We start from the raw sequence: 72,089 nt of genomic DNA on the forward strand, positions 1-72,089 counted from the left end.
CTATCAACAAACAAAAAAAACAAGAAAAAGAGAAGTTGAATAATATGCCAAAGTCATAGAATTAGTTAAAAAGCATCTAATATAAATAGTTACTCAACTCAGTCAAGAAAATGATCAAGTTTTGGCAGGGTATGAAAAATAATCTTTGTGAGTCTGCCTATGTCTCTGTATCAGGAAAAACGGTGCAGTGATAGCGGAATAAGGGGGAATAGGAGGGTTTCTGAGGCAAAAAATGGATGATAGGAAAACTAATTAGCCACACACAGAAGCACACACACACACATTTAGTGTACAACATCAATAACCAATAAGGTGACCAACATTTTACAATGGAAAGGAGGACAAAAATAAATTGAAGAAAACAATATCATAAATAAAAGAGACATTTTATGCATTGCAACAAAATACACTATAATATGATAAATACATAATAAAAACATTTGTAATATTTTATATTGTAATTATGCTTACATGCCTATTAATTTTTAATAATAATTGTAAGAAAAAATTACTCATTTAGTAAAACTAAATATCAAACAAAATCACTAATTTGGAGTGATATTTGGGTGTATTTATCATTTTCTAATTTAAAAATGTCTGTTTTATGCAACTATTTAATCAAAATGCATTATTAATAGATATGGTTTGAGGTTAGATTTCCACTTTAAAATTCGAATTTCAGGAAAATACTTGTAAATAAAATTATACGTATTTGGAAATTATTAAATAGGTAATAAATTAATAAAACATGAATTGTGCTTACCTGTCTATAATTGAATATTCACTGAGAAAGAAATAATCTTGAGTCTACAATGTCATATGTGCCGTGTCATGTTTCAGTAAGAAGTACACAAAGCCATTTGCGCGCTCGGTATATCGTGTGCTCTTTCCAGGTCTCTCATGCTGAGCGCATGCTTCTCATAATTGTGTCTCGCCCACTCTCTACTGATCCTTGACGAATCGTCATGTCAAATACAAATATGTCATATCACACGCAATGGATTGACTCTGCATCAATCAAATACAGACATTTACAGATTAGTCTTCCAATATCAAAAAGGAGGACATGTAGGAGGACACTTTTTGAGGGAGGACAGAACTTACTAAAGAAGGACTGTCCTCCCTAAAAGAGGATGATTGGTCACCTTAAAAAATATTCAGTCCGAGAGAAATAACTCTCTCATACTTATATGTTTGAATTGAACAGTTTGCTTTTCTATTGTAACAGGAAAGCAACCCATTTTTTTTATATGCCTGACATGTTACCAGTTCATAACTAAATAATTAATAAATACGTAGCTGCAGACAAGTGAACCTCAAAGGGCTCCCAGGTACAGCTTGGATGTTTGTGTTAATAAATGTAGTCTTGAAGTAAACCTGACAATCTCAAAAGAACATTGTTCTGACCAATTCACAACTCCACCCACTGTTGGAGGCACCTCTCCACAGTTCATCTCAGCCTCTTAACCGCCACCTTATAATGCAAAATAGGGATTGGGTATGTCAATCTGTATTTATTGCATGCTTTTAAAAATGTCTAAATAGGGTTTAGGATGCTGTATTTTATCTGCAAGGGTTCAGTCTAATCATAGCCTCTAATCAAACTAGCTCTTTAACAAAACTAATATTAGAAAATTCTTTATCACTGTTTCTTCCCTTGTGATTTGCTACATATTGGTAACTCCTCATCAGAAGATCCTGGTTTATTCTATATGTATTGGCCAAAGGGAGAATCAAAGGGAAATTGAGGAATCTGTAATTCCATTGGTTTTCAACATAAAGGTTTCAATAACTCACAGTTGATTAATATGGTTGTTCATTTCTCCCATCAAGTAATATTGAAACAGTGTGTGTGTGTGTGTGTGTGTGTGTGTGTGTGTGTGTGTGTGTGTGTGTGTTGGAAATTGCAAAGGTGAGGTGAAGAAATTAGAAAGGTGGTAGTGTCAGAACTTAGATGTAGTATCTTAAAAGATGTGTCTCAGCCCTGGCCGGTTGGCTCAGTGGTAGAGCGTCGGCCTGGCGTGCGGGGAACCCGGGTTCGATTCCCGGCCAGGGCACACAGGAGAAGCGCCCATCTGCTTCTCCACCCCTCCCCCTCTCCTTCCTCTCTGTCTCTCTCTTCCCCTCCCGCAGCCGAGGCTCCATTGGAGCAGGGATGGCCCGGGCGCTGGGGATGGCTCCTTGGCCTCTGCCCCAGGCACTAGAGTGGCTCTGGTTGCGACAGAGCGATGCCCTGGAGGGGCAGAGCATCGCCCCTGGTGGGCAGAGCTTCGCCCCTGGTGGGCGTGCCAGGTGGATCCCAGTCGGGCGCAAGCGGGAGTCTGTCTGACTGTCTCTCCCCGTTTCCAGCTTCAGAAAAATACAAAAAAAAAAAAAAAAAAAAAGATGTGTCTCAAACCATTAAAGCAACAAAACTAGGCCACTTCTCACTCATTTATAAATGAGTTGACTGAATTCCTAAAACCTTAGTGCTTTTGCCCATACAAAATAGACAAGGAACTGATGAGAGCTAATGCTTATTATCCCCAGATTATATATCCCCTTTTAATCTAATGCTTTATCAATTTGCACTTAATCAGTTGCTTTGGAAATGTTCTTGATTTACTTTTGCAAAATTATATTATCCCAACTAGATGATAATGATCCTTCAAGTCATAGTCAATATCTGCTCTACTTCTGATGCTCCTTCCGTGTTTCTTATTATCACTTTGTCTCTTGCCCCCACTGGCACCGCCCCATACACTCATGGTCAGAGCACCTAGAACAGGGGAAAACTGATTAAACATGCATGACCTGAACAGAAGTTATAGCATCTTTCCTGGAGCACCATATAACAAGGCCAAAGCTTCCTAAAATTTTATGACTACAACTTGCTTCCTGCTTTTATATTCACATTTTTTTTTACTTCATGTCTTATAGTCTCAGAGATTTTCATCCAAATTCTGCTTTCTCAACAAATAACTGTTCTGACTGGCTCTATTTTACCAGAATATGCTATCAGAAATTTCTTCACCTTTTATTTGTAATAAATTTTTCTAAATTTCTTCTGCTTTTTACCTCAGCCTTAGAAAATATTCATGATTGAGATTACAGTAACAGCACATCTGGCTGGAGTGAGGAGACAGCCAGATGCTGCAGCGCTACCGGCATCGCCACAGGCATTGCCACGTTTACTGCCCAGTGGGTGAATGAGCACACCCGAGTGAATAACTGTCACAGTTTAGAATTCTACTTCTGACAGATCGCATAGTGTTTTGGAAACCTGACTCCCTCACTTATATAGCAAAAGTGTTATAAAGAAAGAAAACCATGATCTTAGAGAGATACCTGTTCCCCCATGTTCATCACAGCATTGTTCACAATAGTCAAGGTGCGGAGCAAAACCAAAGTGTCCATTGACAGATGATTAAGAAAAATGTGGTGTATATATACAATGGAATATTATCCAGCCTTAAAAAAAGAATAAAATCCTGCCATTTACAATAAGATGGATAAACTTGGAAGTCATTATGTTAAGTGAAACAAACCAGACAGAAAGACAAATATAACATGATATCACTTATGTGTAGAATCTAAAAAAAAGAAAGAAAAAAGTAAAGGCAAACTCATAGAAATAGTAGAAATACAGTTGTCAGGGACTGAGATGGTGAAATAGGAAAAAATTGGTAAAACAATACAAGCTTTCAGTTATAAGATGAATGAGGTTTAAGGATTTGATGTATAACTATGTGACTATAGTTGATGACACTGAATTATATAATTTGTTGGTTAAGAGAGTAGAAATTTAATGTGTTCACTAAAAAACAAACAAACAAAAAACAACAACACACCATCAATATATGAGTTGCTGTCTGTGTTAAGTAACTCAAGGGAGGAAATATTTTTACAATGTATACATACATAAAATCACCACATTGTTGATTTTAAATATCTTTTAATTTTATTTATCAATTAAATACAACTAAATTTAGTAAAACAAAAATAAAAAGAAATATTCTGTACTTTTACTGTACTAGGTATTTAAAATAGACATAGCATTGCAAATATACGAATAACAATTATAGTCATTACAATTAACCCCATTTTACATGGGAAGAAAACCGCAATGCTTTAAAAAGGATGTAACGGGCCCTAGCTGCACAGTGAGGGAGGGCAGCAATGATTTCCAACCTTAGGTCTGTCCGTCTCCAACATGAATGCCCTGGCCCCTCTTTATCCTTCTAGCTCTTTATTTCTCTAGGAACTCCACGTTACCAGTCTGCACTTGATTTAGGTAAAGAATGCCTTAAATCTTATTAGTTCCCAATATTTTACAAGTGTCTTCAAAGAAAGCATACCATTCAGAAGAGGTAGGGGCTGTTTCCTATAATTAACAGACCAAAAGAATGATGGTATTACAGAGGACAAAAGTATCTTAATTTAAAAATATGACATTTCTTCTCAGTGTTTATTCATGGAGGACACTTTGGGGGCTCTAACTGAATCGTATTTAAAACTCTGCAGAGTTAGTTATACTACACCGGGCTGCAAGAAATGCAAACAGAAGCTTCCCTTTCTTTCTCATTGATTTCACTGAAAGTTTAATTATTCTAATAGTCTGACATATGTCTGGATTTACAAGTAATCTCTTAAGAATGCCCTGCATCCATTTTGCTGTTTCTTGAAGCTAACTATTTCTGTCTGCTAAAAGAGCCCACTTCAGCAGCTTTATTTATTTTAGTGCTTATTTTAACCTGCAAACCAGAGGTTAGTGACAAGAGGGTAACTCAGACCACTGATTCCTTAATCTTCTCTGCCAGGATCCAACAATATATGGCTTTAAAAACTGGTGGCATTTTCTACTTTTAAGAAAATGCTCTATATGTCCCAGATGTAACATTAATATGATTTTGTAATAATTTTCCAGAATCTTTTCACCTAGTTTGTATGTGTTTTCCTTTCATCAAAATGAGTTTAGTAATGGGAGAAAATTTATTCCACTTTTTTAAATAGATGATCTCATGCAAAACTATGACACATTTTTTATTTTCTATTAAAATCGACCTTAAATGACAGTACACAGGTGATGTATCATTGAATTGTACACTTGAAACCTTATTAACAATGTCACCCCAATAAATGTAATTAAAAAATAGAAAAGTAGAAAAATAATAATAGCCCTGACTGGTTGGCTCAGTGGTAGAGCATTAGCCTGGTATGTGGATGTCCCGGGTTCAATTCCAGGTGAAGGCACACAGGAAAAGCAACTGTCTGCTTCTCCACCCCTCCACTCCCCCCCCCTCTTTCCTTCCCACAGCCGTGGTTCGATTGGTTTGAGCACAGTGATCCACGTGCCGAGGACAGCTTCATGGAGCCCCTGCCTCAGGTGCTAAAAATAGCTCAGTTGCCCCCATGGCCCCAGATGGGCAGATCAGCAGCCCCAGACAGAGGTTACTGAGTGAATCCCAGTCAGGGTGCATGTGGGAATCTGTCTCTCTATCTCCCTTCCTCTCACTTGGAAATGAAATAAATAATAATAATAATAACAATTATTTTTATTATAGTATATTATTGAAAGCTTGGGGCCAGTTATCAGGAAATTAACCTGCAGTGTAATACCAGTTAACTAAAAGTAAACTGTTCCCTGCCTATGTCATTCCATCCTATTTGTCTCAATTCTAGCCCTCAGCAACTAGTCCTGTTTTCCTTCCACATTCATGCTAGTATCTTTAGATTATTCACGGTTAGCATGATGATCCAAGGACACTGTAAAATCAGAATCATCCACAAAGTTCAGGTAGCATTAAAAACCTTAACTTAATCACAAGAAAGCTCACTAATACATTTTAGAATGCCTATCCAGTAACAAAGGCTGAAATAAAAAATAGTCATAGAACTCACTCTTACACAGAAATCCAACTAAATAGAACAACCCATTTACCAAGAATTCTAGCTAATCATATGTTCCAGTGCCTTTCATATTTGAATTCACAAGGTCGGGAATATCCTGCTGTCCCCAAAGTTAATTTTGGGTTGATTCATGTATAAACAGGTATTAGAGAAAAACCAGGCCAAGTGTTCCTGCGGAAAGCCGGCAGACTTTTTATGGTTGTTCCTCCCACATAGTGGGAGGCAGGAGGGGATGGAGGATAAAAAGAGGCAGAAAGGCCTCTGGGGTCAGATGCCAACTTCTATAGAGGTTCAGTTCACACTGCTCCACTTATTCAACCTGACTTCAGCATAGCGGAGTGTGCAATGCCATGAGCCAGATGTAAATATCCCCTTGTGGAGCTGTCAGACATTTTTGGTGGTTCACCAGCCTGACCTTCAAAATCCTGTTCTTGGCATTTATCTCAAGCTTAAAAGTTCAATGCCAGAGAATTTAAACTGCATAGACATAGAAATAGCGAGGTTTTACATCAGAGTTCAAATCTCTATTTAATTAAAACAAAACAAAACAAACTAACAAACAAAAAAACACAACTTTGTCCTACCAATTAATTTTTAAATCCTGGAAGGAAAAAGAAAACCAAAATGGAAAATATTGCTTTGTTTTGTTTTGCTATTTCATGAAATTAAATCATAATGATTGCAATTTAAAATTGCCGCTAAGGCACTAAATACCTTCTTATATATAAATACATTTTCAAGATAAATTATATATGAGTTAGTTTTTCAACATTGACTATTCCACTTGAGGCAGGTTTTTTTTTTCCCCTGTATGTGTTTTCTATTTACTTTGTGTTCTTGAAAGCATCTGAAAAACGCAGTCATAAAAGTAAAGTATATAGTGGATTTTTTTCTAGATACCTCAAGTGTTTTTATAGCCAAAGCTGTCTGCTGTCTTTCCTCAGCTGAAACATGAACTCTGAATTACACTCTAAATAAGACAGACAGTTCTCTTTCTTTGACAGTACCGTCCTGGGCTAACAGGCTACATTTTTGTCAAAGTGAGCAATATAAATACATTTGCAAAAAAAGATTTGTTTAAAAAAAAGACAAATCTACCTATACCTCAAGTAATCAAGACTAGTCCTCCTGGAGATTTCTCCAGTCATTTTATCCTCCAACTCCGATTTGCCCTTCTCTAACTCTGATTACACTTCTAAATAGGCCAATGACAGACATATAAGCTCCTGCTAATCGTTTATACCCACCAATCTCCCTAAGCAGCCGCATCCTGAGGAGAAAATCTTGTCTTTCTCTCCCTTTATATCCTCCACAATGCTTAGCCAGTAAATATTTAAGAAGTACTTGCTGATTTATTGTTTCTTCAAAAGCACAATGCTACACACAAACACATACATGCACACAGAACAAAATTGTTCTTCCAAGATAGAAAGGAGCTTCTTTGTCATGTGACATAGATGACCCTTTTAAAAGGAGGTTCAAGGGCTGAAAGTGAATTTAAGATGTACTTCTTCAGGCACTGAAAAGCTGTCACAGAGTTGAAAAGCTTTGTAGAGTTGAAAACAATGAGGTCCTTTCTGACACTTGCACTTAACACCTGTTGGCCCACCCAGCTAAGTGGGCCAGTAGAATAAGGCAGTTATCCAGGTGACTCATGGAAATAAGCCATTTTTAGTTGAAATATCTAAGCAGTTCAAGCTAAACTAGGTTGTCACCTGGGTCATTCAGGAGAAAGCAGTTTGTTTTGTTTAAATTTTTTCATAGTAGGGAATAGGGTGAAAGCCAACTGAACAAAAAGGTCAGCCAGAAGTTCTCCCTAAATCCTGGAATCGTTGCCTATAACATGACAAGTGGGTTTCATGCGCTATTGAGAAGGGAAAGAAACTAACATTTTTGTTATTGCGTATTCTACTGCACACATACACAGGTGTAGTTTTAATTTGAAACCAGGAGCTTTTGATCTTAAGAAATTACCTTTTACTGTCATTGATTGGTGGGAAGAAGAACACTGGATTATAGAGAGCCTGACTGTTCAAACACTGAGAGACATTATACAGACATCACTTTATTTTAACGATAGCTCCTGACACTAACACCATAATAAAGTTCCTGGTCCTTGTAGAAATAGTTTTCAAGATCTGTGTTGGTCATGCTGAATACAATACTGTTTCCTAGCTTGGACATCTGATACGCAGGAGTCCTGTCTACACTCTAGCAAAGGGATAATTGATGACTGCTACTGGGAGAGATGGGTGCTAGCACAAAGCTTCCCCATCTTTTGTCTGCCCAAGCACTTTGTTGAAAAGCTCCTTTCTGCTGTTTCCTGCCAGGACCAGGGATCATTTTGCTTCAATGGCTCTTTGCAACAGCATTGCTTGAACTTGTGTCTTAATCAGACATTTTATGCTTTATTTGCATAATCTGCTCACTATAACTCTAAAGTTACAGGCTCTGCCAAAGAAACTATTGTATGTCATTGTATTTATTTGTTTGTCTAGCCCACAGAAAGCTCAGTTTCATAAAAAAGGGTGACAGAGAGTGAGAAAATAGCATAGAATAAAGTAGGTAAGATGCCCACAGAGTACAATCATGCATGCAACCTCCAGGGACATTTTTTAGTCATGAATTAGTTCACCTATAATCCCCTTGATAGCTAACAGTTCACAGTATAGACGCTGGGGTCGGACTAGATGAGCATAGAATTCTAGTTCTTCCATTTATTAATGGAATGCCTTTAGGCAAGTTGCTTTAACCTTTCTAAGCCTCAGTTTCCTCATCCCAATATTAATACAGCCTTAAATGGTTATAGGGAAGATTAAATCAGACAATGTCTATCAAGCACTTAGCATAGGGATTATTACCATCAGCATTTTCTTCATAGTGCTTTAAAGATCATCCAGCCTATTGCTCTTCGTGAGTGACATTTCTTCTCTGGGCCATCAAAATGAAACAGATTAATAGCTTTCCCGTCACTTTCTTTTGCAACCCATATTAGGTTTATGGTATGATTAATGTTTTCTAAGATACTTAACCAGTAGTAATATTAAGAAAACCAGAAAAACTTATCCAGGTGGTAACACAGTGGATAGAGCATCGGACAGGTACATGAGGACCCAGGTTTGAAACCCCAAGGTTACCAGCTTGAGCATGGGCTCACTAGCTTGAGCACAGGCTCACTAGCTTGAGCATTGTGTCGCTGGCTTGAGCATGGGGTCATAGATATGACCTCATGGTTGCTAGCTTGAGCCCAAAGGTCACTTGTTTGAAGCCCAAGGTTGCTGATTTGAGCCCAAAGTTGCTGGATTGAGCAAGATCTGCTATAGCCTCCTGGTCAAAGCACATATAAGAATGCAATCAATGAACAACTAAGGTGCTGCAACAAAGAATTGATGCTTCTCATCTCTCTCCCTTCCTGTCTGTCTGTTCCTATCTTTCTTTCTCTCTGTCTCTATCAAAACAAAACAAGACAGGAAAGAAATGCCTTCAACCTGTGAGCTGGTCTTCATCTGTTTGGTATTTTTGAAACTTGACAATTGTAGCCATTTATGAATTCGTATAACTAAGCTTGGAAGAACTACAAAATTAAAGAAAGATTCATATTCAAAGAGAGAAAGAAACATGTTGCATTAGACATTAAGTTCATTAATTTGGGTCCTAGGGATTTGATTTCAGTTTCTCGGGATGAGATAAGAAGAAATTCTAGCCTGACCAGGTGGTGGCGCAGTAGATAGAGCATCGGATTGGGATGCAGAGGACTCAGGTTCAAGACCCCAAGGTTGCCAGCTTGAGCACGGGCTCATCTGGTTTGAGCAAAGCTCACCAGCTTGGACCCAAGGTCACTGGCTCGAGCAAGGGGTTACTCTGTCTGCTGAAGGCCCACAGTCAAGGCACATATGAGAAAGCAATCAATGAACAACTAAGGTGTCGCAACAAAAAACTGATTATTGATACTTCTCATCTCTCTTCGTTCCTGTCTGTCTGTCCCTATCTATCCCTCTCTCTGACTCTCTCTCTGCTTCTGAAAAAAAAAAAGAGAGAGAAAATTCTAGTTGATGACAGCTGGGAAGAAAAGAGAATTCTTGTTGCCATTAAACATAATGACCATATTTCTTAAAACAAGTGTGAGTCATGTATTTATCTCAAAAATATCAGTGTACCTAACATGCAAGAGAATATTTATAACAAAACTGTCCTAAAAAAATAGAACTTTGGTGTTACTACTGGATGACACAATAAATCTTGGAGAGCACTTCATGCATATTAGGGTTTGGACTGCCTATGTTTAATCTAGTGTGAAGCTCCTTTCTATGGGATCTCCCTGTCTAAGGGTATTGAGTCTCTATTGAACAGGACAAGTTGTTCAGGTAGCATTATCAGCCTTTGCAAATTTCAATTCTCCTTTAGAACTAAAAAAAAAATCTGTAATACATGTTTTTTGGGTGTTATGTAGGTACTTGCAGACAAGTTTTTATATTCACCTCTGTTTTGTCACAGTTACAGGTCACTGGTTTAATTAAAAATTTCTCTGGTTTCGTTTCTGGTATTTGGTCACTGATAAAAGATCTGCCACTTTTAAATCCCAATATGACAAATAACTAAATCCAGCAGAAAATTGGCTATTTATAAATTCTTATCCATCACAATGACTTTAAGCTAAAAAGAATGTGGTCCTTTAATTACACACAAATTATCTTCTTTACCATCTGCAAAACAAATTAAAATAAAAATTAAATTGAAATGTACATCTTCAGTAGAAAAAAAAATACCTGAAGGAAAATTACTTCCATAATCAACAACACTAGGCTTCCTTAAAATTCCATTATATTGCACTATTATCACATCTCTCCCCTGCTGAAAGCCTCTCAAAGACATCCCTTTTCTTTCTGTCAAATCCATAATGCTGCACATAATTTAGCCCTCCCTATCTCTCTAAACTTACTTTGTGCCACTCTCCTCCCTGTTTTCCTTTCACTAGCCACACAAACCTTCAATCTGTTAAAGAGCTAAAGCACATCCCTTTCTGCCCCAGGCCCTTTGCATGTGCAAACATCTTTACTTGGGTGCTCTTATTTCTTACCCTGCCCCCTTCCTTTACTCTATTATGCATGCCCCTACCTCTATGTACTTATCATTGATGGTCCATATTCATAATCATAATTAATTTATTGTTGGAGTGTTATCCAACAAATCTGCTGGACTCAAGAGTTCCATGAGAATAGATACTTTATCCTTTTTATTTATTGAGTTAGTTTCTTATTCATTGCTCTTTTCTCTAACTAGAAAGTACACAGTAGGTGCTCACTAAAAGTTGATTTGCTGATGAAATAATATTACAGACTTGAGTGAAACCAATTAAGTTATCATATTTTAGCTTCTTCCTTGCTTATCTAACAATGCTATACTTCAGAGAAGCTGGCACTGTATTTATTGTAGGTACTCAGCAATTAATATCAATAGCTATTTTTTTAAGTCCCGAAGGAAATGATTACTACAACAGCTTCTAGTGGGAAGAATTGCCTTATCTCATGTTTGCTAAGATGAAAGTACCTAGTTTTTTTCTTTTTTTTATTAAAATGTGTTATCTTTTTGTCTGTCAGTTTCAACTAGAATTCTCTCCTTCCCACCTAACCAAGCTTATGGAATATAAAATATTTTCTTTTGAAACTTGAATGCTATATTTTTCTTTATCTTTGAAAAGGAAAATCCTAATTAAAAACATGGTTCATTATTAAATTCTTATCTATTTTTCTTCTTTCATTTTTTAAAAATAGTTGTGATGTCATAAATACAACTCTGCAGTCCCTTAAAACACTGTAGACCAAGAACTGAAACTAGGCTGCAATTGTCCAAATTACAGTGAACATAAGATACAAGGTTTGCTGTCTCCTGTTCTGTATTTTCAGCAGACATAAATAACTCAGAAAAGCAGAAGATACCCAAGCAATACTATTCATTCTGGAAGTTTGAATACAGGGAGGACAGTTCTGCAGCTTCAGTAACGTAAGTGGAAGTCACATAAATTCTCTTCTTAGCAATTCAAGTTGACTGGGAGTATCGTGACCAGCCAAGCCTCCTTTAATACTCTACATTCCCCACCAAAATGTCTACCATACAATGCTACTACTATCTACTGTCCACGTGTGGTTAGCCCTGAAATAGAAAAGTGATCCATCCATTTCTGTGTTTGTGAGACATTTTAATAATCCTTACCATAATCCAATAATTCTAAAACTGGCCTGTCCTGAGATGTAAAACACAAGACCCATTCAAATAAAGAAAATGGAAAAGCTATTTTTGAGTGCCCCAAGAAAGGCATGTTGATACTGGTTTCCTTGGAGCTGTCCTGTGATCAAATTGAGTCAATAGCACAAGTGTCCTCCCAGCCTGGGCGAGTGTTAGCTCGGGGAGCAGCACAGTTTACACAGGATCAGTTACCAAATGTGAACTTGGGCTTGGCTCCACTTCCCTTGTGAAAGTCAAGAATGGAAAGTTTTGTCACACTGGAGATTCAGTTCAACTTGATTCATTTATTTAGTCTATAACTACCTACGGTTAAGTGAGGTTGAAGTACAGTTAATTTGACTAATGTGTTCTCTATTGCCCCTACAACTCTGTTCTGTCCTCCTCCCTAACACACACACACACACACACACACCACACACACACTCTTCAAACTTGTACATTTTCTTCCTTTGCTGTCACCTTTAACCCCATCTCATGCCCCTCACTCTGGTTAGATTCGCCTTCTCTGTGCTCCTATGGTATCCTATGCTTACCTGTATTAAAGAACTTATAGTTTTTTTGTTTGTTTGTTTTGTTTTGTTTTAATTTAAGTGAGAGGAGAGGAGATAGAGAGACAGACTCTCATATGATCCCCAACCAGGACCCACCTAGCAATCTACATCTGGAGTGGATGCCCTGTCCATCTGGGGCCATGTTTGCAACTGAGATATTTTTAGCGCCTGAGGTGGAAGCTCCACAGAGCCACCCTCAGCACCCAGCATCAATGCACTCCAATCAATCAATCAAACCATAGCTTTGGGAAGGAAAGAGAGAAAAAAAGAGAGAAGAGGGAGGAGAGGAGAAGCAGATGGTCACTTCTCCTATGTGCTCTGACTGGGAATCAAACCTGGGATTTCCACATGCCGAGTCAATGCTCTACCACTAAGCCAACCAGCCAGGGCCCAGTTTATTTTTAATTAACTGTTTGTCTTTTACCTTAATAAGATCCACAAACAGCTTAAAGGCAGAAATCTTATTTTTCCTTATAGCCCAGTACCTGGTCAATCATAATTTGATAAAAGAATGAATTAAGGAATTATACAAAAATATTCCCTGTGGCTATGAACTCTGGTGATGTAGAAATTCACCACTGGAAACAAGCCTGACTCTGCCCAATCTGATCCTAGGCTTATGGGAAGGGAAGGCCTATAGAGCCAAGAGAAGGAAGCAAATTATTTGACTCAGTCAAGAGCTGGGGGAACGTAATAGGAGGAATATAAACAGGACAGTTTCCTTGAGGGCTGGAGTGACAGTGGTTGGAAATGGGGAGCTCTAGCAGTGTATAAGAAAATTACAAGAGAAAGAAAAACAGAACTCAGAAATTGGATTCCATTTATGCCTTCCAAGGAATACAAATGGAATTCCTTATTTTGGTGTATATGTGTACCGTGCTTTACTCTGGGCTTGAATCATGTAGGTCACACCCTCAACTGAATCACTTTGGAATTCAGTGTAGAAATGGTGTCACATAGTGAACCAACTGGAAAGAGGACATTTGGGATACAAAGTATTCTGTGCAGTGCTAGTAACTAGACCCTGAGTGAGCAGAGAGTTGTGGAAGCACTGAACCAAATTGCCAGCCTCAATCTCCCACTATTGCTTCTTTGAAGAATGCCAGTCCATAACCTGGATCAACCCAACCATCTGTTTCTGTGGGCTTGCTACCAAGCTACCAAATGCAGTTGGAGAAAACTGGCTTTAAAACAAATTTATAATTTCAAGCTGAGCTGGACTGTTACTGAGGTTTTGCAATTCTTTTCCTTAGCTGTGATTGGTTCCCTTTTCTATTCCCAATAACAGCTGTACCAATATTTTATCTTTTTTCAGGGCTTCAACCCACTCTCTCCATTCTTGCAAGCCTTAAACAACCATTTATTGAGCACTTATCATATTCAAAATGCTTTCTTAGAGGTGTGTAAAAGATAATAGTAACAATTTCTTTTAAATTTCCCTCATTAAAAAAGATTGGTCTACTTTTCTTTCCTTTGTATCTGCTCTGAGTATCTGATTTTCTTTGCCCAATACAATGCAGCAGAAATAATGTTGCATTACTTTCAAATAAAGTCTCGAAAGTTCCTGCAGCTTCCCTCACCCTCCTTAACCTTGATAACACATGTTCTGAAAAGCCCCAATCTAGTCTTCTTGAGTATGAAAGACAAAAAGAATAGAGAGATCTTGTTAATTCAGCCATCACAGCTGAGCCAACCACCAGCCAATCCACCAACTGATTGAATTGGTCTGAGGGAGCCCCCCTCTTGTCTTTCTCCATTTCCTTCTATCAGTGCTTTAAAAATCAGCCAATTCTCACCTGATCTCATCTCTTCAATGTAAATCTTAGGGAAGCTAACAGTAGCCAATGCACACTCTTTCTTTGACCCTTTTCAACAGCTTCTTTTAGCAACAAAGTCAAGGCCCTTCAAAGTCTGGCTGCAACATGCTTTTTTGTCTCAGTCTACCCCATTATTCATCACATTCATCAATTCTGTGTATGGTTCAGACCTCTGGACTTCTCACCATTTCCAGGCGTGGTGTGCATGTTCTCATAATTGGTGATTGAAACTCCTGCTATATCTTCAAAGTTCTTAAGTAGATTTTTTTGTAAAGTTGTCCTCAACTTTATTCCATCTGGTAACTTCAGTCAAAATTACTTTCTTCTTTCTGTGTTTTCCCAGGACAATTTGTGTTTAATCCAAGTCAAATATAATATCATTTTAGAGTTATAGTTCATATATTTCTTTTTGTCTGCCAATCTGCTGCTTGGCTATAAGTTACTCAAGAATGAGGATCTACAGTTATAGATCATTGTGGGCCTGGTGTGTAATCTGGAACATAGTATAGTGGGAGCTCAATGAACGTTTATTAAAATAAAACATATCATACAAAGCTAAGAGTATTCTTGTGAGTTACATAATTCTGTTCACCCACTCACTAATCATCACAGCCAAAACAATCTACCCTGATATTTAATTCAGCCAAAATGATCAAGCAGCCATGGGACAATCAGATCATTTTACACTGAGACAACTATTCTAATTTCTCAGAGCATTCAAAGAGAAAAGTTCTTAACTCTACACAGATGGCCCAAAAGAGCTAATGCACACTATCTCCAAAATGAATGCACTTCATTTTCTTCTCGCCACCAAGACAAGACTCATTATCTAATTTTGTGCATCTGTCTTAAAGTTATCTATAAATATAGACCATTACTTAAAAGAACAATTTTGGTAGCTATTTATAACTACCTCATTTAAATGCATTAAATCTTAAAAATGCAATGCATTTTCAATGCATGAAATCATTGAAAAATACAAAGAAGCATAGAAAAATAAATATCTTGGGAAGATTCTAGTTCACATTACTTTGTATTCTTGCTCAAAGCATAAAGCTCTTAAAAACATGTAGTTTTATTTTATGAAGGTTACAAATGCGGGTGTAATATATTTTATTATGCAGCTTTTATTTTCTACTCATATTTATTTTGATAATATCTAAAATATTAAGCATTTTACATGTGCTTTCTGGTTGTGTTTTTGTATTTTTTCTTAGACCTGTAGCTTGTTAGTGCTAGAAGGAACCTGAAGATCATACAGTCCAATTATTTCATTTTACTGAAATTCAGAAAGATCAAGTGACTTGCCCAAGTTTACAGAAGAAAATAATAAAGATTAACAACATGTCAGCAGTAGAACATCAGCCCAGTGTGTGGAAGTTTCAGGTTCAATTCCCAGCCAGGGCACACAGGAGAAGCACTCATCTGCTTCTTCACCCCTTCCCCTCTCCTTTATCTCTGTCTCTCTCTTCCCCTCCCACAGCCAAGGCTCTATTGGAGCAAAGTTGGCCTGGGTGCTGAGGATGGCTTTGCCTCAGGTGCTAGAATGGCTCCAGTTGCAACAAAGCAACACCCCAGATGAGCAGAGCATCGGCCCCTAGTGGGCATGCTGGATGGATCCCGGATGGTGCATGCAGGAGTCTGTCTCTCTGCCTCCCTGCTTCTCACTTCAGAAAAATATAAAAAAAATAAAATTAAAAAAAGATTAACAACATGTTTTTCTGAATCCACTCAAATGGCAGTGGCATAGTAAACTTAATCTTTACCACAGAGGTTATAAGATCTCTAAGTTCCACTGTCAGCTTAGGTCAATTAAACTTTTTCTCATTTGTAAGAAATTGGGGACAGAATATAATCTTGATTTACTAAACTGACAGAGTACTACATAAAATACATATCTAACATAATTCTACTAAAGTCACGGTTGACTTTAAAAATGTCTGTTCTTAATACTAAAACTAGAGATTTATTTTATATTTTAAGTTTGCTTACATACACCCACATACACACCCACTGTACCCTAGGTTGACCGGGAAGATACCTCCTTAACTAATGTGTATGCTTAACTTAAAGTAATAAAAACCTTCTATGCCTGAAACCCTGAGATGCATCAATCAATTTTTTCTTGGTGATTTAACCACTTCCTTCCATTTAATTACTTTGAGGATTAACTGTGGGCTAATGTATTCCAGTAATGGGCCAATCTACAAAGAGCAGGAAGATTTCCCTGTGGTCCCAGGGGAAATTTAGCACTTCCACGTACAACTCTGCAGGACAGCTCTCATATTTCCATTAGCCCTTAGGTCATGTGTGTCACCTCACTTGTTTAGGTGTAAAAAAAAGTTTTTTATGGGATGCACCATTTATATGCTAGCATTTCTACACAGTTTCTGGTTGGAACAAAGATGGCTCTTCCTAATTCGGGCCACACAGGAAGCTGTTTCTTTCCAAATCAAGTCATTAATGCTTAAACAAGCAAACAGTAAGCCAAGACAAAAATCAGTTTGCAAAAGGGGAAGGCTTTTTATCCAAAACACTCCAGCAGTCACTAGGGAAAGATGCTTTGACAAATCTAATGCTTGAGAGTATTACAGTATTATATTAGTTGATCTTATTTTTCTAGTTGAATTTATTTGCGAATCAAAGTGATTAGTAATATTGAACAATACCAGAAATGTTTTCACTACCAGAAGAAATACTTTTACTTCTGACTAACAAGCACAGAAATTTGTCTAGTGACCTTCATATAAAATATTGGCCTCACATGTCTGGGTATCTTCCAATGGCTATGTTCCATGACAATAGATCCCAAACTTTGCTGCTCTTTAAAATCTCTGGAACCCGTGATGCCCAGGTTGCAACCAACCTAATTAAATCAAAATATCCGGTTGGTGGGACCCAAGCACCAGTGTTTTTTAATGATTCTCAAGTGATTGCAGTGGACAGCAGAGTTTGGAAACCAGTGTTCCATGATATTTCTGACTCATGTTGCTCTCCAGTAGATAAACTCTCATAATAAAGGGTAAGAAAGCATATTCCTTCACTATTCTGACATCTCCCCTTACAAAATCAAGGAATCTTAAAGATGTTTGTATTTAGGGGATAAGTTTATTAAAGTAGAAAGTGATAGTTATATCATCAGTCATGAAACACTCTATACCTATTTTAAGTTAGGAATCTATTTCAAAGGTGCCTTTTATAAAGCAGTTAATCGGTATGGTTTGCAATTTAAAAAAGGAGGAAAAGATTGAACTAAAGAGACATGAGAACATTTTAGACAGTCTAAAATATTTCCCGTCGTTGAAGCTTAAATGTTCTTCACTTGTGGAAAGTCCTAACTAAGATAAGCACCCACCGAAAAAATAAAGTGTGAATTATACCATGAGTGTTTAACAAGAAAACTAAATGGACTGCAACGGCAATGTGTGTAAGAGAGGAAGACGGAGCAAAGCAGCAAACAAGGAGGGGGGGGGGGGCAGTTGAAGACAATAGGTGAAAAAATGCCTAGGAACTTTTATTTTTAGACAAATAAAGGAATTTAATAGGAACTTATTGGTATGACTTCTATCAAGGATGCTTGATTTAGAAAATTTTCAGTAAGGCTTGGTTTAGGGAGGTAAACATCCTTCAGTTTGTGAATTCACTGAAAACTTGAAAACGAGGAACTGATCAAGTTAACAGAGAACTCCAACCTACCAGTCTGCAGCAGAGGTTTGGAAACCCATGTAAAGCTCAAGATTAGCTTTGGTGATAACAGTGTAAACAAACAAAACTGTTGGAGGAAAGAATGTTACGTAAAAAGGCAGATGGAGTTTTCTGGGACTAAACTGGCTCCACTCTAACATATGCCACCATGCCACTTTTTTGCTCAACTAGGAATCCCAATAAAGTTAATCACCTGATCCTATATTCTCAAATAAGCTTTATTTTTCCTAGTGATTTGAATGTAAATAAAACTGATTAAATATAGAAGGCACACTCTATTGATATAATAGCCACTAAAATTAAACAACCCTGAAAATGTTAGTGGTTTCCCTGTTGGTGAATACTTCGGTGCAGGTGTTAGCGAGGAGGCCTTCCAGGCAGTGGTGCAGAGAGAGCCCCGGGCTCCCCTCATCTCATGGCCACACCATCTTCTGGGGCCTGGAAGTCTTTTCCTTCCAGCCAACAGAAAGCGAAAGAGGAAGTGGAGGAGAGAAAGTCATCACTTCTCACATTCCATTTGCAAGAACTGGACGTAAGGCTCCACTTCGACGTAGCTCCCATCTGGGCAAGCACATTCTAACAATACATATGAAAAAGGGAAGCACGAATCTGATAAGGACAGTAAGCCATCTTGGCCACAAATGTCGTCTCAAATATCAGTGGTAGTCTTATCAGAGGTTCACCTTAATGCTGTAACCTAAATATAATTCCAGTCTAAACTTTGTGCTCTGGCTTATAGCTGTTCTATAGCTAGAACATGCATGCATGCTTTTAGTTCTCAACGGGGCTGTCAGAGCAGGGACCATCTTTTCTCAATTTTTTATATAATTCCTTCCTACCTAGAATTCTAATAGAGCAATGATCATACTCAACCGATGTTGACTCTAGATAAACTCTGAAATGTTACCCTCACCCCAGTCTCAGAGATATAGAATGGCTGTTTCACCTTGTCTTTCCTCATAGACTGTAAATAAATGGCTGGAATATTTTCGCTTTGTAAAACAAATAAATAAATGCTCCTGAGTAATAAATCAACCTGGTTTTAATGTGGGCCAATATCAACTTTAATTTAGGCTCTTTCTCCCCATTGCCATTTATGTCTTATTTTTTCCATTTCATTTTTTTTTTTCTCTTTTAGTATTTTGCTTCTCCTTCTCACCAATGTTTGTGGAAGAATTTATTCTTTTTTATTCCTTTCATGGCAGATACATATGTCACCTGGGCTAGTAGTTTTGGGGTTTTTGTTGTTGTTGTTGTTGTTGTTGTTGTCTTTGTGGGAGAGACAGACTCAGAGAGAGGGACAGATAGGGACAAACAGACAGGAAGGGAGAGAGATGAGAAACATCAATTCTTCCTTGCGGTTCCTTAGTTGTTCATTGATTGACTTCTCATATGTGCCTTGACTGGGGGACTACAGCAGACCGAGTGACCCCTTGCTCAAGCCAGCAACCTTGGGTCCATCTGGTCAGGCTCACCTGGGCTCGTTGTTACATTTACCCAACATCTTGCAACCAATACTGTATGTTTATCAGACTACCCATTGACTTTCTTTCCAAAGTTCTGCAATTGCAGCTCTGTATTGCTTTCCGGAATTAAAATCCTAGGTATCATCACTCACATTTCCTGTATTTTCACAAAGATAATATCTGCATTTAAGATTCTTTTCAGTGATTATAATCTCACCAGTCATTTTATACCTTATAACTGTTCCTTTCCTCCCCAAGTACGCCCCATAAATCACATGCTGTCTGTCACAATTCCCAGTGAACACGCCACCAGGGACTGCCGCCTGGCAAGAGAGGGGAAATGCATCCAGGCAGACCCATTACTGCTGCTGTAAAAGCACATGCCCTCCTGAGGGTGAGTCACGTATTAAGACCAGTCTATTTTTATGCCCCTTCTTTTATAGCCCAGATGAGTCTGGTGTAACCGTATTATAATAATTTGAACCCTGTTGTCTAAGTTCATTATCATACACTGTTGTTAAAATAAAAATCCTTTGGTGATATGGAAAAAATTTAAAAACATTGTCTTTGAATTGTGACCAAAAATATATATAAAATCATTTTCTGTGACTGTAAGAGCCAAGTGCTCTCTATTATAATACCCCATTCTGTACCAATGGCAAAGAAAATACAATGCCTATATGTTTCTTGGATCTACATTTGACTTATGTCTTTCTGCCAGAGCTACAAGCATTTCTCATTTGTGCTTGAGAGCGAGAAAGAGAAAGAATCTGTGATCTGTGAAAATACTCTTAAATGGCACAGCCAAAACTCTGGTACTGTCTCATTTATCACAGAACTCAGTAACAGCTATTATTATGTCCCATCTGAGGCCATGTTATGGTGACAATTCCCTAAAATAGTCTTAAAAATTTATCTTCATTAAATAATATGTAATCATCACCTTGGGCATGTGACGTACTGTGTTCAGTAACAAGGTGGCAATGATATCGGGGGAGTGGTCCTTCAAAGAAAACTAAAAGCTCTATTACTTAGCAACCAAAACTTTAGGATTAACTGTGACTGTGTCATCTAAACACTGTCCTACTTGTTAATATGCCCAGAGCTGCAGGAAATCTTGATCATCCACATCCATATCCATTTCACTATCTATTGCCTCCTGATCACGGGCCTCCATTCTTTATCGCCTTGATTGATCACACAGTTGCAGAATTTGGGGTTGAAATATGTCAGCTTGAACAACCTGAATAAGACCTTGCAGTTTTTACCAAACTTTCCTTATTTTAGTCTCAAATCCTATCTAACTTCATCTATATAATCTTGTTGAAGCTGCCCTAGGTGTTGACTCTTTTCAGTGGTTCTCCTACTTTAGAATATAGCAAGGGGAGATATAATCTGGCTAAAGTGTTTTAGTGTACAAATACTATAATCTCTTCTGACCTATTTATAGAGACTGTAATGATATTGTAATCAAAGTCTCTATTTTTATTAGCAATAGAGTATTATCACCCATAATAATACTAACAAGTAAATTTTTAAATATAAAATCAGTTTTATTATCATTCAGTGAGAACCATCACTTTATAGAATGTTTTGCTGGGTAGAACATTTCCAGTGACTGCTATTCATTGCTGATAAATATAGCTTGCTTATTTAAGCTCTTTACCTTTTCCTAACCCTGCTGAGAGAGATCTTCTGAGGTCAGAAGCTTTAGAATGACATAGGTAATGTGCTGAAAGCATTGGACAACCTCTTATTGGAGGCACCATGATCAGATAATAAAGTAACCACTGTAACTCAAGGTCAAATGAGCCTTAATCTAAAACAATCTCTAAATGACATAAGAAGGGCTTTAACCTTAACATCCACTGCATTTGAGGCCCTATTTCATCTCTCTGCAAAATAAAGTCAATAATATGAGAATCATAAACTGAGCAGGATTCCAAATCCTCTTACACTACCTGCCAGAAATCAAGTAAGTGGGGGAAAGCATTGTTTCAAAATTTCACTAATGCAAAGAAATGAGAAAATAGTTCAGAAGGTGATTGTTCAGAATAAGCAGTGGTCAAACATGTTCGTTGATGGAATTTTTTTCTCTGCTGCTTTCCTGAATTCTCCATTTAACATTCTAGAAAACTATTCTGATGAAAGAGTCAAAGATAGGCAGAAATAAAATTAGTCTTAATAATTATATTTTATAATTAGAAAAGTTGAACTTTTTATTCTAAGAGAAATTTCCTAACTCAAACCTATACGTTAATTACTCAGAACCTAAAACAGTAATTAAACTCACCACATTTCTGTACTGAGATTTATGTCTCAGAATACTTTATATCCATACTTCTTCCTACAACTAAAGGGAAGAAGCAGTCATTGAGATAATTTTTAAAAAATATTTAATTTTAATTTGTTAGAGACAAGCGATTTGCAGTGTAATGATTCTCCAATTTTAATGTGCACAGGAATCACCTGGAGAGCTTGTTAAACAATGCAGGTTCCGATTCAGTAAGTCTGGGGCAGGGCCTGAGCCCTGGCATTTCCATTGAGCAACAGAGGGATGACAGTTCTGCTGGTCAAGGCTCGGGTTTTGAGTGACAAGAGCACAGTATTTTGTGTTCTACCTGCATGGAGAGAAGGTGAGAGTAGCGGAAGTCTGAGAGGATTTTCTCAACCTTTGCTTTCATTCACATACATAGATATGTCTCATATTTTTAAAAATGCAACCAGTGTATATGTGGTTTACAAAATGAATTGGAATAAGCACTGTTAATGATTTATACTAAGCTTTGCATCAAAATCTACTGCACCTTCTGTTAAGTCGCGGACTGCTAATTTACCCTTACTGTGATCAGGGAACAAGTACACTGCTCTGAGATTGTTGAAGAAATACAATTTTTTTTTTTGAGATTTTCAAATTTTAATTTGTATATAACCTAAAAGATTTTGTAAAACTCTCTTGCAGATTTTTAGATAGATATAAAAAGCTTTCACCAAAATGTGAATGATTGTGAAGACTATAACTTCCAGCACTCTGTAAAAATTGACATATAAAACTATTTTACCACGCACTGAAATATGTCTATTGAAATTCATCACCATTCCTTTAATTTTTAAAAATTTTTATTGGATTTATTGGGGTTACATTGGTTAATAGAATAATATGTTAGAAGAGGGTAAAGGGGGAATAAATGGTGAAGAAAATACAAATTTAAATGTAGTCAATCAAAATATTTAGTGAGGTTCCACTCAATAGTTGATAAGTAATAAAAAGATTGTTTCAAATTGGAAATGCACGAAAGGTAACATTTTCTTTGTTGAACTCAAAACTTAACATATTCATTTAAAATGCTGAGTCAGTCCTTGAGTTGGCCCTTGGACTTCACAGAAAAGTTCAAATAATGTTACAGCTTTTAATAAAACTCTGGGAGCATTCCACTGCCATACAATGAAATTCCATTATGTCTGGCTTATTCTTGGCTCCCAATTGATAATAAAACACATCAAATGGCATTTCCTTTTATTTTTTTCTTGAAGCTTGGTTATTGTTCTACTATTTATGCATTCTTTAAGAAAGAATGTTTTTACTTAGAAGAACTTTTAATTTTGTTCTTCAGGAAGTACTAAAATATGTAAATATTTTTATTGTAATGAAGGCATGGGATATTAAAAATACATATTAGCAATTATCATGCTTAAGGATTTTCATAAATATTCTGCCATTTATAATGTTAAAATGCCAAAGAATAACTTTATGGCAGAAAAAAATTTACTTTTTCTCAAGTTCTGCACATAGTTAGCATCCAGTAACTATTTATGTGTGACATATAGACTGATCCTTGATGGTCAATAAAGGATTGCCACCATGGGTCTAGACTGTCCAGTTTAAAGGAAGAAATAGCATACATTAAAGAAAAAGGTTAGGGATCAATATTTTTATTCATATCAATTACCTATCACAGGGCAGGCCATTAATAAATGTTCTATGATCATGGTATTGATTATAAAATTAATTAACACTTGTAGAAACTTTTATAATTAACAAAATCGTTTGTCTCACAGAATCCTGTTAAATAGGTGAAAAATACTCTGAGATCTATGGCCCAGATCTCTCTTCAAGAAACAACTTTTACACCTTAAACTAATATAATACTAGAAGTCAACTGTAATTTAAAAATGAGGCCCTGGTTGGTGACTAAATGGATAGAGTGTTGGCCTGGTGTATGGATGTTCTGGGTTCAATTTTCAGTCAGGGCACACAAGAAAAGTGACCATCTACTTCTCTCCTTTTCCTTCTCCTCTTTCTCTCCTTTTTCCTCTTCTGCAGCCATGGCTCGGCTGGTCTGAGAGTTGGCCCTGGCACTGAGGATAGCATTAGCCTCAGGTGCTAAAAATAGCTCAGCTGATTGCAGCATCAGCCCAAAATGGGGTTGCTGGGTGGATCCCAGTCTGGGTCTGTCTCACTATCTCCCCTCCTATTGCTTAAAAAAATAATAATTAAAATAAAATAGAAATAATTTGTCTGACCAGTGGTGGTACAGTGGATAGAACTGAAGTGCCCAGTTCAAAACCCTGAGATTACTGGCTTGAGTGCAGGCTCATCTGACTTGAGTATAAGCTCACCAGCTTGAGCCTGGGGCTGCCAGCTTGACCATGGGATCACTGACATAGGATCACTGACATGAGCCCAAAGGTCGCTGGCTTGAAGCCCAAAGTTACTGGCTTAGGCAAGGGGTCACTGGCTCAATTGGAACCCCCAGCTCAGGCATGTATGAGAAGTAATCAATGAACACCTAAAGGGATGCAACTACAAGTTGCTGCTTCTCATCTCTTTCCCTTCTTCTCTCTCTCTCTCTCTCTCACAAAAAGAGAGAGAAAGAAAGAAAGAAAGAAAGAAAGAAAGAAAGAAAGAAAGAAAGAAAGAAAGAAAGAAAGAAAGAAAGAAAGAAAAAAAGTAAGAAAGAAAGAAAGAGAAATAATTCATTTCTGACAGGGCTATTAGAAGACATTTTCAGCCCTTCAGGGATCACATTGGCCACATTTCACCCCAAATATCTCACATTCAATGAAGCATGGAGACAGACATACTTCTCTAGACTGAATATTTGTGTCTCTCCAAAATTCATATTAAATTCTAATGCCCAATGTGGTGTATTTGGAGGTGGGAGCCTTTGGCAGGTGCTTAGGTCAGAAGGCTGGTGCCCTCATGAATGGGATCAGTGCTCTCATAAAAGAACTCCCAGAATTCTCTCACCCCCTCTGTCCTGTGAGGATACAAGAAGACAGCTGTCTTTCAACCAGGAAATGGGCCTTCACCAAAACCTAAATTGGTAGAAATCTTTATCTTGGATTTCCCAGTTTTCTAAACTGTAAGAAACAAATCATTGTTTAGGAAGTCACCATTCCATGGGATTTTTGTGATTGCACACCAGACTGACTAAGACAAGTACAAAGGTCCAGGTATTTCAAATCAATGCAGAACAACTCCAAACTTGACTTTGCCCTCTACCTCTCAGAATCTCCTCCTTGTTTCCCTTTTTTTCTTTCTTTCTTTCTTTCTTTCCTTTTCTTTCTTTCTTTCTTTCTTTCTTTCTTTCTTTCTTTCTTTCTTTCTTTCTTTCTTTCTTTCTCTTTCTTTCTTTCTTTCTTTCTTTGTTTCTTTCTTTCTTTCTTTCTTTCTTTCTTCCTTTCTTTCTTTCTTTGTTTCTTCCTCTCTTTCTCTCTCTCTTTCTTTTTTCTTTCTTTCTTTTTCTTTCCTTTTCTTTCTTTCTTTGAAGATTTACTTATTGATTTTTAGAGAGAAGTGAGAGAGAGAGAAGGGGGAGTGGAGTGGAAAGTATTAGCTCATGGTAGTTGCTTGTCATATGTGCCTTGACCAGGCAAACCTGGAATTTCGAATTCATGACCTCAACATTCCAGGTTGAGGTTCTATTCACTGTGCCAACACAGGTCAGGTTCCTTCTTGTTTTCAGAGTTGATCCCAAAAGCCTCCCCTAATACTTCTACAAACTGATTTCCTCTATAAGTCTGTTTATCAGAGACCCAACCTGATACAATGGGCATTGTCACCCTTACCTTTCAAATAATGATACAAAGGCTTGAAAATGAGAAGTGACTTGTCCAATGGCAGGCAGCTTGGCCAGCTCATGGGCTAGGTCTTACTTATTGCAAATGAGACTTTCATCTCTATGGCCTGTCGGATCCTTGAAATGGATTTTGATCTGCACTTGAGGAAATATATGCAACTAAAACAGTTTGGGGTCCCCTTAATTATTTTTTAAATGTTCAGTGCCATTTATTCCTCTTCTCTATCTTCACACCAGAAAGTGCAAAGAAAACAAGTACACCCTTAATATTAACTGCCCTCAGGCATCCTGTTCTAAAATTCTTACATCAAATTCAGAATGCTATTGTCCCCAGTACCCTTGGCTTCAAGGAGAAGGCAGATGTTGAGGTAGGAGAAGAGTTTAAGGCAGGACCAAATGCAGGCATAAACCAAGGTAGGGCCAGGCTCATCGTCAAGGGGAGAGATGGGGTAAGAACAAGTGAAATGTCTGGGACTGGAGGAAAGGTAGGGGAAGTGTAGACATGAGAACTACCTACAGGAACAGAGGCAAAAGAAGGTAGAGATAGAGGCCTCCCTCCTGGCTTTTTGCAGTTTCTCTGTCCAGCAGACACTGGCCATCCTTCAAAGAAAAATCTTCCTTTATTAATGATGAGCCAGTTTTTACTTCTCCAGTTATCCTGCTGCAGTCCTTGGGGTAGGAAAATCCTTAAAATATCCACATGGAGCATTTTTTATGGATGCAAATACTTTTGAGTATATTGCATCAAAACCAAACATTGGCCACAACTCAAACACACTATGGGTCTCCATTACACAAATCATTATGAAAGAAGGAATTTTGCCACCCCAACCTATTGGCCCACTTGTTTTAAGTGTTATTTGAGAGTGCACATTCCCAGCAGAGCAAGAAAAAAATGAGAGTTTTTCCTTTGAAATTTTTGTGATAAGATTTGATCAATTTTTATAAAGTGAAGAATGTGTTCACTGGGGTATCTATCAGTCTGTTGTACAGGATTTTAAATAGTAAAAAAATGGAAGAAGAATAAAAAGGGGGAATGTCTGGAGAACACTAAGTATGAAACGATGCTGAATGTACCTAGGAATTCACAGGGGAAAATAATTTGGAAGGCAGGAAGACATAGCCTTTAGGTTTCTGGTTGCTTGAACACCAATATATACAGAACATATAATTTGGTGTTCACACAAGGAAACCAACACCTTTCATAGATGTTATTGCATCTTGGCAAAATAACATGCACAAGTGGCAACTCTCACAGAATGTACCACATTGTGCAAAGAAAGTAACATTTCATGTCAAGAAGATAGATACCTTTGGGGAAAACAAACCCAAAATAGGAGTGGTAGAATGATAAAGAACATCTGGGTGGAGTTGAAAAGAAAAAACATCAAAATGATACTAGGGTTGGAAGGGGTGGACTGGGGGGTGACAAATGGTAAAGCAGCCATTTCAGGCAGAAGAAAAAAAAGGACAATCATAGCCTGACTTTGATCACAAGTCTGGCACAGAAACAGAGACAAGACACAGAAGTGATGAAGGATGGTGCTTATCTGGACATCTCCAGGAAGTTAGCTGAAAGTAAAGCATTGGATACATCTTACTGACAACTTCATTTTTTAGACGGCAAAAAAAGCAATGAAGGGAATTCCTGAGAAGACCTAATTCTGATGAGCAAGGAAAGTTCAGGATGGCAAAGTGGAAAGAATAGAATCCTTAAGGAAGAGGAGAGGACCAATCTTATAGCCTGTGATAGCCAAAGATCTGAACCATAAGTAAAGTTAGATCTATGGCCTGCTCTAAAAGAAGACCAATTTACAGAGATTCGGAAAGAAGGTAGGCATGATGTCATGGCCAGAGACTGGGGAGGAAAGAAATCAAAGCTTTTAAACACATTGTTCTGAGAAGGTAAACATGAAAGTGAGGGAGAGGCAGCTAAGGAAGCTATTTCGGCAACCTAACCAGCTCTCGGGTAAACAGAGACACTTTAAAGGTATCATTTTAAAAGTATGGAAGGACCAACATGTAACTACCAACAAATGAAAACTAATACTAAGAGAATAAAAAAAGCTTGTGACTATTGCCAAGGAAGATAAAAATAGGTTTTCTGAAGTAATGCAGGGAGCAAAGGAAAGATTTGGAGTCAATCCTGTGAAAACATTGGAGGAGAGGCAGGAAACAAAACCTCTCAAGTCTTGTCTCCGTTGCAGCAGACTGCTGCTTCTTTGCCTGTCCTGCTTCACTCCCACGTCTCACACGATTGAAATGGGCCTGTTGGTCATGGTGCCCAGCTTGCCCTGGCTGCGACTATGAACACATAATCAAACAGGGCCAGTCAGGTGTCCCTTATGATATTTAATGCATGAATATTAAGAGAGAATGTCTCTCTTCCTTTTGGATTTGAATACAACCCGGTTATTATCTTCTCTACCATGAGGAAAGCCCATCCACAAAAAGAATTAGAACTCAGATACAGCAGGAACTCTAAGCTCCTGGTGGCATCCTCTGATTCCGAGTCCAGCTTTGACTGGAACAAGCCTTACCCCTGACCCTCCCAGCTGTGTAAGCCAAGTAAAGCACTGGATACATTTTTTTATCCTAAGAGGGTTAAATTTGGGTTTATTGTATTGATAATCAAGATATCCCTGGCTGATACATAAATTGAAAAAAAAGACAAATAGATTAGAAAGGAGAAAGCAAATATTGATGGGAGAAAATGAAAGTCCTTGCTAAGGAATGAGTTGAAAAACTGCACCTTTCAAAGGACTTTGTTGCCATTCCATAAACCAAAAGAAGGCTCAGATGACATCAAAGAACTGTAAATAGTCGTCTTTGAAGAACTGTGGAAACAGAAGTTCTGCTGGCAGGTGAGAACAGGACAAATAAATTTTTCCATTTTTGAAAAGGTGAAAGAAGTTAAATTCTTAAACTTTATGCTAAAGAGATTAGAGGAATCCCTAGCAAAATGTTAGAGTATAGAAGGTGGATAAATATTTAGGAATCAAAGAGGTAATCGTTAGGAACTGGTACAGGTGCATGAAGTTCAGTCCATTCTGGGACTATATCATTTCCTTTTGAACTACATTTACCACAGAGGCTGAGGGAAATACTCATTATGCCAGATACTCTGTGAGGCACTACTCTAATATCAGATAGTACTGTGTGCAATTGTTGTAATCATAATTGGTTTGCTTTATTAATTATAATATCTACTGTGTATTGTCAATCTGATATTTTCCAGAATACACACACACACATGCACACACATGAATAATACACACATTAAAACAAAATCACATGTATTTGCATGTACACACATACATATAAGCATATAAACACACATGCATATGCACATACACATATTACACATATAAGATGTGCAGGCATATACACATGCACATATATACATGTGTACATGTCACACATATATACTCACATACAAACAATCCATACACATGCACACAAAACACATTTACACATGTAAATACTTATACACATGCATATACACACACATATGCATAAACACCACAACAAAAATCTAATGTGGGCAATAAATATCTCCATGATACAGAGAATACTAGGTGAGGCAATTTGCCCAAGATCATACAACCAGTAAAAGCGAAACATGAATTTGAACCTGAGATTTTCTGATTCTTAAACTAATATTCATTATCAATAACAAGCATGAATGTGCACTGTTATACACAAAAATATGGTGTGAAAGTATGGCAAGCTGAAGAGAGGTCTGAGGTATCTTTGGCCTCTTCAACTTTTAAAATTTTAAAGACAATAGAGAGTATTATAATTAAATCTGAAAATAATTAGGCCCTGGCCAATGATTCAGTGTATACAGCAGGGGTAGTCAACCTTTTTATACCTACCGCCCACTTTTGTATCTCTGTTAGTAGTAAAATTTTCTAACTGCCCACTGATTCCACAGTAATGGTGATTTATAAAGTAGGGAAGTAACTTTACTTTATAAAATTTATAAAGCAGAGTTACAGCAAGTTAAAGCATATAATAATAATTACTTACCAAGAACTTTATGTCAGATTTTTGCTAAGTTTGGCAGAATAAATCTTTATAAAACAACTTACTATAGTTAAATCTATCTTTTTATTTATACTTTGGTTGCTCTGCTACTGCCCACCATGAAAGCTGGAACGCCCACTAGTGGACGGTAGGGACCAGGTTGACTACCACTGGTATAGAGCATCTACTCAGCATATAGATGTCCCGGGTTTGATTTCTAGGCAAACACCCAAGAGAAGTGACCATCTGCTTCTACCCCTTCCCCCTCCCCATTTCACCCTCTTTCCCTCCTGCAGTCAGTGGCCCAGTTGGTCCGAGAATAGGCCCTGGGCACCAAAGATGGCTTGGTTGGTTTGAGTGTGTCAGCCCCAGGTGCTAAAAATAGCTTGATTGATTTTGGTTGGTCCTGGATTGGAATTACAGGTGGATCCTGGTAAGGGCACATGTAGGAGTCTGTCTCGCTGTCTCTCCTACTCTCATTAAAAAAATAATGATAACTCAGAAACATATGTACTATGCTGTCGAAAGAACTGGAATCTAAACTGGAAATAATAATAGAGATAAATGAGTTCTCAGGCACAGGCTAAACAACAATACAAGTACCTTAAAAAGAATTTTACTTGACTCTGAGTTTGAGGAGCTCAATTAACAATGAGAAGATGTTACTAAAAGAATGAACTCATCACTGGGCTGCATTAACAGCAGTATGAAGTTCCAGGGGCAGTGAGGAAAGTATCAATTTTAGCCTTCTGTGGAATAAATGAACACATTGGTACTTACTCAGAGGGTACTGACCATTATGAGGAAGAATCTAATCTTGTCATAGAATGGATTAGAAAAAGGTGATCACTGTATTTGATGAGAGAAGTAAAGATTTATCCTGTGGGTATATGAGGAGAGTTCATTACATATTCCTTCTAGCATCCAGAGAGTTTTAAAACACAGAGTAGGAACTGATGGAGACATTGCTGTGAGTCAGATTTCCATACAATAGAAATATAAGAGTTTTCTGCTCAAGTACAATTAAATGCAGTGCCATGAAAAGCTGTGATCAAACATTTTATAAGTACAATGATTTTCTGACATAAAGGTAGTCAGAATCACTGTGGAAGACATCATTTTGCTCCTAAAAATAATCACTTGCATGGTCTCCCATGTGTAAGTATGAGTAGAGTGGCATCCATCACTGATTGCCCTAACAATCCCTTCCACAAAACCCATTTAAAAATCTTTAGGGAAGGAAATCAATCTGCCAGCACAAGAAACCCACAGTTCTCTGGGAAAGAAGGAACTTTGATCGTGGTGTGTGTATTCCAAGGTTTAAATTTAGAGAAATTTCTAAGTGAGGACTAAGTTGACTTTGACCCCAAAAGAAGAATTCATCAGGAGGACATGAGAGAACTGTTCACTGATTTAATTTCAGCACATAGTATATTTGCAAGAAAGAGCTAGTTGGAGCACAATATGCGGCTGATGTTTAAGGCTGGGTTGAGCTGTAGTTTACTGGCAGCTGTGTTCAAAGAATAATTAATGGCCTGACCTGTGGTGGCGCAGTGGATAAACCATTGACCTGGAACTCTGAGGTCACCGGTTCAAAACCCTGGGCTTGTCTGGCCAAGGCACATATGGGAGTCGATGCTTCCTGCTCCTCCCCCTATTCTCTCTATGTCTTCTCTCTCTCTCTCTCTCCTTCCTTTCTCTCTAATAAAAATGAATAAATATTTTTTTTTTTAAAAAAAGAATAATTAGTGAACAAATGTGCAAACACCTTGGTATCCAAGTGAGGCATACGAATTTGACCTGATGGCCTCACCTTCTACACACTGACTAACGTCTGGCATCCTAAACAGTTGAAGTGGGTGGTGGGCAAAGGGGAGATACTGTGCTTCTGGTATTAAGAATAGGTGGGCCACAGAAGCACACAATTTAAAAAAGATAGCAACAGAGGAAAGAGGTATTGAATACAACCAAATAAAAACAAAAGATAGAAAAATGAAAGAGAAGGATCAAACAAGACACAAAACTAACAGAAAGCAATCTATAAAATGGCAATAGGGAACTCACAAGTGTCAATAATTACACTAAATGTAAACGGATTAAACTCACCAATAAAAAGGCACAGAGTAGCAGAATGGATTAAAAAAGAATATCCAACTGTATGCTGCCTACAAGAAACTCATCTAAGTAACAAGGATAAAAACAAATTCAAAGTGAAAGGCTGGAAAACAATACTCCAAGCAAATAACATCCAAAAAAAAAGCAGGCATAGCAATACTCATATCTGATAATGCTGACTACAAGACAGCAAAAGGACTCAGAGACAAACTTGGCCATTTCATAATGACTAAGGGGACACTAAATCAAGAAGACATAACAATTCTTAATATATATGCACCAAACCAAGGAGCACCAAAATATATTGACCTTAAAACAAAAACTGACAAAAATACAATCATACTTGGAGACCTCAATACACCGCTGACGGCTCTAGATCAGTCATTCAAACAGAGAATCAACAAAGATATAGTGGCCCTAAACAAAACACTAGAGCACCTGGATATGATAGACATCTACAGGACATTTCATCCCAAAGTGACTGAGTATACATTTTTCTCCAGTGTACATGGATCATTCTCAAGAATTGACCATATGTTGGGCCACAAAAACAACATCAGCAAATTCAGAAAAATCAAAGTTGTACCAAGCATATTTTCTGATCATAAAGCCTTGAAACTAGAATTCAACTGCAAAAAAGAGGGAAAAAATCCCACAAAAATGTGGAAACTAAACAACATACTTTTAAAAAATGAATGGGTCAAAGATGATATAAGCGCAGAGATCAAAAGATATATACAGACAAATGAAAATGAAAATACGACATATCAGAATCTGTGAGATGCAGCAAAAGCAGTGATAAGAGGGAAGTTCATATCACTTCAGGCATATATGAAGAAACAAGAGAGAGCCCAAGTGAACGACTTAACTTCACACCTTAAGGAGCTGGAATAAGAAGAACAAAGACAACCTAAAACCAGCCAAAGAAAGGAGATAATAAAAATCAGAGCAGAAATAAATGAATTAGAGAACAGAAAAACTATAGAAAAAATTAATAGAACAAGGAGCTGGTTCTTTGAAAAGATCAACAAAATTGTCAAACCCTTGGCAAGACTTACCAAGGAAAAAAGAGAAAGAACTCATATAAACAAAATCCAAAATGAAAGAGGAGAAATAACCACGGACACCATAGATATACAAAGAATTATTGTAGAATACTATGAAAAACTTTATGCCACTAAATTCAACAACCTAGAAGAAATAGATAAATTCCTAGAACAATACAACCTTCCTAGACTGAGTCAAGAAGAAGCAGAAAGCCTAAACAGACCTATTAGTAAAGAAGAAATAGAAAAAACCATCAAAAACCTCCCCAAAAATAAAAGTCCAGGCCCAGACGGCTATACCAGCGAATTTTAACAAACATTCAAAGAAGACTTGGTTCCTATTCTACTGAAAATCTTCCAAAAAACTGAGGAAGAAGCAAAGAAGCAATACTTCCAAACACATTTTATGAGGCCAACATAACCCTCATACCAAAATCTGGCAAGGACGGCACAAAAAAAGAAAACTACAGACCAATATCTCTAATGAATACAGATGCTAAAATACTAAACAAAATACTAGCAAATCAAATACAACAACATATTAAAAAAATAATACATCATGATCAAGTGGGATTCATCCCAGAATCTCAAGGATGGTTCAACATACGTAAAACGGTTAACGTAATACACCATATCAACAAAACAAAGAACAAAAACCACATGATCTTATCAATAGATGCAGAAAATGCTTTCAATAAAATACAACACAATTTTATGTTTAAGACTCTCAACAAAATGGGTATAGAAGGAAAATATCTCAACATGATAAAGGCTATATATGATAAACCATCAGCTAACATCATATTAAGTGGCACAAAACTGAAGGCTTTCCCCCTTAAATCAGGAACAAGACAGGGTTGTCCACTCTCTCAACTCTTATTTAATGTGGTACTAGAGGTTCTAGCCAGAGCAATTAGACAAGACAAGGAAATAAGAGGCATCCATATCGGAAAAGAAGAAGTAAAGGTATCACTTTTTGCAGATGATATGATCCTATACATCGAAAACCCCAAAGAATCCACAAAAAGACTACTAGAAACAATAAGCCAATACAGTAAGGTCACAGGATACAAAATTAACATACAAAAGTCAATAGCCTTTCTATATGCCAATAATGAAACATTTGAGAACGAACTCAAAAGAATAATCCCCTTCACGATTGCAACAAAAAAATTAAAATACTTAGGAATAAACATAACAAAGAATGTAAAGGACTTATATAATGAAAACTATAAACCATTGTTAAGGGAAATCAAAAAAGATATAATGAGATGGAAGAATATTCCTTGTTCTTGGTTAGGAAGAATAAATATAATCAAGATGGCCATATTACCCAAAGCAATATACAAATTTAATGCAATTCCCATCAAAATTCCAATGACATTTTTTAAAGAAATGGAGCAAAAAATCATCAGATTTATATGGAACTATAAAAAACCCCGAATAGCCAAAGCAATACTAAAGAAAAAGAATGAAGCTGGGGGCACTACAATACCTGACTTCAAACTATATTATAGGGCCATGACAATCAAAACAGCATGGTATTGGCAGAAAAATAGACACTCAGACCAATGGAACAGAATAGAAAGTCCAGAAATAAAACCACATATATATAGTCAAATAATTTTTGATAAAGGGGCCAAGAACACACAATGGAGAAAAGAAAACCTCTTCAATAAATGGTGCTGGGAAAACTGGAAAGCCACATGCAAAAGAATGAAACTAGACTAGTTTGTCCCCCTGTACTAAAATTAACTCAAAATGGATCAAAGATCTAAACATAAGACCTGAAACAATTAAGTACATAGAAGAAGACATAGGTACTCAACTCATGGACCTGGGTTTTAAAGAGCATTTTATGAATCTGACTCCAAAGGCAAGAGAAGTGAAGGCAAAAATTAATGAATGGGACTACATCAGACTAAGAAATTTTTGCTCAGCAAGGAAAACTGATAACAAAATAAACAGACAGCCAACTAAACGGGAAATGGTATTTTCAAACAACAGTTCAGATAAGGGCCTAATATCCAAAATATACAAAGAACTCATAAAACTCAACAACAAACAAACAAACAATCCAATAAAAAATGGGAAGAGGACATGAACAGACACTTCTCCCAGGATGAAATACAAATGGCCAACAGATATATGAAAAGATGCTCATCTTCTTTAGTTATTAGAGAAATGCAAATCAAAACTGCAATGAGATACCACCTCACCCCTGTTAGATTAGCTATTATTAACAAGACAGGTAATAGCAAATGTTGGAGAGGCTGTGGAGAAAAAGGAACCCTCATACACTGTTGGTGGGAATGTAAAGTAGTACAACCATTATGGAAGAAAGTATGGTGGTTCCTCAAAAAACTGAAAATAGAACTACCTTATGACCCAGCAATCCCTCTACTGGGTATATACCCCCAAAACTCAGAAACATTGATACGTAAAGACACATGCAGCCCCATGTTTATTGCAGCATTGTTCACAGTGGCCAGGACATGGAAACAACCAAAGAGCCTGTCAATAGATGACTGGATAAAGAAGATGTGGCACATATACACTATGGAATACTACTCAGCCATATGAAATGATGACATCGGATCATTTACAGCAAAATGGTGGGATCTTGATAACATTATACGAAGTGAAATAAGTATATCAAAAAAAACAGGAACTGCATTATTCCATACGTAGGTGGGACATAAAAGTGAGACGAAGAGACATTGATAAGAGTGTGGTATGGTGGTTATGGGGGCAGGGGAGAGAGGGAGAGGGAAAAGGGGAGGGGGAGGGGCAGAAAGAAAACTAGATAGAAGTTGACAGAGGACAATCTGACTTTGGGTGATGGGTATGCAACATAATTGAATGACAAGATAACCTGGACATGTTATCTTTGAATATATGTATACTAATTTATTGATGTCGCCCCATTAAAAAAATTAAATTATTAAAAAAAAAAAAAAAAGAATAGGTGGGTGCTTTTCTGCCCAACACTAGGGCAGGCTTTCTCTATGACCAATATGAAATAAATGGGAATTACAGGGCTGAAGAAACAGAAATCAGTGAAATGTTTTCACACACATTTAATTTCTTCCTGATGCAATGCCCTACCCTACTTAACAGCACCCACACTTTTCTGAGAGCTATGCCTGAAACTGGAAAACTTTAAGAGTTCTAGAAGTCCTGAGTCCCAGGCTAGTTTTCTTACTTATTGTGAAGATGAACAGATGTGCTAGATTCCCATTGCTGCTGTAATAAATTACCACACATCTGGTCCTTTAGAATAACGCAAATGTATTCATTTACAGTTCTGGAGGTCAGAAGTCTTAAATAGGTCTCATTAGGCTAAAATCAAGATTTGAGCAGACCCACATTCCTTCTAAAGTCTCCAGAGGAGAATCCACTTCCTTGTTTTTGTCGGCTACTGGATGCTGCCCACACTCCTTGTCTTTTGTCCGCTTTCAAATCATCTCGTCTTCTGACCTCTGCATCTATTCTCACATCTTCTTTCACTTTCACTTCTATTTCCATCTTTTTCTTATAGGACCCTTTTGATGATATTGGGCTCACCAGAATAATCCAGGATAATCTCCTTATTTTGAGATATTTAATTTAATCACATCTGCAAAATCTCTTCGCCGTATAACATAGTCATAACTTCCAGGGATTCGGACGTGGACACACATGGGGCTGTGATCTGCTGGCCACAGCAGCCTATGGCTAACCTTGAGCAAAAATTCGGAGCTATCTCTGAAGCAGCTGGACAGAGTAGCCCACTCCCTTCTTTTTCTTTTCTTTTTTTTAAACCTCTATCAAAAGTGAGAAAACAGATGTTTTAGCTTATCAATGAAATAGCCACAGAGATTAATCCATTAGATCTTATAAAGGAGAACCTTTCATGACAGCCTTAAATAATGACACAAATAACTTAAACTAGGTGAAGAAAGAATGCAGAGAGGTAACAAGATGGCTTTAAAAATAAAATTCTACCCCTCAATGTGGTTGTGCAATTATCTTATAGGAAGATAGTAAGATTTTTGGCTTACTTGGTTCTGAAAACATTATAAAGTTTAATATTTTCTATCCCCATAAGAAATTAAAATTATTATTGGCAGGGCATCAGGGGAATTCAGGCCCTTGCAGGAAATTCCCCCCCCCCCCAAATGCCCTATACCAGTGCTCAGAAATTAATTGGAAAATAAAGAGGAAGTGACCTGCTTGAATTCTGATTTGGTGAAGTGAGTCACAAAAGCAACATCAAGAAATATATTTTATTTATTACAGTTAAAAAAACAAACAAAACACCTGTCTCTATGACAGGTGTTTCTGTTTCATTTCTGTTTCTACCAACTCCAGGCCATAACCAACCCCACATTATTTTTTACATTGCTGATGCCAAAGACTATTCAATTGTGTCCATTCCATTCTATGGCTCAGCTAGCTTATTCAAAATTGTGGTTACTATATCCCATCTTCAGACCAACTCAAGTCTGAACTTTGGAGAACATTTTGACTGGCAGCCATGGGACCTGTAAAACAAGCTATACTGAAAAGTTTTTATGTTGTAGTCACCAGTATATGAGGGGGGAAATCTACATGTTCCCCAACCAGTGAAAACCAATTGTTAGCCACTTGTCTAGTGGCTACCCTGGTAACTCAGTATCATTGGCCACAGAGAATGAACGCCTAGCAAGCTCAAAATAGATACCTGGGAATGCCATGTTTACAAATAAAATATAGTGTTCTTCTTAATATGCTATCTACAAATAGAATACAGTATTTTTTATTATTACTATCTTATTCTGATGAAGCTAATATATTTTTTTCTCATTTTAGCAGTAAAAGGTTGATGTTGCTTTTCATCTTAGCAATCATAAAATGAGGAACTTACCCTACTTGTCCCAAAAGAAAGGAGTAAATCTGTAAAGTATTAGAGACATATCAAATTGCCATGGATGATGTTAATCCTAAAGCAATGACCTCTGTTATCTTTTGCAGTACTTTTACTATCTGTATGTGTTACTAGTCTCTCATGGAAGGATATATAAGATTGCAGGATGTCAACTATTTTTTCTTCAGCAACTACAGAACCATTAACTTTAAAATATTTTTATTCAAAAATAATTAATGGAAGTACAAGAAAAAGGATGTGATGCCAAAGTTAAATGAAACCTATGCAACCTCCACCTTCAATTTTGCTTACTTACCTTATAAATAGCATTGCTGTGACTGAACTTATCTGTACTCCCTCCTGGAGTGTAGACAAGTAAAGGCTTGCTGATCATCTTAGAGGACAGGAAGGCTGATCAGAACAGACTCTTCTGGTACACACTCCTCACATCTTTGACTGAATTCCATGAGAGGCTGCCTAGCTACAGAAAGGGTCAAATGACCCATTATGAATTTAACAAACATTTAATAATTGAGTACTCTGGTGAAAGCCTGAAAGATTCAGAAAATTTAAGGTGTTTTAAAAATTATTTTTACATTTACTTTTATGTTAAATACAGTGTAATTCATTTTTTTGTGGTGTACAATTCTCTAAGTTTTGACAAATGCAGTCATGTATCTACAACCAAAATCATGGTACAGAATAGTTCCATCACCTCAGAAAAGTTCCTCATGCTCTTCCTTTGTAGTCAACTCTTTCTCCCATCTTGAACTCCTAGCAACCACTTGCTCCATTCCTCCATTCTTATAGCTTTTCCTTTTTCAGAATGTCATATAAATAAAATCATTTTGTCTGTAACCTCTTGATCTGGCTCCTCTCAGTTAGCAAAACACATCCATGATGAATGTATCAATTGGGGTTTTTTTTTTCTCCAGTTTTGTATATGGATGTACCATAGTTTGTTCGTTTTTAATTTTATTTTATATTATGGTAGGAACTCTTAACATCAGATCTACTCTCAACAAAATTTTTAAATGCACAATACATATTGTTGACTTTAGGTACAAGGTTGTACAGAAGATTTCTAGAACTGGCAACCACCATTCCACCCCTTAATTCTATAAATTTAATTCTTGACTTTTTCAGATACATCATAGAAGTGGAATCATATACTATTTGTCTGACACTGGATTATTTCACTTAGCATAATGTCCTCAATGATGGCATGTCCCCAGTTATTAAATGATAATCCTTTTTAGCATAAAATATAGTTATAAAAATCTATGATTCTGCCTGACCTGTGGTGGCGCAGTGGATAAAGCATCGACCTGGAAATGCTGAGGTTGCCGGTTTGAAACCCTGGGCTTGCCTGGTCAAGGCACATATGGGAGTTGATGCTTCCTGCTCCTCCCTCTTCTCTCTCTCTGTCACTCTCTCTCTCTCTCTCCTTTATAAAATAAATAAATAAAAATTAAAAAAAAATTAAAAAAAAGAAAAAATCTATGATTCTTAGTACTTGATGATTAAAATTTATTTTGCAATTAAAACACATTCTTTTTATTTCTATCTTCCCTTTTTATACACAAAAAACATGTACCATTGTACTTTTGTTTTTAAAATTATAAAAGGTATGCAACAATACACACACTACACTATCTGCTAAATCTACTATTGTTATGTTATCTTAGGCAAACTACTTAGCTTCATTATGTCTCAGTTTCTCAATCTATAAAATGGGAAAATAATACTTCTTAGGGGACTTTTAGATGTCTCTAGACATTGTCAAAATCACCCCAAGACAAGAACCACTGATTTAGGCAAATTGTTCATTGTAACTGTTTAAAAAAGGCCCCTATTGGCCCTGGCCAGTTGGCTCAGTGGTAGAGCCTTGGTCCGGTGTGTGGAAGTCCTGGGTTCAATTCCCAGCCAGGACACACAGGAGAAGTGCCCATCTGCTTCTCCACCCTTCCCTCTCTCCTTTCTCTCTATCTCTTTCTTCCCTTCCCACAGCCAAGGCTCCACTGGAACAAAGTTGGCCCGGGCGCTGAGAATGGCTCCATGGCCTCCACCTCAGGTGCTAGAATGGCTTCAATTGCAGTGGAGCAGCACCCCAAAAGGGCAGAGCATCGCTCCCTGGTGGGCTTGCTGGGTGGATCCTGGTCAGGCGCAGGCAGGAGTCTGTTGTCTGCCTCCCTGCACTTCTCACTTTGGAAAAATACAAAAAGATAAAAAAGGGGCCTGACCTGTAGTGGCGCAGTGGATAAAGCGTCGACCTGGTACGCTGAGGTTGCCAGTTTGAAACCCCGGGCTTGCCTGGTCAAGGCACATACGGGAGTTGATGCTTTCTGCTCCTCCCCCTGTTCTCTCTCTCTCTTTACTCTCTCTCTCTCACCAATAAAAATGAATAAATAAAATCTTTAAAAAAATATTTTTAAAGATAAAAAAGGGGACCCTTGTTGCCCAAAAAGGTTTTTTTTATTTTTTTTTCTATACCACCTACAAATTTATAAGACATTCCACAGTCCTGCTTGAATAGATTACAGGAGCTTTATTATCAGGCATTATTGTATGAACATTCAAGGAAGGAAAAGTCTAATTATGCTAAATGTTTCTTCAGCTCTCATTTTTCAATTTGTAAAATAAAATAAAATAAAACAATGGTAAATTATTATAGCAATTTTGTCTTCTTATCAAAAATATTTGCACAAATCATGTGCGCATGTGCATACACACACACACACACACACACACACACACACACACAAAATCCAAGCTAATTTTTTAGAGTTCTTTAAATACAATTAATATAATTTTATTTATTGTCTCATTCAAAAAATAATGTAATGTAATGATGAATATCTTTTTAAAATCATTTCTCATTAATCTACTCTTTGAATGTTAACAGAAGAAAATAATTTATAAAAATATTTGCCATTTTTATGTCTTGCATGTTTGACTTTGAAGTAGATAGCAACATCGGTATAAGATGGTGTTGTACAGCTTGCCTTTGCATAATAGTCAGGCACAGTCAGTTGTTTTGAAATGTCTCGATCTACAAGTCAATTGTTATTCTTATAAGACTAATTATCATAAACAAGCAATGAATCTGTTTGTCTATCTAGTTTATAAGCTCAGTATATAAATACTGTCATTATTTGTAGAATAAAATCAAAGCTTACAATTCACTATTCAAAAGATTAGTTAAAACTACATTTATTGATCTGAAATAATGCCCAATAAATAGTTAAGTAAATAAAGCAAGTTACCAAGCAAGGTGTTGTGTGTGTGTGTTTGTTGCACACCAATGTTTGATTCAGAAAAAATAATGTGTGCATGTACAAATGAACATTAGTGTGGAAAAGTACAAACCAAACTAAATTTAGGAAAGGAATTGGAGGTATGAATTTGTGAAAAGTAACAGGAGGTAACAATTTGTGAAAGTAAAAATTGTTAAAAATTAGTATTCAAAGTTTCTTCATATATGTCTTTGCTATTTAAATGTAATTCATTTAAAACTAATTATTCCTTCTCTTCCCTATTTATGGTAAGGAAATCTGCCACAATCCAAATGGTCAAAAACTGTTGGATCAGATTACACAGTTCGTTATAGTAGCATTTAAAATGTGGATTCTACATTTAGATGAATAACATATGCATTTTAAAAAAGATATTAGAAAAATATTTTTTAAAACACTCATAATAATGGAAATTTCTTGCTGAATCATAAGTGAACTTTATGTTATTTTGCTTGCCCATTGTATTTTTTATGTTATTTATTTATTTATTCATTTTAGAGAGGGGCGAGAGAATGTGTGTGTGTGTGTGAGAGAGAGAAAGAGAGCTCATTGTATTTTTTATGAATGTGTATTGCTTTTCTAATGAGGGGCTGAAAATACAGCAAAAATATCTGAAGATTAGGGAGTGGGAGAAAAAAGCAGCTGACCTGCCAGAACACTGAAAATTATGTCAAAAATGTTATGTGAATAAGCAGTCTTAAAACATGTAAGATTCATTTTGAAATTTGTCTCTGAGATCCTCTCAAGAGCTGCGGGAGGATCTTAGTCATACTTTCACAGCAATATCTTAGTAAAGGAGGAGAATGGATTCCAGTAGATAAAAACAGCTCCCAAGGATTTGTTCTCTTCTGAGTATGTTTTTATTTCACTTCAAGATTTTTTTTATTATATATGGATATGGGAATATATCCTCATGTGATTAGAAAGATAATTTACATGGGACTAAATCCAAGAATTTATTTTCCACTTGAATGAACTGCCTTCACTTTGTCCTTCACTACACTTAGACCTTACTTGGAGAAGTTGGTGTCTCAAGCAGGTAAACGTAGCTATTGAGATTGTGTTCTTAACACTGGAGTTGATGTTTTCCAGACAGTTTATTCTTTTGGTGCACAGGCTGCAGCCTTCATTCCCTGCTTTGCCTTTAGTTCCCTCTTCTCCTTTCCCTTCTCCCTTCTCCAGCTGGCAAGCTGTACAAAAAGCTATAATTTTTAAAGATCATATGTGATATGTGATCCCCCAAGTCCTGCAAAGAAGGTTTAAAACTGCAGTTAGTAAATATACAACACATACTTAATCTGTATTATTACTTCCAATTTTTATTATAATTTCTTCTGAACATCTTTAGCCATAAAACTGAAAAGTAAAACAACTGGTCAAAAATATAGAGAGTCATAAGAATGATAACAAAATTGAATTTGATCTTGGGCTGCATTTAGAGGAAGCACAGATAAAAACTAAATTCAAAAATATAATATGAACCTATATGTTTATTGCAGTATTATTTGCAATAACCAAGATATGAAAGCAACCTAGATGTTTATTGATAAATGAATGGATAAAGAAGATGTGATATGCCTGACCAGGCAGTGGCTCACAGACTAGAGCATCAGCTTGGGACTCTGAGGACCTAGGTTCAAAAACCTGAGGTTGCTGGCTTGAGCATGGGTGCACAGGCTTGAGCATGATGTCACCAGCTTGAGCATGGGATTATAGACATGCTTCCATGGTCACTGGCTTGAGCCCAAAGGTCACTGGTTTGAAGCCCAAGATCGCTGGCTTGAGTCCACGGTGGCTGGCTTGAGCAAGGGGTCACTGGCTCCACTGGAGCCCCTCATCAGGGCACATATGAGAAAGCAATCAATGCACAACTAAGGTGCTGCAAGAGTTGATACTTCTCAGCTCTCTCCTTGTCTGCTTCTCTTTCTCTCTCTCTCCCTCTCTCTCTCTCTCTCTCTCTCTCTCTCTCTCTCTCTCTCGCCCATGCCCATGTGTGCATGCATATGCACTAAAAGAAAAAAAAGGATGTGATATATATATACAATATATAAAATGAAATCTTGTAATTTGTGACAACATAGATGGACCCAGACAGTATTCTGTTAAGTGAAATAAGTCAGACAGAGAAAGAAAAATTCCATATGATTTCACATATATGTGGAATCTAAAAAAAACAAAACAAACAAACAAAACAAAACAGAAACAGGGTCATAGATAAAAGACTGATGGTTGTCAGAGGGATGGGTGAAAAAGTTGAAGAAGAAAAAGGGGTACAAACTTCCAGTTATAAAATAAGTAAGCCATTGGGATACAGTGTACAGAAAAGGAAATAGAGTCAATAATATTGCAATAACTTTGCACAGTGACAGGTGGTTATTAGACTTATTATGATGATCACATCATAAAGGATATAAATGTCAAATCACTATGTTGTACACCTGAAACATATTGTGTGCCAACTATACTGTTACCAAAAAAAATCAAAGAAAAACTAAAAATAAAAACTGTCAGTGAGAAATACCCTGAAAAAAAAGTTGTTAATAAATAAAAGAAGGACATATAAGAGGTTAAACTGGAAGTTTCAACTGTGGTAATCTCACAAGAAAGGTGTTACATTCCAAAGTGAGCTGTTGGACCACTGAGTGGAAGTTTCTAACTTATGGACCTTGGACAGGTGGAAAGAGTCTAAACTCCATAAGGAAGATACTAAAGGTATAGGAGTAGTAACTAAGAGTAGATTTGTGAAGAGATATTTTGGAAAGAGCTGTTTCAGCACCATGAGTCTCCTGCCCCATCTCCCACAGCAGGAGGTGGGATACTTCTCCCTTAGATTAAAGTCCGGAGAGCAGGACCTCAGTGGGCCCTGCAGAGAGCTCCATGTGTGTGGTAAGCACACTGTGTTGGTGCTGGAGGAGCCTGGGAAACTGCAGGTGAGAGGTCTGAGGGCAGAGTTGAAGAGAGACGCTGCTACACAGAGATTTGTCCGCATAACTCGAGTTTTGCCAAGATAAAGAATAAGTGAGCATCTCCTGAAGACCTAATGTGGACCGTTTTAAATGAGGTTTTGCCCAAGAGGGCTTCACTCAGATGATAAGCAACCTCCATTGAGTGTCTCTATGAAATGAACCCTGGGTAAACCAGAGCCTGAGGTTGTGGTCTAAAGCAGCCACTGAAAGAAATGGTTGCATCACATTAATCATGAGTATTTCAATGGGCCAGGAAGGAAATCCCTGGAGTATCCACCAATGTGTCTGGGAAGGAAAAAAGAAAGTTTCATCATTTTCTAGTCACAGAAAGCATCCAGCTACTTTATAGGGGTAACCGTCAAGTGAGACTTGTCTTACCTCTTTACTTCCCTCCTCCCCTCCCGACTTCTTCAGTAGACTTTGAAGAGATGGAAAACAGTAGCGAGTGGGTTGACGGAGAAGGAGGGGGCTGGAGACCAACTGCCAACCACATCACTTCCCAGAAGCCAGGCTGCTTGCCTGAAGTCAAGCTGTGGCTCTGAGGAGAAGAAAGAAGTCTTAACTTTGAACAAAGATCTAAAGGTTGATAATTTAGTTACCAAGTTAAGATGGTATTTGGTATATTTCAATGGCTAAAAAATTCTATATTATCTGTTAGTGAGTAGAAAATTCAGGAACTTGATAGATTTGTTTTATTCAGAAAAGAGAAAAGAACTTCAGTTACTACAATATTTTAAAAACATTGAGAGATTTACATTAAAAAAATCTTTTAATTATCCTACTAGGTTTGTTTGTTCAAAATACCAGGGACAATGCTTTTTAGAATAAAGGTCATGATCATGTTCTTTCTAGCAGCTGTCAGACCAGGATTATGTTCTGTTTTGTATAATGTTCCTCAAAAGGGATGTTGGCAGAGTGACCATGGTGGTAAAGGGAAGCAAAACTCAAATCACTGAAGGGACAGCTCCTGGAAGTCAAGCTGTATAGACTGGAAAACATCTAGTCAAGACACACTAGCTTATTCAATCTCTATTAATAGGCTCCCACAAGGAGAAAATAACAGAAAAATTATTTGTTGTTCCTGAGAGTCATATAAGGACTAATAGACAAAATGTAACACAAAATGAGGAGACATCTAAAATGCAAGTATTTAGAGACAAATGTCTTTTATTGTTTTGGATTTTCTTTTGTATTACAATGTATTTCTCATTATTAGTTGTTCAACCTGAGGCTGGGTGACTTTTTATTATCATGATTCTTACACAGAAGATCCATTAATCATTAGGTTCTAGGTCACATTGCCAAAGACCAACTTGTTTTAAGCCAGTTTACCAATTGACTAATCCACCAAATGGCCATTTCGCTAAAAACCAATTCACCCAACACCAATTGACTTCTTTTAATAATGCCAATTTAGTTTACTAATATTCATTTTGTCCACATAAGAGAGCACTTCAAGGAATATTTAATTGATTGATGCCTCAGTTCTCTGGGGTCTGAGAGGAGAGACTAGAGTCTGAGCAGAAAAATAATGCATTTGTAATTGTAATCCTGAATGTAATAAATTAGTATAATTATAATCTTTTTTAAAAATACTAATATTCCCTCTCCCAGACTTTCATTCTCTTTCCTTCTTTCTGTTAGCCTCCAGCTGCAGCACCCAGTCACTGGGGTGGACACAGACAGAGCATTCATTGAGTTAAGGGGTATTAAAAACAACACCCCTCTTTTCTCTCCATTTTGAAACTAGTTGAGAAATAGATAGATACAGGCGAGAGCTGAGTGGAGATCAAAATATCACCTCTATTCTTGGTAAACAATATATATTGGAGGATAGGGTCCAATTCTGGCCAAATGGCATCAAACTGCAGGCACTGGTCTTCCCTCCAGAAACAATATTCCTGCAGTGCTGTTTCCAAATCCACAAATATATGAGCAGCCTCTAGAGCATTATCACAGGCAAAAGCATGTTCCTAAAACTCAGAACCGAAAGAACTCAATGGTACCTGAGAGAAAGAGAATACATGGAAAACAATGTCTTGGTTTATTCTCATAGAATGCCTTCAGTTTAGGCCAATGGTTAAGAGCCCAAGATTTCTCATTTGAAATTCTGTAGTGAAATGATCCAGTAAGTTAAGTGGTTAATTCTGATTTTACATTGTAATCTTGCAAAGGCTGCCTGTTTCTCTCAGGGTCAAAGCCAAGGTCATCACAAAGACCTATAGAGCTTCCTCATGCTAAAAATTTTCTGATCTCATCCCCTTTGCTCTCTGCCTCACTTGAGGACTCTGCTCAAGCCACACTGACGGCCTTGCTGCCCTCAAACATGCTTTGTCCTCACTCACCTGAAAGACTTTACCCCTGGTACACTTAGAGCACCCTGTCAGTCAGTGTACCCATGACCTTTTGCATATATGTGTGTGTATATATAATATATACATAGAATACATGTTCATATACATATGCAATCATATTTAATTATATATATTCTGTATAAAGTATATATAATTAAACTTTATCACATTTAATTGACACTATTCAGTTACACACATACTCTCTTAATTTATAAATTTTTAAAGGGTAGAAATCACATTTTTAGACCATCAAGTACCTTAGTACCATGTCTCTAGTACAAATAAGTTAATGAATAAGTGAATAAATGAATTAAGTAAGCAAGTAAGTAAGTAAATAAGTAAGTAATATAATGGTTTTCTATCACTGCTTGCAAACATCATCAGTAAAGTGCTCAACGGAAGCTGTAATTCTCATCCAGATAATCCAAAACATAGTATTCCAGAAGCCCTGGGTCCATTCTTAAAATCAAACTGGTCAAAGTTATTCATGGTTTTGAGTCAGTCTTAACCTGGATGCTTGGTCAACCATTTTACCTTTAGCCCAACCATATTCCTATCTAGAACCACTATCCTTCCAGTATCACTAATTCACCTGAAATTCTTTTAATCTTACTATTGTGAGGATTGAAATAAAACCATATTGCATCGTATGGAAAATGCACAGTATACCTTGATAGCATTCATCATATTTCTGTTTCTGTGACTGGCAATCCCCATATTCAGTGATCACCTGATCTGATAACACTCCTCTTTTGCTCCAAAACAAACAGTAACTCAACACAAGCTCTTCTCAGTTGCTAACCTAAGAACCTCTGATTCACAGTTCTCTTCTGCTAAATAGGCTATACTCACCTGAGTCACAGAGATTCCCCAAATAAGACTTGGTCCTTGATGTATAAGAGAACATACCTTCTCAATTAGTCTAGGACAGTGGAAAGCAAATTAGCATAATTGGCATGACCATACCTTAGCATTCAACCCCATCCACTATGACTGAGGTCATCTGTAGATTAGACTAAAGGAAGCACTTATCCTCTAAGATGAGTAATTCAAATTTAGGTGACAGGGGACAAAGAAGTCTTTGATTTCTTCTCTTTATTTTCCATGGTCACAATATATGTTAAAAAGCTTGTACTTACATATTTATGTATATGCACATAGTTATGTCCATATGTGTATGTTCATACACACATGCATAAATATATGGACATGAATGCATATATATATATATACTCAAGGTATCAAATAAGATCTTTCTAAATGATATTTTATAGTTTATCTTCATCATATAAATGCTTTTCTCTAAACCTGTTTTGTTTTTAATAACATTTTCATTCTTTTATTTATCAATGACTATTTTATTTCTTTATTCATTTGAAATTAATTTATTTTCTTTTTATGCTCTCACTACCTTTTCCTGAAATGAGTCACCCAAAATTCTGTCAGACATTATTTTAAAAATAGTGAAATCATATCAAAAGCAGAAGCCAATAGTTCTGACTTCCACCATTTCTCATAGATGACCCTGTTTAACAGAAAGTACAATATATGCTCATAGGTATCTATATCTATAAATTGCTTATGTATTCACAAAATCATAGAAAATTACCATTGGTGTTTTACAAAAAGTCTAAATTCATTCATCATTTTACATATAAGCCAATGAAACTCAGAGAGATTTCCTGAGTTCCCCAAGGTCACACAGCAGATAGATATAAAGCCAAAACTAGAAACCAAATATACTAAAGACTCAATGTTCTTTCTAGTCCAAAATGTTGCCTTCCTTAGTAAAGACAAAAATATAATTTCTAAGGTTGGAATTTTACCAGAACAACCTCATCTGAGAGTTACATTACAGGAAATAACATATTATTGGGGTTCTTTTGTGATATAGGTGGGGTTTTAAGATATATGTGACAAAACAGCAATATTTGCGGCAAAATGTAAAGGTCTCAAGTTATTGTTGCTACATTATACTTAAAATGAAAAATTATTTAGCTGAGCAAAATTCTACAAAATATAATTATAGTCCTTGGTAACAACCCAGTAGAATTGGAGCTATATTTTTCTGTCTTAGCTCACCAAAGCCCTGGAAGATATTCAAGAAGAGATTATATAACAAGTGGCAAACGTCATTTCCTTTAGAGTCATAGCCCTCGGTGATCAGAAAATGTGACCGTTTTAGACTGACTAATAATCAGTGCTGAATGCTAAAGTTTAACTGCTCATATGTCAATGTGTATTGAATAAGGCTAAGCATTAGTTATTTCTCTCTGTTTATATCAATAAATACTTAAGGTTCTCTTACTGTAGTCTATGTGTTTCTGTCTCAGGGAGCTAAAACTACATCCTCAAATGAACAGCTTTTCCAATTTAATCTTGTCCAAAGTTGGTTTTTCAAGATGATTGTCCCCAAGTTAAGTTGTAATCCACTTTGGTTCTGGGAGGTAGGAGTTGTAACGTCCGCCTACTCCGTCACCATCTTCTCGCTCTCCCAAAAGTATGTTTTATTTCTCAAAAGTACATAATCCCTGGCAGTTTAGAAAGCATGTTCACATATTATTGCTTATCAGGCTTCACACCAGAAAGGAGAACACAGGGAGGTGTTAGAACCACACTCCCCTCTTTCTGGTGCTATACTGCTCAGCCACTTAGGTCTGACTCTCCTTGTCTAGCCTGAGTTTTATCACAAGTTCTCCAATTTAATCTGAACCAGACTCCTTGTCATCCATTTTTTTAGTTTATAAACTGCTTGAGGAGGGCTTTTCTTTTTTCTTTTTTTTTTTCCCCCTTCCTGGTTTCTGGCTGTAGTTGAAGCTGAGATTATGGAAGTACTTTGAATGGTTATCTCTATCCACACTCAAATAAGAAATTTAGGATGTGTAGCTGAGAAGTCTAATGTTTCAGCTTTTACCTTTCACTATTAATAATACCATCATCTATCTGTCACACAGAAAATGCTTTCTTTAACTTCACACTTGAGAAATTTGTTTTTCATTTTATTTTTTTACAGAGTCTTCCTGGAATGAGTCACCACATATTGAGGTCATGTCAGTTGCATTCTGTTACACAGGAGGATATTTCATTCCAAAATGCAGCATCAGATCTATTGACAGGTGTGTCAGTCTTGAAATGGGGCCACTGATGCTAATGATCCCACCTGAAGAATCAACTGGGCTCAGAGTCTTCTCCAAACTGCTGTTTTTATTTAGGACAAAACTGTTCCTAAGAAGGTAGAGAAATTCTTATAACTGTAGACTTTGGTCCCTCTCTCCACTCTTTATGAGTACTCACTTAATTTGATAATGGTAAGTGGTGGTCACAGAAGGTGGGCTCAGCCTCCAAAATTAGCTTTCAAAAGCCTTCAGTTTTTAATCCCAAATGTCTTTTCACTCATTTTAATCATTTTAAGGTAGAGGATGAGCAGCTGAAAAAAAAATGAATTATAAATTACATAGCTGATATTGGGTTACCAAATTATTCACTATTCACTCATAAAGTAAGGTATTGTCATTTCTTGTGTGGGTGTAACTGAGTTAGAAAGGGGCTTCACAGTTTCAGTTTCACACTCTACTTAATATCCTTCCTCAATAATGGACATGTCTACATCCCATTGTGCTCATAAATCTCACTGTAGACTCTGTACATAAAGATTATCTTTCCATAGGGAACAAAGCGTTGCCAAGATTTCTTTATTTTCAAATAGAATTCTGATTAAAACAAAGTTTTTCTGAAACTTAGCAATGTATTTTGTTTTATGTGAACATTTCAGTTGGAATAAAGTCATTTATTTGTAAGTCTCAAATCTTCTGTATGAATTCACAGCCCAAGTTGATCCTTCATCTCTGTTCTTTCTGCCTTTACCACTTCCTGTAGTAATCACAAACCCATTCACACATTATTCAAGCTGGAATAGACCTTAGAAAATGAACTTTTAGTTCAGTTATTCACTTCACAGAAAAGGATAGCTGGAGCTCACAGCCTATGAGAGATCCTCACAGCATGACCCAACTAGCTAATAGTACATTAGGGGTAGAACCCAATATTCTGAACTCCTATTATTCTCGTATTCACTGACTTTTCATTGGCTCACTTTCTTGCCAACATTCTCAGCTCTCTTGTCTGTTGCCTCATTTGTTCATGGTACTCACCTAGCAAAACACCAGTCATAGTCCAATGCCAATCTGCTGACTATTGTTGGAGATAATCACCCAACTGGGAAAATTACTGACACTTAAATTTCAGTGCATCCTCCTCATCTGCCATATTGATGCTGCCCAGATGCAGTTCCATAATTCCATGAGTGCTCACCTTCCTTAGTCAGCACTCATGTTTGGCACAGCAGTAATCCTAAACTTTCTTAATTCTTCTCAAACCTCTACCAGGCATCCCCAAACTACAGCCTGCAGGCTGCATGCGGCCCCTTGAGGCTATTTATCCGGCCCCTGCCACACTTCCGGAAGGGGCACCTCTTTCATTGGTGGTCAGTGAGAGGAGCACTGTATGTGGTGGCCCTCCAACGGTCTGAGGGACAGTAAACTGGCCCCTGTGTAAAAAGTTTAGGGACCCTAATCTGTCAAGCAACTTGGCTGGAGTTGATGATATGTCATAGTATACTAACTCTTGTTTATATCAATTAAATTATGGTAAAATTGGTCCCATTATAAGTTATTCACTTAAAGTTGCAAAACCTATGGGCAATGTTAAGTGAGGACTTACTATTGTATTATACTTAAAGATTATTGTTGATTTTTTTTATCTTTATTAACTTTGTCAGGTAGATGTTAGTTCTACCAAGATAAATATACCTATGTTTACATATTTATGTTATAATGTATAATCAAAGTTTCATCAAGAAAACAAAAAGTATTCTAGCTATTTTTTAATCATTTTTTTATTTTTCAATTTTAGTTGGCATACAATATTATATTAGTGTTAGGTGTATACCCCAGTGATTAGACATTATATAACTTACTAAGTGATCATTTCAATGACTCTAATGCCTGACCAGGCAGTGGTGCAGTGGATAGAGCATCAGACTGGGATGCCGAGGACACAGGTTCAAGACTCCAAGGTCACCAGCTTGAGCACCGGCTCATCTGGTTTGAGCAAAAGCTCACCAGCTTGAACCTAAGGTCACTGGCTCGGTCTGCTGAAGGCCCCAGGTCAAGGCACTTGTGAGAAAGCAATCAATGAACAACTAAGGCGTTGCAATGCGCAACAAAAAACTAATGATTGGCCCTGGCTGGTTGGCTCGGTGGTGGAGCCTCAGCCTGGCATGTGGGAGTCCCGGATTCGGTTTCCGACCAGGGTACACAGGAGAGGTGCCCATCTGCTTCTTCACCCCTCCCCCTCTCCTTCCTCTCTGTCTCTCTCTTCCCCTCCCACAGCCAAGGCTCCATGGGAGCAAAGTTGGCCCGGTCGCTGAAGATGGCTCTATGGCCTCTGCCTCAGGCGCTAGAGTGGCTCTGGTTGCAACAGAGCGACGCCCCCGATGGGCAGAGCATCGCCCCCTGGTAGGCGTGCCGGATGGATCCTAGTCGGGCGTGTGCGGGAGTCTGTCTGACTGCCTCCCTGTTCCCAACTTCAGAAAAAAAAATAAAATTAAAAAAATAAATGAATAAATAAACTAATGATTGATGCTTCTCATCTCTCTGTTCCTGTCTGTCTATCCCTGTCTATCCCTCTCTCTGACTCTCTCTGTCTCTATAAAAAAAAGGGGAAAAAATGACTCTCATACACCATACAGTTATTAGAATATTATTGACTATATTCCTTATGCAGTACTTTACATCCCCATGACTATTGTAACAACCAATTTGTACTTCTTAATCCCTTCACCTTTTTCTCTCATCTTCCCCAACCCTTCTTCTAACAACCATCAAAATGTTCTCTGTATCATTGAGTCTGTTTCTGTTCTGCTTGTTCATTTATTTTGTTTTTTAGATTCATTTGTTGATAAATATGTATTTACTGGCATTTTATTTTTTATACTTTTGATCTTTTCTCCTTCTTCTTAAAGAACAACCTTTTAACATTTTATGTAATACTGGTTTCATGGTGATGAACTCCTTTAGCTTTTTCTTGTCTGGGAAGCTCATTATCTGTTCTTCAATTCTAGATGATACCTTGCTGGGTAGAGTAATATTGGTTGTAGGTCTTCGCTTTTCATCGTTTTGAATATTTCTTGCCATTCCCTTCTAGTCTACAAAGTTTCTGTTGAGCAATCAGCGGACAGTCTTATGGAAGCTCTCATGAAGGTACCTGACTGCTTTTCTCTTGCTGCTTTTAAGGCTCTTTGTCTTTTACCTTTTGCACTTTAATTGTAATGAGTCTTGGTGTGATTCTCTTTGGGTTCATCTTACTTAGGACTCTATGCACTTCCTGGACTTTTTGTCTATTACCTTCCCCAGGTTAAGGCAGTATTCTGTTATTATTTTTTCAAATAGGTTTTCAATTTCTTGCTCTCTCTCCTCTCCTTCTGGCACTCCCATGATGCAAGGGTCGGTACTCTTGAAGTTGTCCCAGAGGATCCTTACCCTAGCCTCATTTCTTTTTCACTGTTCTGATTGGATGTTTCTTGCTTCCTTCTGTTCCAAATCACTGATTTAATTCTCAGCTTCATCTCCTCTACTTTTGATTATCTGTAAGTTATTTTTCATTTCAGTTCATATATTCTTCATCTCTGACTCTTTTTTATGGTTTCTATGCCCTCACTAATTTCCTTGAGCATTCTTCTAACCATCGTTTTGAACTTTCTATTCAGTAGTTTGCTTGTCTCCATTTTGTTTAGTTCTTTTTCTGGAGATTTCTCCTATTCTTTCATTTGGAACATGCTTCTTTGTCTTCTCATTTTGGCAGCCTCCTTATGTTTTTTTCTATGTATTAGGTAGAGCTGCTACATTTCCCAGACTTGGTAGGTGCCTGTAGGGCCCACGTAAGCTTCCCCAGTCACCTGAGCTGGCGGCTCCAGGTGCACTCCTATATAGGCTGTTGCGCTGTTCTGTTGTCGTTGAGCTTTGATTGCTGTTGGTGTCCTTGTGAGGTATTTACTCCCAGGACAGGACTAACTTCCACTACAGTGGAGGAGCTACTGTGCAGGTGTCAACCCAATAGAGCAGGACTGGCTTCAGTGGGGCTTTGGTGCTCACCAAGTCTACCCCTTGAGTGTGTCACATGTGGAGGTGATAGGATTGTAATTTGGCATGAAATGAAGCTGTCCACTGGGTGCACTGGCATTGGGGCTTCCCAGATATAGGAAGGTCAGCCACCACTTGTGCTCTGCCTGAGCCCACCCAGAATGAGCTACAGAGCAGTCTTCAGATGGCTACAGCTTTTGGTGTGCTTGGAGATGCCCAGGAGAGGCCAAGCTGTGGATCTAGGCTCCTAGGTCCCTGGTTGGCAAACTGCAGCTCGTGAGCCACATGTGGCTCTTTGGACCCTTGAGTGTGGCTCTTCCACAAAATACCATGAGCGGACATACCTTGATAAGGAATGTACCTACCTATATAGTTAAAAAAATTTGGCTCTCAAAAGAAATTTCAGTCGTTGTACTGTTGATATTTGGCTCTGTTGACTAATGAGTTTGCTGACCACTGTCCTAGGCCAACTGCTGCTAGTGCCAGGCCTGGGGCCAATTAGCAAGAGATGTAGGGAATGCAGAGGCCAGATGCTGCTTGTTTGAGAGACTTTAGGGAAGTCAGAAGCCTGACGCAAGAGAACCCATTTGTATGGAAAAGCCATTGGAAACAGCCTGGGTGGTCCCACAAGTTAAGTGCAGCAGGGTCTCAGGGAATCACCTGGACAGGGTGAACAGTGTGAACAAGGTTGATGGAAACTCAGATATGCACCTGCCTGCTGGCTCTGTAGAGGAAGGGTTCAGAGAAGAAACAATGACCTCTGCTAGCACTTTTGTCTGAGAGAAAGTAGCCTCCCCAGTGCTTGTCCTGATGCCTAACAATATAGTTTCTTTTTGTATGTCCCTGGTCCCTTTCAAGCTGCTATCCCAGCACTGGAGCTCAAAGGAAGTGAGTCTGAGTAACTTTGTGCAAAGGCCCTTTAAGAGGAGCTGCCTGGAACTCCAGTAGCTCTCCCTCAGCCACTATCCTTGTTGGTTATTACAGACAGAAGTTATGGGGACTTCTCTTTCTGGCTCTGGAACCCTGCCCTGGAGCCTGGTGTGGGGTTGGGACCACTCAGTTCTTAGAGGGATCCTCCACAGCTGAGATAGGCCGCCTCCCAATTTTAAAACACCACATGTGAGTGTGGGTATGGCACTTGCCTGTCCCACATCTCCACCTCTCCTACCAGTCTCAATGTGTATTCTTTTTTAAGTCCCTAGTTATCTGACTTTCCTTCAGCTGGGTTTCAGGTGGTTCTGAATGATGGTTGTTTGGTACTTTAGTTGTAATTTTGATGTGGCTGCAGGAGGATTGGAGCACCTAGTGTATCTAACACCACCATCTTGACTGGAAGTCCCCTAGGTATTTTTGGCAAGAAAAATCTAATGAGAATTTAATGCTTTAAAAAACTGTTGAAAGAGTAAAGGCCAAAGAAGGCTACCACTGGCACAGTTTTACCACTGGATTCAAACAATCAGAAAATTGCTACTGTAACCCAGGTTAGGAACTCGACTTAACTGCCTCCAATGGCCACAGATGACTGTGGTACTGAGATAAGTGAGGATAAGCAGGGTAACATCCAGAAATCACTGCAAAACCTCAATTATATCCATGTCCGGTTATCTGCTTGCAAATACTAGTAAAATGATAATATGGTTCCTACACGTAGTGTGTTAGAAATGTCTAACAACTGACTTAATGGACAAGAATAAAGGGCTGTTCTGTAGTACTTGCCCATTTCCATAGTGTGAATACTCTTACCATGGCTGATTTAAAGCCACTGAATGCAGAGTTGAGACACAGAAAATTTGTTTCTTTGAGCTTATATTAACCAGGCCAACACTTCTGCCTCTCTTCTGCCTTCCAAATATTACAAAATATATTTCATTGGTGGAACTTAATACAAATTTAGAACCCTGCTATCAAAGAAAATTGGTAAATGTATAGCTCTTAGACTTCCACACCCTGTGATACAGGGTAGAACAAAGATGAATTATCAAGTGTGCCAAGAGCCAAGACACATTAATGTCTAATTCATATGACAGACAGACTAATGTTAGATGCCATTTGCCCTTTGCATGCAAATAAAAAAAACAAATACTTGGTGATTTCATCTGCATCACTGCTCAATTCCCAAATGATGCTCAAACTCTGTACAACTCATTTGAAAATTAGTGTTTAAGCAGGAACAGCAACACTAATTCTAGCTAACATTAATTGAGACATTATAATGTGCTAGGTAATATTTATGGCTTTACATACATTACTCCATTTAGTCTTTCCAGCAATTTCATGTGATAACTTTATTATTATCCTAACTTTACAGATGAGGAAACTGAACATTTGTATGGTTAAGTAAATGCCCCAAATCACAGCTATCGAATAACAGCATATTTCAAACTCAAGTTATCTCACTCCAAAGCTGATGCACTTAACCTCTCTAAAATATTCTACCTTAAACCTGAAGGGAAGGGGGGGGGTGTTATGAGGAGGGGGGCAAGGGAGATGTTGAGGGGAATACGGGGGAGAGGGGAGGCATTCGGGGCAATGCTAGAATCTATGTAAACACAATAAATTAAAATCAATAAAAAAAGAAATGATGACAAAAAAAATAAAATGAAATATTCTACCTTAAAAAACATGCAATGTTTTATAAATTTTTTTCTGCTTCTGAGACCATGCTTTATATCAGGTGCCTGATAGCATGTAGTGGATCTCAGAATCAGTATATTAAATTATTTTTTGGACGTCATTGCATCTTAGCCATCATCTGATGGCTATTTGGAAATAATGTAATAAGCATCTGTCTAAAGGGGAAAAATATGTAATTTGCAATTAAAACTAATTTGACTATGAAGTGTCTCCTTTTCCTGTTTCCATCACTACTGCCTAAAGGTTGAATCCCTCCATTGTTAATAGTATCACTGAGCCTAAAGTATGTGAAATAATCAACAATCTGTATAATTTTCAAAGGAATAAAAAACATGGTAGAGAAAAAGAATCCGGTCTTCTTTTTAGTAAACATCAATATGCTAGATTAAAGATGTTTGTGTTTCCAAGTACAAGGCCTGGTTTTAATATATAAGTTGTATATTTATACATTGCTTAGAATCACTTCTGTCATTTTTTCCAACTGCTTTATATTGTTTAATCCAGCAAAATATCACCCTATGCTTTTATGGTATGCTAATATACCTTACATCCCTTTTTCTAGGTTCTATTATGAAAGCAAGCAAGCATCTGTCTCTATTGTTCATTAATTCATTAAATGATAATTTAGTCATTGTGCTTTTTACTTGTGTATTTTCAAGTTAATTGCATAGGTGTATTTTTTACAAACCAAAGTAGCTTAATTTCTTTTTTTTTTTCTGTCAATCTTTAAAAATGAATAAACAGAAGTACATATCTGTAGGGGAGTCGCGGTCCTTTGAAGAACAGTGAGACTGATTTCAGGGGCAGGTGCTGTCCCTGTGGGACACCATATCAAGTCTGGCCATGCTTTTGCCAAGGCACGCTGTACTTGAGCCAACTCACTGCCTTGGATGCTTTCAGGGCTTGTTGAACACAGGAACGTGAAGTGTTTCTCAGCTATGTGATATCTGATTGAGGCCAGTTCAGAGTATCGGATGCATGAAAACATAGCAAGATATTAAGAACCCTGAGGTTTGTATTTCTTCCACTAACTTCAACTTGACGATTAACACAAGTGTCCAGTAATAGACTAAGAAAGAAAATTTTTGAGTGGCCATAACATTTTCTATAAAAAGAATAAATAGCATTGCGCTGCCTTATTGACTTATTTGGCAGGAATCATTCAGAATTTTAAAAATCAGAGAACTTTCCATTTTGAGCCCTGGAACAGACAAGTTGTTCTTCTCTTCTAAATGGATTCTGTTAAGATTGGCTAAGTTTCTCTGATATTTGCTGTATTGGCTACAAAAATTTTCTCAGATATGTGCTATCTACCCATTTGATGTTAAACTAGATTGAACTTAATTTGATATTTATATTATAAATTATTGTTGAAGAGTGAAGAAAGCAAGTATGGACCATTGAGAAAGACAGCCACTAATTATAACAAACCTGTTTCTAAAGCTAGCAGAAGTTAAGCATCCCTAGGGCAGACAACACCAAAACAACCTCAGCTGATATTAATAAACACACACACAAATGTAATAGGTTTAGGCCCTGACGGGTTAGCTCAGCGGTAGAGCGTCGGCCTGGTGTGCAGAAGTCCTGGGTTCGATTCCCGGCCAGGGCACACAGGAGAAGCGCCCATCTGCTTCTCCACCCCTCCCCCTCTCCTTCCTCTCTGTCTCTCTCTTCCCCTCCCGCAGCCAAGGCTCCATTGGAGCAAAGATGGCCTGGGCACTGGGGATGGCTCCTTGGCCTCTGCCCCAGGCGCTAGAGTGGCTCTGGTCGCAACAGAGCGACACCCCGGAGGGGCAGAGCATCGCCCCCTGGTGGGCATGCCGGGTAGATCCCGGTCGGGCGCATGCGGGAGTCTGTCTGACTGTCTCTCCCTGTTTCCAGCTTCAGAAAAATTAAAAAAAAAAAAAAAAGTAATAGGTTTAATGTCCGTGAATGGTGTCTCTCATCTCAGCACAAACTGCTGCATCTTGGGAATAAATGAGTATTTATCATTTCCTGAATTCTGCTCTGGCCAATGGCCAACAGAGAATGTTCATCAAAATTAGAAGTTATGGAAGGTGGGACTTGGTTCCAAATTAATCTGAATAACAGTAGTAAGCATAACAGCTGTGTCCATGCTTCTATTTTTAATTATTTATTTTTATGCTACCAGATCATCAGTGGGTTCTAGATTTTAAAATTAGGGGTTATTTGTTTTCAAGAGTTAAAGAAAAGAATAGGAAGTCAGTCTTCAGCACAGAAAGCCTTGCTTGGTTTGAGTCCTTTACAGTATTACATTGTCATCTACATGAAAGCAGAACTCACCCCTGCCAAACCATGCATAAAATGGAAATAAGGAGGGGAAATGTCTTTGTCACTTATTTGTTTCTGTCTTAGGAAATGTCTTCAGTTCATCTGCTTACTGTCTCACCCAGAGGCTTTATGTGTCCACATTAAATAGGGCAGATGCCATGTGAGGACAAACCCGGATGTGTGCTGGCTTGACCTATCTCTTAGCAATCCCAGATGCATTTCATCTTAATGGAACACTCACACAAAGGGAATCTCTGGTCTTTCAAGCCCAGAATTCCCTAATCATGTTATGTCTTGCTGGGAATTTTGAGATAACTTCCTGCAGAATGTCATTAAGTTTACTCTTGGCACAGTCAGACAAACACATAGGTTAAGAAAAATCGATTCTGGGTTATTGTCCTGGAAGCAACATAACTAATTACATTTTTATCCAAAGAAGATATATTTCAAAAACAACCTTCAACAAGAAGCTGTAATCTTACTACAGGGGTTGGCAGAGTAGGTTTACAGTTGTGAGTATATGAAACACAGAGTTTATTCTTGTAGTATTATTATACATATTTACTTATCTATTACTGTATTATTTATTGTACAACTATAAACCTACTTTTGGCCACCCCTGTATATGAGAGGAATGCATAACTATTTAATAATTTTACTTTTTCTAAAAAAAAAAAAGGATGGCAGAAATTTGAAATAGATGATAATTTTTTTATTTAATTAATTGTGTTTACATAGATTCTAGTGTCACCCCTAATTCCTTTCAACATCTCCCTTGCCTTCCTTTCACCAGCGCCCTCACCCCTTCCCTTCAGGTTTATCCCATCCTATCATCCCTCTTCTCTCTGTCCTCTTTTCCTCTGGTCCCTTTGATCTCTCCTCTGTCTCAGTTCCATTCCTCAGTTCACATTGTTCCTTGGATTCCTCAAATGAGTGAGGTCATATGATATTTTTCTTTCTCTGCCTGACTTATTTCACTCAACATAATAGTTTCCAGATCCGTCCATGTTGTTACAAAAGGTAATATTTCCTTCTTTCTCATAGCCCTATAGTATTCCATTGTATATATGTACCACAGCTTTTTAATCCACTCGTCCACTGATGGACACTCAGGCTGTTTCTAGATCTTCGCTATTGTGAACAATGCTGCCATAAACATGGGGGGAGTGCATCCTTTTTTTCAGTTGGTGATATGGTGTTCTTGGGATATATTCCTAAAAGTGGGATGGCTGGGCCAAAAGGCAGATCCAGTTTTAATTTTTTTGAGGAATCTCCATACTGTTTTCCATATGTATAATTTTTCTCACATGTATAATTACAAATATATGCACATGTTACACACAGGCACACAGTCAAATACATAGACACTTTTTACTTGATTAGGGCTGTCATTACAACATAATACATCCAACTAGGTGTCTTAAAAAACTAGAAATGTATTCTCTCACAGGTATCAGAAGCTAGAAATTCAAAATTAAAGAGTCTTAAAGTTACTGTTCCTCTGGAGACTCTAGAAAATAATCCTTCCTTGACTCTTCCTACCTCCTGGTGGCTGACTGCAAACTTTGACATCTTTGGCTTATTGCATCGCTACAGTCTCTGCCACCATCTTTACATGGTGAATTTCCTGTGTGTGCCTATCTGTCCTCTCCTCTTCTTATAAGAATACTAGCTATATTGGATTTAAGACCTACCTTAATCCAGTATGAGCTCATCCTACATTGATTATATTTATAAAGACACTATTTCCAAATAAGATCACAGGTTACCAGTGGCCATGAATTTTTGAGGGGCACTATTCAGCCTGGTTCAATTTGCCTTTGACCACCCAAATTCATGTTTTTCCCATGGACAAAACAGATTCAGCCCATCCCAACATTCTGTGACTCACTGCTCTCTTCTTTGACCCTCCAAAATGGCTATCCCACTCTCTGTGGCCTTCACATTCACAGCTCTACCTTCAGAGTCATTCTTCCTCCATTTCATTCCCTTTGTCCCTTTTGGTCCAGGCTGGAAGTATTTCAGCTGGCACAAAAGTCTCCAAAACCTTGTCCGGATGTCATGGGGATTCTCAGTATTAGACATGAATGAAGGTTCTCCTTAGATCCTTCCTGCAAACTCCATTTCTATTCCTGGCTTTTGCTAAGTTGGTTTTTGATCTGTGAGTCACATACCTGGTCTGTTCAGGGGAAGCTTGTCCAGCCACATTTGGCTCTGTGTCCAGAACACCCTATCTATACAATCTCAGAATGGTCCCAATTGTCAAGTTCCAGTTCTTTTTTGCTTCTTCTCTGATTTGTCTCTTTCTTCTCAAATTTTACTATAAGCAGTGAAGAGAAACAAAGCCACATCTTGCATACTTTTTGAAAGTCTCCTCAGTGAAATACCCAAGTTCATCACTTATAAATTCTGTTTTCCACTCAAAAGAGCACAATTTAGCCAAGTGTCTAACACTTCAGGGTAAGGATCACCTTTCCTCCAGTTTCCAATAACATGTTCACGATCTTCTTCTCAGTTCTCACCAGAAGCACCTTTAACATTCATATTTCTAGCAACATTTTGTTCATGACCACATATCATATATAATATATATATGTATATATATATATATATTTTTTAAGGTGATGAAGGATTCCTCTGGCACCTTCTTCACTCCCTTTCTGAGCAGTTAATAGATCACCTTTAATGCCCGTATTTCTATCAACCATCCCTTCAAGGCAATCTAGTCATTTCCTGTCATGCACCTCAAAATTCTTCTAACCTCTTCTTATTAATTCCAAATTCTCATTAATTCCAATTCCAAAGCCACTTGCAAATTTTTTTGGTATTTGTTGCAGCAACACCTGACTTCTTGGTACAAAAATCTGTGCCTGACCAGGCTGTGGTGCAGTGGATAGAGCATCGGACTAAGATGCAGAAGACCCAGGTTCGAGACTCCGAGGTCACCAGCTTGAGCACGTGCTCATCTGGTTTGAGCAAAGCTCACCAGCTTGGACCCAAGGTTGCTGGCTGGAGCAAGAGGTTACTCGGTCTGCTGAAGCCCCTCAGTCAAGGCACATATGAGAAAGCAATCAATGAACAACTAAGGTGTCACAATGAAAAACTGATGATTGATGCTTCTCATCTCTCTCCGTTCCTGTCTGTCTGTCCCTATCTATCCCTCTCTGACTCTCTCTCTGTCTCTGTAAAAAAAAAAAAAAAGAAATCTGCATTGGTTTTCCAGGGCTGCTGTAATAAAGCATGACACACAGGAAGGTTTAAAACAGTCAAAATTGATTGTCACATAGAAGTCTCTAAAATCAAAGCATCAAAAGATCCATGTCTTGCCTGACCTGTGATGGCGCAGTGGATAAAGAGTTGACCTGGAAATGCTGAGGTCGCCGGTTCGAAACCCTGGGCTTGCCTGGTCAAGGCACATATGGGAGTTGATGCTTCCAGCTCCTCCCCCCTTCTCTCTCTCTGTCTCTCTCTCTCCTCTCTAAAAATGAATAAATAAAAGAAATAAAATTAAAAAGATCCATGTCTCACCAAAAGCCCCAGGGAGGATCTTTCTTTGTGTCTTACTAGTTTCTGGTGGTTTTTGGTAATTCTTGGCATTCTTTATCTTAAAAACACATCACTTCAATCTCTGTCTCCTTTGTCACATGGAGATCTCTGCAAGAATGTTTCTGTGTCCAGTTTCCTTCTTCTCATAAGGACACTAGTCATTGGATTAGGGTCCACCCAAATCCAGCATAACTTTGTCGTAATTTGATTATATCTGCAAATATCTTATTTCCAAATATAGTCACATTTACAGGTATCATAGATTAAGACTTTAACATATAGTGGTACCTTGAGATACGAATTTAATTTGTTCTGTAACCAAGCTTGTAAGTCAATCAATTCATATATCAAACTGCCAATACTAGACCTGTGCGCCAATGCGCCAACTAGCAGCAGCTTACCAAATCACAACTCATATCTCGGAATTTTGCTTGGATCTTGAACAAAAATATGGACCGAGTCACAGCCCATATCTTAAAAAGAATTTCTTATCTTGGTCTTTTCATATTTCAAGGTACCACTGTATCTTTTTAAGGAACACAGTTTAAACCAAAACAGACTCATACAAAAGAAAAAAAAATAGGCCCTGACCAGTTGGCTCAGTGGTAGGGTGTCGGTCCTGAGTGTGGAAGTCCCAGGTTTGATTCCTGGTCAAGGCACACAGGAGAAGTGCCCATTTGCTTCTCCACCCTTCCCCTCTCCTTCCTCTCTATCTCTCTTTTCCCCTCCAGTATCCAAGGTTCCATTAGAGCAAAGTTAGCTCAGACACTGAGGACGGGTCCATAGCCTCCACCTCAGGTGCTAAAATGGCTCTGGCTACAACGGAGCAACACCCCAGATGGGCAGAGGAATGCCCCCTAGTGGGTGTGCCAGGTGGATCCCAGTTGGGACACATGCAAGAGTCTGTCTGACTGCCTCCCCACTTCTCACTTAGGAAAAATTAAAAAAAAATAAAAATTAAAAAAAATTTAAAAGATGAGAATAATGATATGAAATGCAGCCAAAGAAAAATTATTGTGAAAATATATGCCAATATTTCCTTATACTCTAACAGGGGTTCCCAAACTTTTTACACGGGGGCCAGTTCATTGTCCTTCAGACCGTTGGAGGGCCAGACTATAAAAAAAACTATGAACAAATCCCTATGCACACTGCATATATCTTATTTTAAAGTAAAAAAAACAAAACGGGAACAAATTTAAAATAAAGAACAAGTAAATTTAAATAAACAAACTGACCAGTATTTCAATGGGAACTATGCTCCTCTCACTGACCACCAATGAAAGAGGTGCCCCTTCCAGAAGTGCAGCGGGGGCTGGATAAATGGCCTCAGGGGGCCGCATGCGGCCCGCGGGCCATAGTTTGGGGACCCCTGCTCTAATAGGTAGGCAATAAATTTAATGATCAGTATAAAAGAGAGATCTGATTATTTACACAATGCACAGTGTCCATGAGATTTAAAAAAGTAAGTGCTATGGAAAAGCACAAGTATTGCTGATACCAAAACCAAAAATATATAACTCTTTAGTTTAAGAACACGTGCAAGAACCCTGGCCGGTTAGTTCAGCGGTAGAGTGTTGACCCTTAGTGTGGAAGTCCTACATTAGAGTCCTGGTCAGGGAACACAGGAGAAGCAACCATTTGCTTCTCTCCACCTTCCCCTTCTCTCACTCTTCCCCTCTCACAGCCATGGTTCAATTGATTCAAGCATATGAGCTCGGATGGAGCACTGAGAATGAGGATGGCTCTATGGAGCCTCTGCCTCAAGTGCTAAAAATAGCTCAGTTGTGAGTGGCCCCAGATGAGCAGAACATCAGCCCCAAATGGGGGCGCCAGGTGGATCCCGGTTGGGGCGTATGTGGGAGTCTATCTCTCTATCCCCCCTCCTCTCACTTAAAAAAAAAGAATATGTGCAATATTATTTCTTTGCAGACAGAAATCTGACCACACACAAAACTCTTTCACTTTAAATGAGATTTAAATAGACTATTTGAAAACAGAATAATAAACGGTAATATATGTCATATAAATCACTTAAACCCAAAGGTCATAATTAAATATTGAATGTTGATGACCATCAGAGAAGCTACAAATACACAAGTTCAGTGATTCTCCAGTCAAAGAGGTGCTCCCATAATTCAGTAAAAGATATCCAAGTGTGGAATAAAGAAAACACTGCAACATTTAGAATGCCAGTATCTAAGCAGATCCAGTTCTGTGGAAATGGGTGTGACTGTAAATCTCTGATTAAATTCAGTTCAGATGACATATTTTCCAACAGATGCATAGTTTCAATTACACTGGGGAACAAAATTTTTATTGCATCCACAAAAACACTTGTTCTTACCTAATTCGAGTGAGCTGATCTCAAATCTGACATTAGTTTTTCTCTGTAAGCTACAGTTTTTTTGCAATTCAAGATTTTAGGTTTTCATCTTATTGTAAAATTTTCAACATTTAGTTTAATAATGAAGTAGAATGTCTTCTTGGGTGTCATCTTTGTGAAAATATAATAATTTATATAATGCAGTAAATACACTAATACACTAAAAGATATGATCGCATCAGAATTTGTCTACAATTTCAAAATAGAACATATTAAAACACTTATTTTAATTATAATATTTGCGCAAAACTTAATTAAATTTTATTCAGGCAAAAATTTGTGTTTGTAGCTCTTGCATTTGTGTACTTGTTGAGGACAATCTCATTTAATGCTCCAGCAGTAATCTGATCATCACTAACAGCTCCGATATTTTCAGGAAACTTATCAAGGTGACTGTTCAGGAAGTGAATCTTAATGCTCATGTTATATCCAATGTCACAGAAAGCCAACAGCATCCTTTGAACCAGAAGTTCATAGTTTTCTGCTTTTTTGTTGCCAAGGAAATTCTTTGTAACTGCCACAAAAGACTGCCATGCTGCTTTCTCCTCCTTATTCACCTTCCTGGCAAGTTCTTCGTCACATATGAGGGTTCGAAATTGAGGTCCATCGAATATACCTGCTTTTATCTTCTTGAAAGACAAAGCAGGCCCTGGCCGGTTGGCTCAGCGGTAGAGCGTCGGCCTAGCGTGCGGAGGACCCGGGTTCGATTCCCGGCCAGGGCACACAGGAGAAGCGCCCATTTGCTTCTCCACCCCCTCCGCCGCGCTTTCCTCTCTGTCTCTCTCTTCCCCTTCCGCAGCCAAGGCTCCATTGGAGCAAAGATGGCCCGGGCACTGGGGATGGCTCTGTGGCCTCTGCCTCAGGCGCTAGAGTGGCTCTGGTCGCAACATGGCGACGCCCAGGATGGGCAGAGCATCGCCCCCTGGTGGGCAGAGCGTCGCCCCATGGTGGGCGTGCCGGGTGGATCCCGGTCGGGCGCATGCGGGAGTCTGTCTGACTGTCTCTCCCTGTTTCCAGCTTCAGAAAAATAAAAAAAAAAAAAAAAAAAAAAAAAAAGAAAGAAAGACAAAGCAGGGAAAGCAGAAATAATATGTTGAAAGCATTCACTTTCTCTATTCAAAGCCTGAACAAACTGCTTCATTAAACCAAATTTGATGTGAAGTGGGGGAAAAATGATCCTGTCTCTATTAACTACAGGTTCATTCACAATATTTTGCATCCCTACTTCCAGAGTTTCACATTTCAGCCACTCCTTCTGTGTCCAGTGTTTCTCCCGAGCTCGGCTGTCCCACAAACACAAAAAGCAAGGATTTTTGTGAACCCTCTCTGTTGTCTTAGCAGGAAAATTTTATGTCATTATAATCTTCTCGCAGATGAGTTGAATAACCAATTGGAACTGCTGCATAAACATTACCGTTGTGTAAAAGAACACATTTCAGACTGTATTTAGAGCTGTCAAGAAATAGCCGCCATTCTGTTGGACTGTAAGTGGTAACACCTAGCTGGCTGAGAAGACTACCAATATCATGACAGTAAACAATGTGTTTGTCTTCAGAGAAAAAGTCCACAAAAATTTGTTCACACTTCCTGAAATGGTATACTTTAGCTGACCAGTGAAGTACATTCTTTCTTGAAGCCTGGAGGCTAATTACTCAGCTGCTTTCTTTGATAGGCCCAAATCTCTTACTAAGTCATTCAATTCGGATTGGCTAAAGTGCTGAGGGGTTAATGACTGCTTGGCATCAGAAGAAGACTCTTCGGATTCTACAACCATTTCCTCATGCATCTTATCAAAATACACTTGATCACCATGTTCACTTTCTTTGTCCTTACGAGAAATAAAACCATTGAAAACTGGAACAGGGAGTGTAATGTGGGATAGGTTGTATTGCTGAAGGAATATTAGGATATGCGATCATATGTCGTTTTTTCTTGCCAATGCCCTTTGTATGGATCAGACAGAAATAACAGTCACTGCTGTGGTTCTTGGGTTCACGCAAAACCATGGGAATACCAAATGGCATTTCTTTGCATTTTCCTTTTGTCCAGTCACGAAGCATTTCATCACAATTATGGCACACAATATGAGGAGCCCAATTCTGTCTTGATCGTCAAGGGGAACTTAAACATAGGCAATATATGCATGTGTCACAAATGATGAAATATTGAGCCTTTGACATTGAAGTGTGTAACAGGCACATGTATAACAGAAGGTGTCAGGACTATTCTTATATTTATGCCTACTCGAAGAAGCCATGATTCAATCTTAAAACAAAATAAGAGGGTGTTTTTTATCAGATAATAATTTTTTACATTTAAAAACAACTACAATTATGTAAAAGTGATGTTTGTAAAACATTAATTGCCTTGTGGTTATGTTCAATCCAAGGGTCATTGCCCTTTAACTCCAATTTAAAAACCAATGCATGCCATTAACTGTAACAAAAAGAAATTAAAATTGCATAAAAACTAGAGCATGCACCAAAAAATGGATTTTAGATTTGGAATCAGCGATGCAGAAATATTTAGAAACAGTTCTAACACCTCATGCAACAGAAAATGAAAAAAAAATTGTTCCCCAGTGTAATATAGTAGAAACCAGTAGCAAAATAGGATTTGGTTTTGTTAGGTTAGGAAGCTAGTTAGAGGTGAGCCAGGAAAGGCAAAGGAGGAGGAGGGATGATTTGTCCCCATGCATTGCTGGTATGTATGCAGGATCTACCTCACCACACCCAGATTGATGATCTCTAGTTCCCTGATATGTTGTCAGCCACAAGAAAGGCCGATAAATGAGAATAAGAAGCTAGAAAGAAAAAAAAGAAAGAAAGAAATGGTAATGGGAAAGTCCAGGAGTAAAGCCCATAAATAGCTAAATTCTGTAACTACTCAGGGCACTCATTCTTGCGAGTGAGCTGCCTGCTCTGGCCTTCCTGAGTGTATTCTCGCATGGCCAACAAATCCTTGCTTTGTTTGCTATACTTTGTCTCTTGATTGAATTCTTTCTCTCAAGCAAGACAAGAATCCAGGTTTCTTCGCTTCACTGATAATAGTTTCTAGGAATTCACGTTAGAGTTAAATGTGTCAGAATAACTTGGAAAGTAAGTGATACTGCATTCTGTTTTAGAGATACCATCATTCGTCCCCACCTCCTCACTGTCCCAATGGTGGTTCTTTCCTTTGGGTTTTCTTTTCCTCATTCCAGCCACTAGGTTCCTTATTCCCAAAGACAATCTGATCTCAGCCCACTTTAAAGCAGAGTTAAATTGTTTCCAAAATCTTACGTTAGGCTTTAGCTTTTATTGTTCAAAAACTTCTCCAAGTTTTTTTTGTCTGTTCTGGTTTCTATAATAAATAACCACCACTAACTGAGTGGCTTACAAACAATGGATATTTATTTCTCACAATTTTAAAGGCCTTCTTCCAGGTCACAGACTTCTCCTTGTATCTGAATGTGGTGGGAAGGCAAAGGAGCTTTGTGGAGACTCCTGTATAAGAATGCTAATCCCATCCATGAGAGCTCCACTCTCATGACCTAAGTATCTCCCAAAGTCCACACTTCCTCATACAATCATATTAGGCATTAGAATATTAATATATAAATTCTGAGGGACCACAAACATTTACTTTTTTTTTTTTTGTATTTTTCTGAAGTTGGAAATGGGGAGGCAGTCAGACAGACTCCCGCATGCGCCCAACCGGGATCCACCCAGCATGCCCACCAGGGGGCGATGCTCTGCCCATCTGGGGTGTTGCTCTGTTGCAACCAGGGCCATTCTAGCGCCTGAGGCAGAGGCCATGGAGCCATCCTCAGCGCCTGGGCCAACTCAGCTCCAATGAAGCCTTGGCTGCGGGAGGGGAAGAGAGAGACAGAGAGGAAGGAGGGGGAGGGGTGGAGAAGCAGATGGGTGCTTCTCCTGTGTGCCCTGGCAGGGAATTGAACCCAGGATTCCTGTACGCCAGGCTGACGCTCTACCACTGAACCAACTGGCCAAGGCCGCCACAAACATTTAGACAGTAACATGAGACTTAGACTGGTGTGGTTGACAGGGGGAATAAAGCTACCCAAATGGATATTCATTTCTTATAGATGTGATGAAATTAAGAATCTTGAGAGGAGAACTTTATCCTGGGTTAGCCCTAAATGCAATCACATGGACCTAATATGAGAGAAGTAGAGGAGATTAAATGCAGACTCAAACCAGAGAAGATGATTTGAAGGTGGGGCAGAGTGAGAGGCAGCCACAGCCAAGGAATGCTGACAGCCCCCAAACTGAAGAGATAAGAAAAAGATTATTTTGCTAGAGACTTTGGAGGGACACCACCTCTCTCAATTGCAGACATCTGACTCCAGGTCAGTAAGAGAATAAATTTTAATTTTTAAGTCATCAAAATTGTGGTAATTTGTTAGAGCCATTACAGAAACCTATACAATGGGTGAAACATCCAAAACAAAAATATGATAGGATAACATACTTGAGTGAATATTTTTCTTTCTGTTGACATTTGCCATTTACCAAGCACCCACCAGATAGATGCCAGAGAAGGAGTTACAAACTTTATGCACTTCATCCTGACATAGAAAACTAGAGGCCCTGGCCGGTTGGCTCAGTGATAGAGCATCGGCCTGGCGTGCAGGAGTCCCAGGTTCGATTCCCAGCCAGAGCACACAGGAGAAGTGCCCATCTGCTTCTCCACCCCTCCCCCTCTCCTTCCTCTCTGTCTCTCTCTTCGCCTCCCACAGCCAAGGCTCCATTGGAGCAAAGTTGGCCCGGGCGCTGAGGATGGCTCCATGGCCTCTGCCTCAGGCGCTAGAATGGCTCTGGTTGCAACAGAGCGACGCCCCCGATGGGCAGAACATCGCCCCCTGGTGGGCATGCCAGGTGGATCCCGGTTGGGCGCATGCGGGAGTCTGTCTGACTGCCTCCCCATTTCCAACTTCCGAAATATACAAAAAAAAACCCAAAAAACTAGAAACGTGAGTATAATTGTTCCCATTTTGCTGATAAGGAAACTGACCCACTCAAGGTGACACAAAGAAAATAAACATAAATTTTGATTTAAACCCAGATGTATTCAACTCCAAACTGTTACTATTTCTGCAACACTATGCTGCATCCCATACTTCTCACTCTAGTCTCCCCATGCAACTGCAGAACACTCTTGCAAACATTTCTCTCACTCTTAACCAGATGCAAAATTTCCTTCCATTAGCCCAAGGGCAAATCCATTGTTTTACTGACTTTTATAGGAAATAAACATAAAAATAACCCATAAGGCAATATGGCTCAAATACCATGGTCTGTAATCTTTCTTTTCAATCTCTTGAATTCCTGTATCCTGGCCCCAAGCTATCTAAACAGGTTGGTTTCTCCTCCAAACTAACCCTGATTTACTCCAGATTTACTTCAGATTAGACAAAGTGTCAGCACTCCCTGGTTTACAGAGCCAGAACCCTGTCTGGGTCAAAAATTAATCTGAGATTACTCGCCATGTGTTATCCATCTTGCCAAACTCTCTCTTTCCCCAGACTTCTGCTTCTCCTCCCCCTACATGCTTAACATTGGCCTGTCTAGGCTTGGTTCTCTGTATCGTTTCCTGAGGCCAGGGACGGCTAACTAAATCTCATTCTTTTACAGATTTATATATATATATATATATATACACACTTACACCCCACAACTTTACTGGGTATTTATTTCTTGAGGCACAAAAGCACAGGTGTGCAAAACAGAAACTTTCTTCTTATTTAAAACTAACTTAGTCCTTAAGCCCACATTTCTGCTAATTATGGAAAAAGGAGTCATCTATTTTCTTTTTTCTTTTTTTCTATTTATTTATTTACTTATAATGCAGTTCAAAGGGATCCTTCTATTTCAAACTGAGTCCCTTAGCAATTGTCACCCCCCACACACCCCACTACCCTCAATTCTTCTCCTTTCTCCTAGGAGGGAGGTAAATTCTCAGGGTTTATGTATGATCCTGGCTTGGGGGTGGGAGCTTTTGGTCAGAAAGCTCCCTGTTGGGTAAACAAAATGTTTTTTAAGTTTGCTCACTTGTATTGGAGCAGTGCCTTGTGTGTATAGTCCATTGGTTCTCAAACATTTTGAAGTTGGGAAGCATTTAAAATCCTACAAATAATTGTAGGCATACTATATACAAATTTCTGAGAAATATGTTATAATACATCAAATATTAAAGAAAAAAATATAAAGTCCAAGTGTGTTTTATGGTAATTAAATGAAAAAAATATGACAAAATTAAATTTATTCTGACATTAAAAAACATTTTATGTTACATTTTTTGAGTTATGTTTTTTAGAATTCATTAAAAAAAAGGGGTTAAAAAATTTAAAAATGAAAAAAGTTATCTTTTTATATACATAGATACATTCTTAGTAAGATTTAGTAAATTCAGCAGGTCCGGGCGCGAATGTGTTAAGTTTTTTCATTCTTGTGTTTATAAGAAACATGAGCCTGATGTGTCCTACTGATTTCTTCAATGTTTGGGCATATATCATATTTGAAAGACAAACTCTCATTTACTTGTCAATAAATTGAAGAATTCCTTTCTGTTTACTCTTATGTTGAGGGTAGAAAATCCTAATTCACATAAATAGGATGTTGAAAATTGTAGTAAAATGTTCAAAGCTTTTTTAGATATTGCCACATATTCTTCTTTTATAGAAATTTAAAAAGCTTCAAGAGACAATTTCTTATGTTTAATCATCAATCCAAAACCCCCACTATACATATTATCTTAACTTTACACCAAACAAAGGATAGAAGAAACTTGCCTCCAGTCTTTCCAGGGAACATGGGGAGTAGTGTAAACAATCCAGTAGTACAGCTAACAGCCTTTTGCAACCTAATCAGGCAAGTGAGGTGGGGGGTTGGGCAGACTGTCAGCTTACAGCCAATTCCCCACACCTCTATCTTCAAAAATCTAAACTCCAAAAACCCTGTTGGTATTTTGGTCCCCAACAGGCACATATTTTTCTGGAATACCATAGGGCACACCTGAAATCTTCTAGGGTATACCAGTGTGCCCTGACGCATACTTTGAGAACCACTGGTATAGTCTATGGAAGGTTGTAGATGCTTGCCAATTGCGGATTGCCTTTCTGTTTGGGAAGAGTGATTCTTTGTTACTGTTTGCTGGAGAAAAGTTTTTATCCCCCAGCCTGTTTTGCTGGAGAGTACAGAGAGAGAACAGGGAGAGAGTCTAGAGGGGAAATCTGGAAAATGAGTACAGGTTGTGGAATTAAAGATGGAGTCAGGGTTTGCGAGCCCTGATTTTTTGTCCAGCCTATTTGTCTCAGGACTGCTGAGACTGGTGGGTCCTGAGATGGGAGAAAGAAAAGTGGTCTTCCATGACTGTTCACTCGTCTGCCTTTACAAGCCTTTAATAAACAGAATGGCCCACCATTTTCTGGCTCCACTGTTCCTTAACCATCTGCACAAATCCAATGGGAACCTGCACAACAGGGGCCATGGACACTGGTTTTAATCTGGTGTAGTCAGAAGGATTCGGATCAGATGGGTATGGAGCCACTGACACCCTTGAGGAGTGGGGTAGACAACTGATTGTTGTTATGGTTCCCCATGGCTGTACTTTTGGGGACTGTGGACTGGCTGTTTTTTACAG

This window comes from Saccopteryx leptura, chromosome 2, assembly GCF_036850995.1.
Source record: "Saccopteryx leptura isolate mSacLep1 chromosome 2, mSacLep1_pri_phased_curated, whole genome shotgun sequence".
Classification (NCBI taxonomy): Eukaryota; Metazoa; Chordata; class Mammalia; order Chiroptera; family Emballonuridae; genus Saccopteryx; species Saccopteryx leptura.